The 70,935-nt window shown below is 47.7% G+C and overlaps 2 protein-coding genes and 1 long non-coding RNA gene across 4 annotated transcripts; 1 reads left to right on the top strand and 2 right to left on the bottom strand.

Moving 5' to 3' along the window:
• Nucleotides 1-518: 518 nt before the first annotated feature.
• Nucleotides 519-15,609, bottom strand: ZNF12 (zinc finger protein 12). 2 transcript variants are annotated; one of them, XM_025986189.2, is made up of 5 exons: nt 15,472-15,609; nt 14,570-14,634; nt 8,324-8,450; nt 7,978-8,073; nt 519-4,644 (listed from the first exon to the last, which is right to left on the bottom strand). In XM_025986189.2, the coding sequence occupies exons 2-5, from the start codon at nt 14,582-14,584 to the stop codon at nt 2,792-2,794; spliced, it is 2,091 nt and encodes a 696-aa protein (XP_025841974.2). In that variant the 5' UTR covers nt 14,585-14,634; nt 15,472-15,609; the 3' UTR covers nt 519-2,791. The 2 variants fall into 2 exon arrangements, with proteins under 2 accessions (XP_025841974.2, XP_072609289.1); XM_072753188.1 differs by lacking the exon at nt 7,978-8,073.
• Nucleotides 15,610-55,349: 39,740 nt separating this feature from the next.
• On the top strand, nt 55,350-60,902 carry LOC140598280 (uncharacterized). The gene is made up of 4 exons (XR_012000552.1): nt 55,350-55,538; nt 56,340-57,923; nt 58,939-59,065; nt 60,128-60,902. It is a non-coding gene; the product is annotated as an uncharacterized lncRNA (long non-coding RNA).
• Nucleotides 60,903-61,752: 850 nt separating this feature from the next.
• LOC140598062 (uncharacterized) lies at nt 61,753-64,316 on the bottom strand. Its single transcript, XM_072751284.1, has 4 exons — nt 63,699-64,316; nt 63,083-63,488; nt 62,395-62,453; nt 61,753-61,911 (listed from the first exon to the last, which is right to left on the bottom strand). The coding sequence occupies exons 1-4, from the start codon at nt 63,885-63,887 to the stop codon at nt 61,822-61,824; spliced, it is 744 nt and encodes a 247-aa protein (XP_072607385.1). The 5' UTR covers nt 63,888-64,316; the 3' UTR covers nt 61,753-61,821.
• Nucleotides 64,317-70,935: the final 6,619 nt, after the last annotated feature.

A 70,935-nucleotide genomic window follows, 5' to 3' on the forward strand; every position in this document is an offset into this window, starting at 1 on the left:
ATACAAAAAATTGGGGGAATCTCACATGGCCACTGCCAGAAGGGCTGTTCCTTCTGCTGAGCCCTTGAAAACCCCTTTCAGAGTTCATCATCCATTCACACTTCAAATTATAAGGTGACTATATATAATGCACAAAAGCTCCCGCTCTGCCCCAATTCCACATTCAGTCCTTGCGCAGGATAGGAGACCTGACATCCTGCTAGTGCTCTTTCATGAACTCAGGCCTGTGCATCTTACACTCTTGCTAGGAACAGTTAAAAACTTTTCAAAAACTACATTCCATCAAATTTAAGACAAACCATTATTTTAAGTGCCTCTAGGGAAGAAAAAAAAATATCACTATAGAAGAACATGCCACTGATTCCACTTTCAGAGATACAGAATGAAATTGCTGACATCTTTGAAACTACAAACTAATCACATGACTACATCATTAGATAGGCAGTTCAAGACCATTCTGTGCACCAGGCCCTTTCCTGTGCAGGCACTCCGTAAGAGAAAAAGAATGTGGTGAATCATTTAAACTTTTAAAATATTTTACTTAAAATGCATACTGTGTATTTAAGCTATAATGACAAACTACTGTGCGAACTCTTTATAGGTATCATTTCAACAAATACACTATGAGTATATTTTCCTACACAAATCTATACAATCTACCAGACTTTTCATTCCTATTATATAGCATACTCACAATCAGCTAGAAGAATATGGAGGGAAAGTGCTGAGCAACAAAAACTGGTGCCACAAATGATCAGAATACATGAAAAATACGGCATTTCATCTCAGTGGGCAGGTGTCAATTATTCAAATATAGGCTATGGGGCTAATCACTGGAAAGTAAACGTCCTTACCTCCACACCATATATTATGAATTAACAGTGGAAGAATGATCCATGAATAAAAGAAATTAAACTAAACAAAATTTATGTCATGCATTGTAAAAAGGAAGGTATATCTGACATTGTTATCAGGTTCTAAAGATTCTTAGGTCAATGATGTAACCATTCAAGGAAACATACACATTTAATCGTTTCAAGTTGATTGGTAGTGCCCTGACTATTTACATCAAAATTTACAGAAAATTAGATCGACCTCTCTATCAGAACTTCTAAATAAATGATTTACCTAAAGTCCACTTCGCAATTGCATAATTCCTACAAAGGTATAACTTTGTATCTTCAGCTATCTGTTAACAGAGCAACCTAAATCAACCTGCTCCAAGGTAAATTTCATCTCCTACAGAAGTGACAGTCCAGAAGCAGAGGAGCCACAGCTGGCTGGTTCAGCGGCTCAACATCATTCAGGTCCCAGTCCTCCCAGTCTTTCTGCTCTGCCATGTTTAAATTATAATTCATTGTTGAAAGACACAGCCAGGCATCACATGCAATGAAGGCAATGTTCAACAGAAGACTCTGCTTAACTCTGCAGGATTCATTATTTGAACCTTTTCAGAAATAACCTGTCAGCTATCTCCTTTATCTGCATAGAACTGGGTCCTGTGACCATTCTAAACCAATTGCTGGCAATGAGAAAAGGATTATCATTATTAACTGAAACTTGTCAGGATTTCCCCCCATTCCACGAGGAGAAATGGACACCCAAACTCCGCCAGCAAACAATAAAGAGTGAGTAACCAGGGTCACTCAACAGTGTCTGCCAAAAACCCATATGAAGAGTTCTTCATTCATTTACATAGGAATAGAGCACAATTTTTAAAAACACTATCGTTATAAAAAAAAATACAGATAATTCCTAAGTTACATAGTATGTGTGCTCTGTACACTTAGTGTAAGCATCCAAATAAAACAACAGATGGAGAAAAAAAAACTGATACAAATGGAAATATTTTAAGTACTTAAATATTTTAAGTAAATATAACTGATAGAGTACAGTAAATACTATAGGTGCTTCTTAGACTACTGGAAATGTCTGGCAGTAACATCTTAAAATTATCTATGCGCTTTTCTACCATATGCATAGATTTCTAACTCTTGCTGACTCAGATACAGTTGAACATGTTATAAAGACATTGGCTTCTTCACAGAAGACTTAGTTCATTAACAACAATCAAAGACATTTATGAACTCCAGGCAAGAGTACAAGAAGCAGCATACTTTATACTATCAGATGTTAGTTCAGGGGCAGTGAATATCAGGATCCTAACATGGTAGAGCTATTTAAAATGGGTTACCTTACCATGTATTACAAATTATTCTAATAAGGATACAATGACTTTTCAAACATGATTCAAACTGAACATACATTTCATGTAGCATAAAGCAAGCAAAGAAACTGAAAACTCCTCAAAAATGTTAAGTCCTACATTCCCAGGAAGCACTCCCATGTGAGTGTAAGGTTGCTATGCTGTGGTCTTGATTACTATCAGGTGGTTTTACAGCTTCTATTTACATAAGTATCTTTACCTTCTGTATTTTTGTTTTCAAGAAGCTTAATACTACATCAGAAGCATAACATTTTGTAATTTCCAAAGGAGTACATTTTCCACCTTCCTTAAAATGGAGAGATTTTTCCCTTGGCATGAATTCCCTGATATGTAAAACAGTTTGAGTCCACGGTGAAGTGCATACACATTCTAAATACATATAAATTTTTACTCCTGTATAGTTTGTTATCCAACAAGTCTTGTGGTCTTGGTACAGTTGGGGTTTCTACCCTGTGAACTTTCAGGCTTCAAGTCTAACACAAAGGCTTGTGCAGATCACCCGTGTAAGCTCTGATGTGGGTCAGCAGGAGTTGCCCACTCACCACATGGAAAGGTTCTCTGACTTCAGAGAAGCCTCCCCACATCCAGTACATTCACATTCCCTCTCCTGTGAATCCGCTGATGGCTATTGAAGGCTGACTTGTGATAGAATTTTTTCCCACACTCGTTACATTCGTAGGGCTTCTCTCCTGAATGAGTCCTATAGTGTACAGTGAGGTATGACATCCGAGAGAAGGCTTTTCCACATTCATTACATTCAAAGGGCTTCTCTCCCGAATGGATTCGATGGTGGATGGTGAGATAGGACATCTGAGAGAAGAACTTCCCACACTCGTAACACTCATAAGCTTTCTCTCCTGTGTGTGTCCTCTGATGTCTGTTAAGGGCTGAATTCTGGCAGAAGGTTTTCCCACACTCATTACATTCATAAGGTTTCTCTCCTGAATGAATTCGATGGTGTATGGTGAGGTATGACATCTGAGAGAAGAACTTCCCACATATATAACATTCGTAGGGCTTTTCTCCTTTATGTATTCTCCGATGTCTGCAAAGGGCTGAGTTCTGGTAAAAGGTCTTCCCACACTCGTTACATTCGTAGGGTTTCACTCCTGAATGAGTTCTGTGGTGTATAGTGAGGTACGACAGCTGAGAGAAGAGCTTTCCACACTCGGTACATTCGTATGGTTTCTCTCCGGTGTGCACTCGCTGATGTCTCATGAGAGCTGAATTCAGGTAGAAGGTTTTCCCACACTCATTACATTCGTAGGGCTTCTCTCCCGAATGAGTCCTGTAGTGTACAGTGAGATAGGATAACCGCGAGAAGAATTTCCCACACTCATTACATTCGTAGGGCTTCTCTCCGGTGTGTGTCCTCTGATGTGTGGTGAGAGTAGACTTGCGGCAGAAGCACTTCCCACATTCGTTACACTTGTAGAGCTTCACACCTGTGTGAATTTTCTGATGGTCATTAAGTGCGGACTTCTGGGAGAAGGTTTTTCCACAGTCATGACAAACATAGGGTCTCTCTCCTGAATGTGTTCTCTGGTGCTGTGTGAGGTGCGTCTTCTGACAAAAGGATTTTCCACAGTAACTACATTCATAGGGCTTCTCTCCTGAGTGAGTTCTCTGATGTTGAATGAGGTGTAACTTCTGGTAGAAGGTTTTCCCACATTCGTTACATTCATAGGGTTTCTCCCCTGTGTGTGTGCGCTGATGGACAGTGAGGGTCCCCTTCTGGCAGAAGGATTTCCCACACTGATTACATTCATAAGGTTTCTCTCCTGTGTGAGTCCTCTGATGTATGATAAACTTTGACTTTTTACAGAAGGATTTCCCACATGCACTGCATTCAAAGGGCTTCAATTCCATATGAGACCTCTGGTGTGCACTGAGGTTGGACATTTGCAGAAAGGCTATTTCAGATTCATTCCATTTATAGGGCTTCTCCTCCATGTGATTAACAAAAACTGTATCCTTTTGAAAGGCTTTCTGGCATTCAATATATTCAAAAGGTTTCTCCAAAATATGAATGTTCTGATAAATACTTTCTTCATTTAGACTATAAGCTTCCCCATTTTGATTAAATTCATAAGATTCATCTCCTGGATGAGTTTTCTCAAGTTTAACATGGGGAAGTGATTTCCCACATGCACTACATTCATCAGGCTTTATGCTTGCATAGCTGCCATCACTACTAATATATTCAGAAACAGATTTCAAACTCTTTTCACACGAGTCACATTTATAGCACATTTTTCTTGAAGGAATGGGGTTCGTTTCCACATTAAAAGTCTTACCAAGAACATTACCTCTCTCTTCAATCAGGGTTTTGCTGTTGAAGGATACAGCTTGCCTTGAATATTTCCCTTCATTTTCCTGGACTCTTTCTACCAGATCATCAGCTTTCCAGACTTCTTCTAAAAAGAGGCAAAATTAACATAATTTTATATATCTTCCTACATAAGATATGGAAGGTGACTTACAGGCAAGCATTTCATTTTGGTGTAAATGTGAGCTCCATGGACTCACGCCAAGTGTACCTCTTTCCCCTATTGTTATAGTTTATAATAAACACGCACGCATGTGCACATACACACATACTTCTGAGGTAAGGAAAAGGGAAAAACACAAGCACATTTGATCTTTGCTACTTTGTAAGATTTTGTTCAAAACTGGATACAAACAGTAAAATATAAACACAGCAGTTACAGGGAAAGGAAGGACAGTAGATGCATAGCTGACAGGCAGCAAACGGGGTGAATGAAGGGTGACGAGGAGCACTGCCAAGGAACAGTGGTGCACAGGCTCCTCAGAGGCATCAGGTGTGGAGGAGGGGACCAGCACTGGGCACCATACCGCTCTGCAGCAAGTTGGAAGAAACAACTATAGTCTCAGGCACCATCACCTTTTACTGAGATTTTGTGGCAACATTCTCACTGGCCTAGGTCATTCCAAACTATTTTGCCCAGATTCCACACAGTAGGGCCAAATCAGCTTCTACCCAAACCCATGTTTAGAGTAGCAGCCATGTGGCCAGGACTCTAGCTAATTGTGGTTCTATGTCACTTGGGAGGAGAGCCCTGGGAACTCTGTATCTCCAACGGGAAGAATAAAATAGACGAGAGCATAACAGCTCTTCAGAAGTTTAAGGTTTTGTAAATACTCTACTGATGTTATGATTTAAACTGAACTCATTCAGACTATGAACTTTACCTGTTTCTATCTGGACATGTATTCTGGCTGGGTGACCTGGGGAGAGTCCTTATGTCACCTGCGGCTCAGGATCACCCACAGGTGACATGGAGACAATGGTACCTAAGTTATATGGTTGCTGTTGGATTACGTCAATTCATAATGTGCTCAGATCAGCATGTGGCACAAAACACATGCTCAGTAATGCAGCAACTGTTTTTCCCATTTTCAATCTCCTGGCAATTTCCTTAAACTAGTCTTGCCTCTGACACACTGGTGTCACTTAATTCTGACTGTGAACAGACTTCACCACTCCTGATTTTCATTTAGTTTCATTTTCACTTACAAACCTTAAAAATCAGATTCCCCAAATTGCTATTTTTACTTATCTTACAAGATTTTAGACAAACTTGACTGTTATACTTGCTTTCATCCACATCAAATGAAACTGTACTGATTGTGTCCTCCCAAGGATAAATGGAAGGTAACATCTGACAAAGAATACTTTCCACCTAGATCTACAGTATGAATTCCAAACTGGGTTTATACTAGTCTACAAAGAATAACTTCTGCTCCAGAAAAACCAAGCTATTTGTTTGGCAAAGAGTGTCATCTGATATACCCAAGGGGGCTTGGGTGTGTGTGTGGAGGAGGGATCAACACTGGGCACCACACCACTTCATAATCACTTGGGAGAGATGGAGTACTATCTCAGGCACCATTAGCTTCTTCTGAGATTGCTGAGGTGCCAACAACGCCCAGCTCTGCTCTTATTGTTTTATTCAGTTCACTGGACCTCCACCCTGATATACTCAAAACCATTCAGGGAGTCTCCATATTAAAAACAAAAACAAAAACATAAATGTCTCAAATCCTTTCTCACCTCATTAGTGCCATCTCCCCTTAAAACTGAAAATAATTACTCTCCATGCAATGACTTTAACAGCGGTTCAGCTGTGCATCAGATCATCAACATTCCACATGAAATGCTGAGTTAAATTTTAAATTATACCATGCAATTCTCTTAAGCAAATCCGGTCTCTTAGAAAGTATGATCCTATTCCATATTTCCTTTAAACTCTTAAGTAGAAATCAGAGCAGTTGCTCTTAACCTGAATCCCATGCGTATCTTTCAGTCACCTGCAGAATAAATGGGGATGTGACTTAGGCATGCATATTTAGAATTGCTTATAATTATTTTCCAATAGATGGACTAGAAAGTTCTTTCACCTGCCTGGCTCCTGATACTCAAATGCAGACTACACATTACATACTAAGCGGCAAGGGGGAACATGCCCTTCTCTTTATGGGATTATAATCTAGGGAAGAAAGAAGCTCAAGCAAAAAATATGTACTACCAAATAACAGATTACTTGATCAGACTTAACTTTTTTCAAGGTCTGGCCATGAGGTGGTCACCTTAGGAGAAGGAGCAGACTGGAATAATGATAAGAGCTAGGAGGGAAAACATGGAGGACGGGGTGGAAATGCTGAGTTCCGTCTGGAAGGATGTGTTGTTATCTGCCAACAGAGCACACCCCTCTGAGGTAAAGCTCCAGGGACAATGAGCACATGAACAGAAGGCATTTAGGAGTGAGGGCCCCATGGAGTTTAGCAAGAGTTCTGTGAAAACACAGGCAGCACAGGGAAGAGGAGGAATCAACACTCCCTCTGGAAGTGGCAAGGAGTCACTGAGGGCTCCTCCTGGGCAGCCAGTGACAAGGTCCCCTGGAAACTCCAAAGAACACATCCTGCCAGCGCCCTGAGCAACTACCACAGGAGATATTGGACGGGGGACAGGGATGGTAAAGCATCAGACAGTCAAATGACAACCCTAAGGACAGAGGTAGGAGGAGCACTTCGAAGAACTCAGGAACCAGAACCCACTGAAGGGGGAAGTAGACCCTTCAGGAAAAGGAATCATAACTCCTATGTACCACACTGAGTGCCACAGAGGACAGGATGCTAGTTGAGCGCTGGGACAGAACAGTAAGAGACAGGAGGGGCAGGCAGGAGACCCAGACACTGCTGTCACCAAACTTAAGGCCTGGTTCTCAGGGAGGATGAGCAGCACCCAGGCATAGTGCCACACAACTTCCTGGCTCAGGCTCAGGATGGGGTTGAGAATTTGCCCTCGGAATAGTGAGCTGTGAAACCGGGGACAGAAACCAGTGTGAGGCATTTCACAGAAAAGAGGAAATAAAAAGGAAGGTGGCAAGAACCGAAGAGTCCCATTAGTTACTTTTCAATGACAGATATATGGACACCTGAAAACAAAGAACCCGCGACATCGGGTGGCTGAAAATGCTGTGAGAGCGAGTGAGACGTGAGGCATGGGGGAAGGGGGACGTGACTGGTGAGGGCTCTGGGAAGGGGCACACATGGCAGTGCTCTGCAAACCCAGATTCTCATAAGGAAGAAGGTGCTGGGAGCGGGACCCGGGCTGCCAGAGCACACAGATGACTGTGTGTAGTCACTTCTGCAGCTTTGGGGCCATGAAGAATCCCCGGGAAAACCCTTCCAAAGCACCAATCTCCGCACTGCCTGCACTAACACACCTGGGTAACTCTGTGGTAGGAATTCTCCTCCTACTATCCATGGCTCTTCTCCTTGCTCCAACTTGATGATAACTTCCGGTTTGATAATGTGACAGCCTGTTAACAGAAACGAAAGAGAACTTGAGCCTGACTGCAGGGCTGCTGGGTCTCTGTCATCTGAGGATGGTGCTGCCTCATGACCAGCACCACACTTAGAACCTTTCACTGAGGAGGTAGAGACCAAAATGCCCTGCCTGGTCCCCAGAACAGGCCACTCACATCAGTCCCATCAAATTCAAAGTGAAAGTCGGCACAATCGAGGGAAATCCTGTGTATCTTAGCAATAGAGAAAGCGGGCTCTCCTTACCCACAGAGACAAGGTGGTTGTAGTTCTCCAGCATCACATCCCGGTAGGTGGTTTTCTGCTCAGGGTCCAGCTGCTGCCACTCTTCCTGGGTGAAGTCCACAGCTATATCCTTGAATGACACTGGCCCCTGTAACAGTACCGTGATCAGAACTGGATAAGGTGAAGGCATATGAGGACGAGAGCTTTCCAAGCTCACTGGTGAAGTTAACTATAAACACTGTATACCTTCTTTATTGTGGAAAGAAAACAAAGATATCAGAAATATGCCAAGATAAGTTCATTCAGTATACACAAAAAAGAAAATACCATCTTGCACTATAAGCCCGGAACAATCCTGGCTGTTGGGGACCCAAAGGCCAACAGATACAGCTCCTGCCCCAAGAAGCACAGGTCTGACCGGCACTCATAGAAATGCAGGATGCACTTTGCTCCTTCTTTCTGCTCCCATAATATTATCAATGTTAGCTCCCCTCTGACCTCTCCTGCTGCTCCTTCTGTCTCCTTTACGAGCTTCTCTGTTCTCTATGTCATCCTGAAGTTAGAGGACCATGGCTGTTTTTGGTCCTTTACTCTTTCCTGTCTGCACCCTGCTGTGACCCTATAGGACCTCATGGCTTTAATTCCCATTTATATGTCAGCATGTCCCAAATGTATACCACCCACCCAGACTTCGCTCCTAAACTCCACACACATGTCCCAGATCCAAACTCAACAGCCCGAAATTCAACTGCTGGTTCTGCTCACACCTGTTCCTCCTACAGCTTACAGGAGCTGATCTGCTATACTGGCCACAACTAAGCAACGAGCAAGCTCGGCAAGGAACATTCCAGTTGTGTATTTTATTGCAAGGTAAGCATACACAGATCTGACCACGGCTGCCATATGAATTGTCAGCAATTGTTTGGTTCAGCTGTTCCTAATTCCCAGCCAGGGAATTCGGAATCCCCTTTCTTCCCATTTACACATTCCAGGGGGCCAGGAGCACAGTTCTGAAGAGGGCAAACAGCTCATAACAGACCCAGAGGCTTCCCAAACCAGACCTTTAAATGTGGGTCTTCTTCTTCTTTTTTTCTTGAAAATTTTATTTATTTATTCATGAGAGACACAGAGAGAAAGAGAGGCAGAGACACAGGCAGAGGGAGAAGCAGGCTCCATGCAGGGAGCCCGATGCGGGACTCAATCCCGGGACCCCAGGATCACGCCCTGGGCCGAAGGCAGTGCTAAACCGCTGAGCCACCCAGGGATCCCAAATGTGGGTCTTCTGAATACTGTTCCACTCAAATACACTGGCCATTATAACGTCCTGCAGTATCACTAACTCTAAGATAAAACTAATAATAAGGCCTTTCATATAACATAGTACCCGCATCAAATGGGCTAATCCATGGAAAGCCCTCAGCAAAGTTCTCTGGATATAATACATACTTCTCAATGACACCTATGTGTTACTGTTGACCATCTGTTATGCGTCTTATTGCTCTTTCCAAATAATGACAGAAACTAATCAGAAAACACAGAAGTTTAAGCAACTAAAGGCAATGCAGGTATCAAGCTTGTGCAGCCACCAAGGAAAAAATCATAAAGCAGCGTCAACGTGCTGTTAACAAAGAGGCTTCATGGATTCTGACAAAACATTGAGGAAGGAGTGGTGCAGAAGGCAGTGAAGGGAAAGGCGTGTCAAGGTCAGGGGCCATTGGAAAGGACCATATACTTTTGATGACAACTGGAAATCTAAGCTTCTTGATGTGGGACGATTGAAGAGTATAGAATGTGTCCTGTTGGCAAGATTCCCGAGATGCCTGGTCACTGGAACCTATTATTCTCCCAAGCTCCCTGGGATGAGAGGACATCCAGAGGCCACGTTCTGCTGGCCTGGGAAGGGTAAAGGTGCTGGGGTCAGAGCACCAGCTGCTGGTGGGGCACCGAGCACTTTATAAAGTGGTCCCTGCCCAATCCAAACCAATGTGTGTGCAGAACTGGCTGGTGTGTGACAGCCTGGCCTGTCAGAAGATGGTCTCGCAGAGCAACAGTGAGCAGGTCTTTGAGGAGCTCTGCCCACCCTTCATTCAGACATCTCCAGCTAAGCCTGTGGCCACCCTGATGAAGATCGGAGCCCAAAACTTCACAAAATGTACAATCTGCAAGGGTGTTTTTTAGTGCTTGCATTTCTGCCTCATTAGGAAAAAAATTTTTTAAATGATAGTTTTTGTTGTTTATGATGCACATAAAATACACACACTGTCGCTGCTTAAAAACAGCATTATTGTGAATGTTCCAATCTGAGTTTCTCTTTACTGATTGGTGTGAGTCACTTGGCAAGTTCACACTCACATGCAAAGGGAGGAGAAAACTGTATTGTTCTTTCTCCAGCTTCAAGCAAGCAGCTTTACAAATATTTGAAACTCAAAGAAAATGGGCTTCAGAAAACCTGATTAACGAATTAAGAAGCCAGCCAGAACTGCAGATATTTAGGGATTTAGGTGTGTTTCAAAAGGGAACAAACCTTAATGTCCTAAAAGAACACTGAGTATAATTAATATTCCAGAGATAGCTTCATAATCAAGAACTCAGAATGGGGGATCCCTGGGTGGCGCAGCAGTTTAGCGCCTGCCTTTGGCCCAGGGCGCGATCCTGGAGACCCGGGATCGAATCCCACCTCGGGCTCCCGGTGCATGGAGCCTGCTTCTCCCTCTGCCTGTGTCTCTGACTCTCTCTCTCTCTGTGTGACTATCATAAATAAATAAATAAATTTTAAAAAATAATTTAAAAAAAAAAGAACTCAGAGCTGGCTACGTATCTTCACAGAAGCTAGATCAGATGTGTTGAGTGAGGATACTCTGTGACTGTCTCAATTTGACAGTGCTGCTCCCTCCCCTGCAATGGGGTCAGGAGGAGGGGGTGGTGGTAGTTGTGATTGATGACAGGTTTTCTTTACCCTTCTGAGATTCCTTTCACAAGGAAAGGTAAAGCACTGGCACTGCACCAGTAAAAACTGAGAAAGAATAGACCTCAGAGGAGTCTAGACAAAAATCCAAGCACAAAGGGACTCTAAAAAAGAGCCTCTGTGTGCCACAGCCACCTGTGCGTGTCACAGACGTCACCTGCATTGCTGGGACCCAAACAACAGAGACAGCAAGAGCCTCCTGGGGCCAGAAGACCGTAGTCCACAGGGCCCCACCGAGCCAGACTCCTGAACATCCAGGAGAAAGGACATTCTCAGACACACGAGGCCTCCAGAGTTCGGAAGTCAGCACACCATGATGTGGCCTATCCAAGGAGAACAACTGCAGCCATCCTCCAGAGCCAGGAGAGGAAAACAAAATCTAGAGGGAAGCACGAGAGCATAAATTCCTCCCCACTTGCCACCATTGACTGTGAACAAAGCCATGGCACCAGTGCTGGCTGAGGAGGGTACTCTGAAACTAGGAATCCTATCCTCGCAAACATGCTCACCTTGAGAAATTTTAAAAATGTATAGTATGCAACTCATCAAAATGAAAACATTAAAAAGTTAAATGTTGGGATCCCTGGGTGGCGCAGCGGTTTGGCGCCTGCCTTTGGCCCAGGGCGCGATCCTGGAAACCCGGGATCGAATCCCACGTCGGGCTCCCGGTGCATGGAGCCTGCTTCTCCCTCTGCCTGTGTCTCTGCCTCTCTCTCTCTCTCTGTATGACTATCATAAATAAATAAATAAAAATTTAAAAAAAATAAATAAAAAGTTAAATGTTAATGCTGAAATGAAGTTTTCTACGTAATGAAGATACATAGCCAGCTCTGAGTTCTTTCAGTAATGCGAAAAACACTGAAGTTTGGAAGAAAATGTTGACTAATGTGATTCAAGCAGGAAAAACATACAAATGTTCAAGTCTACTGTGTAAATAAGAAAAACAAAGAACAGTATTGTGACAGAAAGCCTGGCAGTGGGCACAAGCAAGCACTTCACACAAAAATCGAAACGGGCCCGTCTAAAAAAGCCACAGGTTGTATGACTCCAACTGAACAACTGTATGAGTCCTTTGAACAACGCAGAGCTTAGGGACACTGACCCCACAGCTCAAAGTCCACATACAACTTTTGACACCCCCCCCCCCCCCAAAATTAACGACTAACAGTGTCCTGCTGACCAGAAGCCTTACTGGTAACATAAACTTGATTAACACGTGCTTTATATGTTATGTGTGTGATAAACTGTATTCTTATGATTCAGTAAGCAGAGAAAATAGTAGGAAAACATCTTTATTGGTACTATGCTGTATTTATTGAAATAAATACATGTATAAGTGAACCCGCACAGTTCAGGCCATTCTGGAAAGGGCAAAATTATACACACAGTGAAAAGATAGGTAAGGGGAGGGAGGAATGAATCCGTGGTACCCAAGGAAGGAGCTTTTAGGGCGGTAAACATATTCTGTAGGATACTGTCACGGTGGACACACGCAATTATACAGATGCAGGACCCAAACTGCACAACACAAGCCGTGACTTCTAACATTAATGACAGGCTTCAGATAATAACCCATCACCACTGACCCACCCAAGGAAACAATGTACCACACTAAGATGTTCACAACAGCGGGGAACTGAGACAGGGAGGGGTTGATGGTCTCCCTGTACCATCTGGCTAATTTTCCTACCAACCTAAACTGCTCTAAAAAATAAGCTTACTAATTGAAAAAAAAAAAAAAAAAAAGAAAAGAAAAGAAAAGAAACATCTTCCAAACATGTGAAAATATACTTAAGCTCACTGGTGATTAAGAACAAACCCAGGGCCACCCACGTAGTATCAGGGCCTACCCAGCTAGAACACCCAGGCCATACTCCCTCTCTGTGTCTCACCAACAAGCCAAGCCAGGTCCCCTTGCTTCCCCGCCCCCACTCCCCACTCCCACATTTCCTGCCACTCACTCACGGAGCCCCTGAGGTGCTTTCTGAACGGTGGCAAAGCGATGTGATTAACATTTTTGGAGAAATGCTCAATGTGGAAAAAATACTTGAGCCAGCAGAGGAAGGAAGTAGCATAGAACGGAAACTTCTTTAATGGTCCATGGATGAAAGAACAAGCAATTTTAATGCGGCAAGAAAAGGATGAAAGGGAAGGGAGAGAAGCCACTTACAGGTACCAGGTACCACAACAACAAGGATAACACAGGATGGAGAAAGAGCTCAGAATGAATCCCATTCTTCTGGACAGAGTGACAGGCGGGGTAATGGAACAAAGGGCAGCCGGGGACAAGAGCAGAAGGCAAGGGCAGGGGGCTGCAAATAATTACTTCTGGATCTACTGGATCTATTAACCTGAGGTGTCCTCTGGACAACCTCCATAGAAATGCTGGCAGGTGGCCACGCAGAGGCATCTGGTCCACATGGGAGAACTGACATAGTGGGCGGTTCAGAGCACTGGAGGGTGAGGTCCGACAGGTATAAAGCAAAAAGTCATGAGTGGGGGTGCAAGAAACGACACATGGAAAGGGCAGAAACAGCAGTCAGGAAGAGAGCAGGAGAGGCTCATCACTGAAACCAATAGGGCAGACTCTGCAGAGGGAAAAGGCGGCAGAGTGGGGAGGGGCTGGGCAGAACCGGGACTGTAGACTATGGGAAAAACATGAGTGGGAAATAAGCAATCCCTGCCAGAGGTGTCACTGCCCAGTCTGAGAGGCAAATCAGACGATCAGAGAGAAATATTTACTGAGACTTACTGGAGAGTGGGAAGTCCATTCCTCGAGATTCCTCATCCTACCCCTGGCTTGAGCAGTAAAACCAATACACTTATGGGATGCTCTTTTAGTTACCAGAGAAAGTACGCACTGGGAGCTCCATGGACAGTATGCCTCCTTTACATGAGGCAGAAGTAAGGCACCACTGGCCATGGTATAGGGACTGTCACTTAGGAAGCCTGTTCACAATTACAGCAACACAAAGAAATCGCAAAATACACAAGAAAACAAAACTGTTTCAGCAGGTACGGGTAAGTCAAGCAATGAATAGTATTTGTCATTTTTTTGCAACTAATCTCAAGCACAAGCAGCGATCGTACTTTAGCTTTAAGGGCTCTGAAGGATCATGCTATCCACACATATGAACATGACAGAGGTGCTTGCTGCAACTCTGGCACTCCACGTGCTGCCCAACCACACACCTCTCTTCCCCTTCTACCTTCGCATCCCCACCTTAAAATCTGAACTCCTCACCTTGTAGGGAATATTATATAAGCAAGTGTGGAATAAATTCATAAACAGAAACACTCACCACAGATTTATTCATTTTCTACTGCTCTTGGAAAAACACAGAGGATAGTGAAAGTAGAAGCACACCTGGAGAAAGAAAAAAGAAGTAATAAAGTTTTGTGAAATGGGGATTGCCAAGGAAAGTACTCTCAAGGAACATTCCTTAAAGGACACCTATGTGACACCATACCTTGAAACCTTCAGAAGTGACTAGAAGAATGAGGGGGCATCTACCACTCTGTAGCTCCCACCTGACCACGTGGCAAATGAGTGAATATGCATCTGTCTCACTAGTGAACAAACATTAAATCATACTGAAATGATCCTCCACCATTAAATACAAGATAAAACGAGATAGACTCTTACATTCACCTATCTTCTCACTACCTCCTTTAACTACTAAAGATCAGGACAGGATGCCCGGAGGAAAGAGATGGACTCAGACACGAAGTTTCAAAATTATTCATAAAAACTTAAGTGTGCTGCTGTAAGGATCTTTTAAGAAACCTATTCTGACTTAACAGCAACGGGGCGGCCAGCAGGCGCGCCCAGGAGCCCAGGCCCGAGAGCAAGCCCACCCACGGACCCCGTCGCCCTGGACAAGCCGCCTCCCTTCTCAGGCCCAGGCTCCTCCTCAGTCAACCAGGCAGCCGCAGCCCGGCCCTCCTCGCACACCGGCCCTGCGCTCCACCGGCAGATGCCCCAGGGCACAACGCAGCCGGCTCCGCACACACTCCTGGGCGCTTAGAGACCCGTCTGGAGGCTGGACAGGGCGACGGCGCAGCAAGGGGGGGACGGGGCCAGGGGAGCCGGGACCCCACGAGTCCCGCGTCCCGGGGGAGCGCCCATCCCTCCCCGCCCGCGCGCACTCTGGCCGCCCGGAAGATCCACAACCGCCAGGAGGCCCGCAAGCGCACGACCTACCCCGTCGGGACCCGCCGAGCTGCCCCAAGGCTCGCGAGGGATCCGGGGCGGGGGCTGCTCCTCCTGCGCCCCCCGGGGCCGCCGTTCCCGGGGCGCCGGCTCTGGAACTAGCGCGCAAACTCACTTCGGGCCGACCACCCTCCGGGGCCCCAAACGGCCGCCTGACGCCTCGCCGTCCTGCGGCCGCAAACCGGCCGGACCCGGGCCCGCCGCCGCCGCCGCCGCCGCCGCCGCCGCCGCCGCCGCCGCCGCCGCCGCCGCCGCCACTCGACCGCCCGGCTCCTCCGGCCCAGGCCCGCGGGCTCCGGGGCTCGCGCTGGGGGGATCCCGCTCGCGCCTCCGCCCGGCCCGCGCGGACCCGCGCCCGCTGGGTGCCGGCCCGGCCGGACGGCGGACAGCCCCGCAGGTCCCGGGGAATCCTCGGCCGCCGGAGGCCGAAGCCTGGGAACCGCGGCGAGCGGTGACCTGCGCACGCACAGGAAGCGAGAGCAGCGCGGCCGCACTGCGCCTGCGCCAACACGCACACAGGCCGAGCTGCACATGCGCACCACGGCCCCGGCGTGCGGCCCGGGTCCTGCGGGAGCCCCCTGGGGGGAGCGGCACAAATACCCGGACTCTGTTTCCCGGGAGTCCAAGCGCCCACACGCTAGGGGACGTCTCGAAAGTCTCCACCTCCTCGGGTGGGTAGGAGGCACCGTGCTCAGAGGATTGACCATCCGGACCGACTGCCCAATGTCCCCGTTGTCTTCGCTCCCGTGAGGAATCGAGGAGACGTGTCGCTTCTAGTAGCGGCTGTGTCTGCGTCCTGGATCCCTGGTCCTTTCCTTCCCTGAGGTCTGTCGGCTTGGCACTGAGACTTCCACAAGCAGGAGAGGACGCGGAAGGGTGCACGTGTGCACGTCACTGAACTATGACAAGTTTCCCTAAAACACTGGGATACGATTACTACTCAGCAATGACATAAGAGAGGCGCATGGTTTCTCCAAGAAAGGAGAAGGAAATAGAAAAGGTAGCAGCTTGTCCAAGTTGCACAACGAATGCAAAGTACAGACTGCGGAACAACCGGATTTCACACACACACAAACCCGAACCCGGATACCTGGGAATTTGCCCGTCCGACGAATTAAATGTATGTTAGGTTAAAATGCCATGTTTTGACGAGGAGGTCCTAAGGACAAGGACTTAGCAGTATTTTGGGGGAGAGATTATATGACGGTGTTCCTGGCCAATTGCTTCTTCAACGCCGCGGGGTGGTGGGGATTAAAAGTAGAATCTCCCGGTCGCCTGGGTCCTGGGTGCCTCAGAGTTGAGCATCTGCCTTGGGCTCAGGCGGTGATGCCCAGGTCCGGGATGGAGTCCCGCATCGGGCTCCCTGCAGGGGGCCTGCTTCTCCCTCTGCCTGCCTCTCTGCCTCTCTCTGTGTCTCTCATGAGTAAATAAATCGTAAACAAAACAAAACAAAAAACAAAACCCTTCTCCTGCCATCCAGGAATCCTCTCCACAAATATAGAAAGAAGAGAAACTGTTCTGTTGGTTTAAACGATTTATTTGAGACAGAGAGAGAGAGAGAGAGAGAGAGCACGACAGCGCAAGAGAGCAGGGGGAGGGGCAGAGGGAGAAGAAGAGAGAATTCCCAGCTGACTCCAGGCTCAGCCTGCAGCCCCACGGAGGGCTTCATTCCACAACCCTGACATCCGGACCTGAGCCCAAACCAAGAGGCAGCTGCTTAACTGGCTAAGCCACCCAGGCCCCCCATCCTACTGTTAAATAACCTTTAAACCAGACTGTGTCGCACATCACAGGCAAACCACTAACAAGTTTGCAAGGAGAAACCCGAGACTTGTCTTTCATTGTAGCTCAGCCGATAGTTCTCATCCTAAGTGGTAAACCTGTTTCACACCTACAGGACTTGCCAGCACCATTTGCTATGCATTTTTCCATAGTTCATCCTAAATTCACCTGGTAATCGCGGTGCTGGTCCATCCTAGTTGTCTCTGTGTGAAGGAGAAAAAAAAGTTCTTACCTTTCTCTGTCAAGCAGGTAGTTTACAGCTCATAGCAAGATGCCTAGAGACCATGCTTACCCCCTCCCGGAGACACAGAGGGACATTATCTTCCTTGAGGTTTACAGGTCAAAGACATGGCTCCCAGGCCCTTAAGAACAACCTTCCTGGGTTGTAATGTGGGCAATACAATTGTTTAGCTTCAAAAGATATTTAGGTACGTATGAGATCAACAGAGGAAGTATGTATATTACAAGTTGACTCGGGTAATGCTTTTCTTTTTCTTTTTTTTTTTTTTTTAAAGATTTGATATTCATGAGACACACACACAGAGAGAGGGGAAGAGACGTAGGCAACTGGAGAAGCAGGCTTCCTGTAGGGGACCTGTTGTGGGACTCCATCCCAAGACCCCAAGATCACACCTGAGCCAAAGACAGACGCTCAACCACTGAGCCACCCAGGTGCCCCAGTAAAACTCTTATGTTTTTTCGTTGTTTTTCTTTTTGAAGATTTTATTCATTTGTTCATGAGAGACACACACAGAGAGAGGCACAGACACAGGCAGAGGAAGAAGCAAGCCCCTGGCAGAGAGCCTGATGCAGGACTTGATTCCAGGAGCCCGGGATCACGACCTGAGCCTAAGGCAGATGCTCAACGACCGAACCACCCACGGCCCCCTTCCCGCCGCCCCCCGCCCCCCCGTAAATCTCTTCGAAAAAGTAACAGTAAGTACTCTTTTATACCAATGAACGGGCACATAACCCATTCCCGATTTCCCTTAGCCGAGCTGCTGCATCAAACTAATCCCGCACAAAGGGTGTGCTTCTCCCGAAGCTGCCGATGGCAGTGGCAGTGTAGCCAGGAGCAGTCTTGCCCAGCTCTTGCTGTAAGGAAGTGTGGCTGGTGCCGTAATGCTCACCGAAGGAATGCTGCAATTGGAGCCAGGCGATCACACCTCCCCTGGGCCTGAGCCTAGAAGATCTCCAGGCACATCCCTTCCATATTCTTTTCCGTATTCAGCAGGGAAAGGAGAGAAGCTGCGCTGAGCACGTTGGTGTAGACAGGCAGATCCCCAGTCCCCTGGGTCCTGGCCTTCAGCCCGGCTCACCCCACCACCACCCCAGTGCAATGCCTGGCTCAGCTGAAGACCGGGACGCCCTCCCACCTCTCCACTCTGGCTCTCTGCCTGTGAACTCTGGCTGTCGTGCCCCTCCCGCCGAACATCCCACTGCGTTCCTGCAACTCACACACGCTGGGCTGCCCCACAACCTCAGCCCCCGACCTCGGCCTGAATACTCTCTGGGCACTGAACTGGACGCTCTAAAGGCTCACCCTTCACTCCAGATAGCTAAAATCTGTCATTTCATATTTTCATCTATCTCCTCCTTCTAGAAACTTATTTAACCCGGGAGGGCAAATCTTCACCTCGTGTGTCCGTCTGGGCCAGAAGCAGCAGACCTGCAGACCTGCATCTTTTCATAATGTTTAAGATCTCTTCATTCATTAGTGTTTAAAATAAAAAGTTTTCTCTTTTTGTATCTGGAAAAAACACAAATATTTCTCCCAATTTATCATCGAGCTTCATTCATTCATTCATTCATTCATGAGACAAGCACACAGAGAGGCAGAGACACAGGGGGAGGGAGAAGCTGGCTCCCCAAGGGGAGCCCGACGGGGGCCAATCTAGATCTCGGGACCCCAGGACCATGCCCTGGCCAGAAGGCAGCGACCCAACTGCAAAGCCACCCAGACGACCCAAGTCAGTGATCTTTTTAACCTAATGTTTTACTTTATTTTCTGTCATATGGATATTGTTTCTGCGTTCAAATCGTTCAGTTCCTCTTCATACCTTTCATCTGTTTAGACACTGTCTTTGAAGAAGCCTTTCCCACCCTTAATTTCCTAAGTAGTTGCCTCGGTTTGCTCCCGTTTATTTTTCTCTCTTTAATGCATCAGTTTTATTAAGCTAACTGGCACCCATCTTCAAGATTTGTAAATCATTCTTCTCTTGAAGTCTTTCCACCATGTTTTCCAAAATGAACACAGTCACCTTGACCAGGAAATGCCAGGGGCTAAGAAAGCTCAAGGTTCTAATCTGTGTGAAAGAACCGGTTCTTCTTTGAAGCCTCCGGACATGGACGCCTCTTGCTTTAGGGAAAGGGGCAGCAGAAGTATCAGGAAAGTGACTGTCAAATCTGAATTCCCTCTTCTTCACAAATACTGGTTGGATCTGCCCACAGGGAAGCTGTAACAAAGTAAGACAGACCAGGCAGCTTTCAGGCGTTCACGACAAAAATGCATTGTCTCACTGTTCTGGAGGCTGGGAGTCTGAGATTCAGGTGTGGGCACGACAAAAATACATTCTCTCACTGTTCTGGAGGCTGGGAGTCTGAGATTCAGGTGTGGGCAGGGCTGGTTCCTTCTGAGTGCTGTGGGGGAGGGGCTGTTGCATCCTCCCTCCCTGGCTGGTAGATGTCAGTCTTCTCTCCCTGTGTCATCACACACTCTTCTCTCTACTTGGATGTTTGTGTCCGAATTTTCCCTTTAAAAAAAAAAAAAAAGTTATGCATTCATTTCATGGAGAGAGCACCAGCAGGCCAGGGGAGGGGCAAAGGGGGGAGGGACAGAGAGAGAGAGAGAGAGAGAGAGAGAGAGAGAGAGAGAAACAGACTCCTCTCTCTGGTGTGGAACAGACACCTCTCTTGCGCTTGATGTGGGGCCAATCTAACAACCCTGAGAGCAGGGCCTGGACCAAAATCGAGTTGGATGCTCAACCAACTGCGCCCCCCAGGCGCCACCCCCCCTATTTTCCCGTCATAAAGGACAGCATGCTACAGACCCCACTTTACCTTGATTTCTTCCATAAGGACCCCACCACTAAATACAATCTCATTCTGAGGTACCAGGGGATGGTACACATGAATGGGGTGGTGGGGGTGCGAGGGGGCACACAATTCAACCCTAGCATTTGTATACCTGGTCATGTCAAATTGGCTTTCTCACTGCCTTGGTTATGCTGTAAGGGAAGAACCCTTACAGATTATCTTATCTAAGTGTTTTAGTTTATAGGTGAAGAAATGGGGACCTGGAAGAAGGAAGGATTTGCCTAGGGGCACAGGCTGCTTTGTAACAAAACCATTTCGTTCCCACCTCCCCACCACCCCCATCCTTTAGACAGGTATTCTATCTCCTGCTTTATGTCCTCCAGATTGTCTATCCTCAGGAGTCTGGGCACACAGAGAAGGGGACACAGTGAATAGGTTACAGGATTTGAATCAAAACAGCTGAAGTGAATCCTGGGGTCCGCTTCGGTCTTTTGGGCTTCACAATCCTTGTTTCTAAAAAACAAATCCTAGGACCCTGCTCTCTCAATGCAGCAAAGAAAAGGAGGAGACATTCCTCCTGCAAATGTCTTATGAAGGATAGATCTTTGATTCAAAAGAAGATTTGCAAACAAACATGGGCAAATTGGTATGTAGACACCATTTCAGAACATTTCAAAGAGGCGATAATAACAGACGATACAGCTTAACCTGACGTTGGGACCCACCAAGTATATGTCAGCCAGGGTGCAGGGGAGTATAAAAGTCAAAGACTAAGATTTACCTTTAATACTGAGCTTCACACACCAGATCTCCGAAGTCGGTATCCAGAACCTCTTCCCGTCTCCCCATCCCAGAATTCTGTTCTGTGAGTTAGCACTGCAAGCCGTCTTCCTAGGGTGTCTCTAGGTCTGAAGGGTCACAGAAGGGAAACACAGAAACCATTACTCACTAGAGAATGACAGGCCAGGGTGAGCAGCCCCTGGCTAGCTGTGACTTAGTGGAGAGGGCAGGTGTTGTTGTTGTGTGATTTTTTTTTTTTTTTTTTTTTTGAGATTTCATTCGTTTATTTGAATGAGAGAGAGAGTGACAGAGAGAACACAAGCAGCGGGGAGAGAGGAAAGCAGGCGCCCCATGAGCAGGGAGCCTGATATGGGGCTTCAATGGGTGCAGACTTCCAGTTTGAGGGAAGATGACAAAGTTCTAGAGACGGAAGTCGCTGATGGCAGCACAGCAGCGCAAACGTGCTTAAGGCCACTTAATTATACGCTCACCAATGATTAAAATGCTGTATTTTATGGTGTGTTTTTTTATCACCAAAAGAAGGAAAGAGCAAGCAAGACTCAGATGCCCAGGTGAAAAGCAGAGGAAGGAGGTACGAGGTGTGGAAGAAGCTTCCCCTGATACTACAGGACAGCCAGTCAGTTATTTTGTGACTGCATCTGTGCTCCTGGGGGCTTCCCACCTTCTCAATAAAACAGATTCTGCCTCCAATTGGAGGTTTTTCCACTCAGCCTTTGTGGGCACGTCACATTTTATCCATAGGATACACAAGGAGTAGTGAAATTCCTAGGCCAAGGGTAATACACGTGCTCAAAATTTTACATGCAAGCTAGAGCTGATTAAGTGCAATCAAGGGGCAGGTTTTGGGTGATCCATGGACTTCTGAAATCGGAGACAGCATCTGATGTGTGTGGGAGCACACGTACAATTTTCTAGGAGAAGGCTCCCAAAATACCTCTCGGGCTCAGGGACACCGGAGAGTAGAGCATGAATGCTCCCCCAGCACAGAATCCCCAACACAGCATCAGTAAAACAAGTGAGAGAGCTCTGCCAAATTAAGCGACGTAAACTAGCTTTTCAATCCAACAAGTCCATGTGCCTGGACCTTCCCTACATACTTATTTCACTCTTGTAAGATCTTACCTTCCCTCGTCTGTTTCCTCCCTCTCCTGCCAGACTGCACCCTGAAACAGGAATAGAAGGATGCAGAGAGCCCCGCATGTGCTGGAGAGGAGTAGAGTGATCCAGACACCCCGAGGACAGTTTTGGAGGATGGTTGCAGGCTGGATCGGCGACATGAGATAGCCTTGATCCTGAACTCCAGAAGTGGACCGCGGTCTCGCAGTTGCACGTGTCTTCCTTCAAAATGGCTGCCAGGCTGGAATGGTGCATGACATCAGAGGCTTCTGACCTTCCTGATTGGAAAGACTGGACTCCGTGCTTCTTGGCAACGGAGGTGGACAAGAGCATCTTCGCAGAGCATGTCCATACTCCTAGCTTGGCCCCAGCTTAGAGAAGGGATAACAGGGCTTGGGTTCACCCAGAAGCCAGAAGGGGAGTTTGAGAAGAGGAGGGTCTGAGTCTCCTGGGAGGGCACAAAGAGCTTGGGAGAAATCATGGCCAGTTGTCAACCGTCCGCCCAGTCTGAGGGCCAGAGCCCCCAGCCTAGCACATCAGGGTACGCCCCGGAGGCCGTGGTAGATGAAGAAAGCCCAGGACCATCAGGTGAGGAAGCAGGAGGGAGAAGGGACTTGACAGGCTTGACTAGTGAGTACAAATGGGTACAGAAGCCAGGAAGGTGTGTCTGACTAGACTGCACGTGACAGGAGAGATTCAGATAGCCAGGGATTGGAGAAGAGAGCACGGTAGCCGGGGACAAGGGTATCCCACTGGCAGGAAAACCCAGGAAGCAAGGAAGGAGGGTTAGGAGATGAGATCCAAAGAGGAGATAAAGGAAGAGAGGAAATTATCCCATTATCCTCATGGGAGAAATGATCTATGAGGAAGAGTTTTGAGGGCGTGGTGGGAGGTATGAAACAGTGGCAAAGATGAATGGGGGCAAATGCATACGAACGAAGGACAAAGATGAAAGGTGGTTTTGGAGAGGCCAATCGCCTATGAGGCTACAGAGAATGAAGAGGGAGTTTGGGTTTGGGGGTGTGGAAAGCGTGGCTGAATTCCAAAGACAGAAGAAGCTTTGTACTGTAGCCTGGTTTCTTCACTCAGCCCCCTCTGTAGCCCCCTGCCCCTTGCCTCAGTCCCGCGGAAGGAAGAGAGACATCGAATCCGATGAGGAGACAGCCCCTGAGGCCAACGACATCTGGGTGGTGGAGACACTGAGGGGACTCAAGATGAAGCTGAAGAGACAGCGGGTATCTTCAGTGCTCCCTGAGCACCACGAGGCGTTCAGCAGGCTGCTCGGTAGGAACAGCACCCTCCAACCTTATTCTTTTTTCCTGAAAACACAAGAAACTTCCAATGGCTACGCTTTTCCAGTGGAAAATAATTCTTTGCAGGTCGCTGAGCTCTCTCTCTCCATCCTTGGAGGACTCCATACTGACCCCTCATCGGGGACACTTAAAAATGACAGAGGGATGAGAAAGCTTAGCTGCAGTTGCACTCCTGAGACATCTTAGCGCTTACTGGCCTTTTGAGTCTAAGTGCCTTCGGCTGTGTCGGGGCAGGGGCGGGGAGGGGAGGACAGGCCATCTTTGTACCCCGATGCCACTGTGGAATGAGAAAATGACAGCGGATGATGTTATGGTCTCTGCAGTGGCACATCCATGCATGATGAGACAGCATCACTATTTACTTCAGATCCCATCCTGCAGATGCACTGCTGACACCTGCCTGCCTCTGAGTCACCCGACAAGGGGGAGCCGCCAACTTCTCTTGGCCAGTCCATGGTCTTTTCTCCCCTCTGCCCATCAGCCTCACCCTTGGCTACATCCTGAAACTTCCCCAGGGGAGGTACTGTTCTCTTTGCTCTGGAACGTTCCCACAGTAACCCCATTCCAGTGGCCAACAGGACATCTGCCCTCTTTTCACAGAGGATCCGGTCATTAAAAGATTTCTGGCCTGGGACAAAGATCTGAGAGTATCCGACAAGGTATTGTTGTTCTCCACTAAGATAGACTCTTGCTCCAACACCTGTCCTGGGGCAGGGGAATGCCTCCTCAACCCTCTCTCCAACCTCATGCCTACCAAGACTTCTGGTCGGGGACCTCGTGGCTTTTGCAGATCCCCTGGGACCTGAGCACCAGGTGTGCCCCTCTGGCTGCTGCTACCTTAAGTCCCTCTGCCTCTCTGCTCTTGGGGGGCTTCCTTTGGCTCCAGCTTATCAAAGACCCTCCTGAAGCTGGCTGTCCTAAACACAAGCCCTCAAACCAGCACAACTAGCCATCCTGGGAGCACCAGAAACTCCTCCCTTGCCTTCCCCAGTTTGTAACCAACTGTCTGACACCAAAGAAGCAGGTTCACCCAACATGTCAAAGAGGCACCACCTGCTCCAGCCTCCTGTCCCCTCACCTCACTGGTCTTCCTCTCCCAGGATGGGACCCTTCTATGACGGCTTCTCTCCTCTTTCCGCCAGTATCTCTTGTCCATGGTCATCGCCTATTTTAGCCGCGCTGGTCTCTTCTCCTGGCAGTACCAGCGAATTCATTTCTTCCTGGCACTGTGAGTATTTTGCCTCATCCATCAGCAGTAGTCAATAACCTGGGAGGAAGGAAGGTAGAAGTGGGACTCTGATCTATCAGCTCTTTTTTTCAACCTGTTTGTAACTCTTGAAATCTTGCCGTTTTTTTTATTATTTATTTATTTATTTATTTATTTATTTATTTATTTATTTATTTATTTATTTATTTATTTAAGCTGTTTAGTCTGTGTATAAAATCAGTAGGATTAGAGTATAGTGGTTTTTTTTAAATAAACTATTCTTTGTAAACACAAATGCCCCTAACATCAGCTAAGAGACCCCCTGAAGAGAAGGAAACAAAAAGTCTCCAAAGAGGAGTGAAGGAAAGAACAGATGCTGCCTTGCCCCAAGCAACTAGGCTCAAGCAGCAGCCAGTTCTGATCCTTGAGATCTGTCTTCTTCCCATGGCAATACCAAGCATAACTGTCTTCCTCCTCTGCATTCCCAGCACAAATGCCTCAATTCAGCCTCAAGGCATAGCACAGATCTGTCGTAAAGGCTCCCACTGGTGTTTCTTACAAATCCGTCCCTAGCCAGTGGGTGCTATATGCCTGAAGTCTTTCCAAAGCATCGTCTCCTGCTCTACGCTCCATAACAATCTCATTGGCCAGGGGTGCTAGTGGTCAAGGTCAGAGTTTCCAGCTTAGCTCCAACCCCCTCGTCTCCATCCAACTTGTTCGCCCTCTCCGTGTTTCATCCTTCCAAGTACCCTTCCCTCCGTTTCTATACTGTGTTTCCTGTCTAGGTGATTTTGCACGTCTCCCTGAAGAAAACGACCTTTCCACAAGATTGATTCCAACCCCACAATCTTCAGATGCCCCCCCTAACCTCCCTGACGTCTGCACCCTAGTAGCACTTCTGTTAAAATTCTAGTCTCATGGGTATTTTGGACTACCGTTATTTCTCATTCACTACCCCCTTCTGCCCCTTTCCCCCCTTCCCCAATCCCATTACACTAGACGCCTGTTGAGGCAGGTCTTGTCAAAATATTACCATGCTCTCAAAAACACTCAGCACAATTCCTTACTTTTTGCAAATGTTTAAGTTAGGTCAGGTCTACGAGGTAATCAGTATTGCCCCTGACCGTGAGAGAAAGCATTCATTTATTCATTCAACAAAAACGTATAAAGTACATCTGATGTGCCAGGGACCATGAGGCGATGGGAAGAGAGAAACAAGAAGTGCATGTTGAATTACTGCACCTACATGAACCCAGTCCTATATTAGTCATTTGGGAGGAAAGCCAGGACTACAGAAATAGAGCAGGAGCTGTATACATGCCCCTGCTCCACAGGGCGACAGGTGTGTGCACAGACAGGCTGAAGGGAAGGGGGTGGGCTCAGGGATGGGAAAACAGAGCAGCATATGCCCTCAAGCTTCTGGGTGAGTTGTCTTTCTCCTCAAAGCGGGAGAAGTCTCTGCCCAGCCATGCCTTCTTGATCGGGCGGGGGGGGGGGGGGGGGAGGGGGTGGGGGGGCGCTCTAGGACGCTGGGTAGGAAGCCGACTGCATCTTTTCTGGGAAGCTGAGCTCAGGTGGGGGGTCCTTCCTGTCCTGCTCCTGACCAGCAACCTCATGTCTTTCTCCAGCTACCTGGCCAATGATATGGAAGAGGACAACCAGGCCCCCAAACAAGCCATCTTTTCATTCCTTTATGGGAAGAACCGTTCCCAGCGTCCCTTGTTCCACAAACTGCGATTGCAATTCATCCGATCCATGGGCTGGAAGACCAGGGTGTCCAGGGAAGAGTGCGAGGAGGTGGGTGGGCTGTGGGGATTTGGGGTGGGACAATGGGAGGGGGGGGGGGGACATGGAGGGACACGGGATTCAGGACGAGAAAGAATTAGAGCCTGGAGAGTGGGAGGGAGGGGGAGTCCACCTGGAGGTTGTCTTCTCAGGGATCTGTTTGTCTTCCAGATCCAGGCTTTCGATCCAGATCTGTGGGTGTGGGGGCGAGATCGCACCCTCATACCCTAGAGGGACCATGGAGGCCCGAGGTCATCGGCCTGAGGGGAGGTATGTCTGTGTCCTCACGGGTCCAGGCACCATGACTTACTGTGTATTGAGGAAATCTGAGGAATCCAATTGCTAGACCACGCTCCTCTCCCCTGCCCCACACATGAGCCTTCCCACACACTGTAAAGTCGAGCAGCCACGCAGCCAGACGCTGACTCAGGTCCCAGCCACATGCTCACAACCACACATAGGCATGACCTCAGGGAGATGTGTGGGGGCCAGACTAGGGAAAACCAGTTTGTCACAGAGGCATGGCTGAAATAATTCCATTCACGGCAATGGGGCCCAAATGATAGCTTTCATGAAATGTTGATTTTCTGTGGAAAGTGAGTAAGTTTTCAGTTGATTCCATAAATTGTGTATTCACTTTCTTTCTTTCTTTTTTAAGATTTTATTATCCAGGGCAGCCGCGGTGGCACAGCGGGCCAGCCACGGTGGCGCAGCGGTTTAGTGTCGCCTGCTCCTGAAGACCCGGGATCGAGTCCCGCGTCGGGCTCCCTGCGTGGAGCCTGCTTCTCCCTCTGCCTGGGTCTCTGCCTCTCTCTCTCCGTGCCTCTCATGAATAAATAAGGAAAAATCTTAGAAAAAAAATTTACTTATCTATTCATGAGAGACACAGACACAGAGAGAGAGAGAGAGAGAGAGAGAGAGAGGCAGAGACATATGCAGAGGGAGAAGCAGGCTCCACTCAGGGAGCCTGATGTGGGACTCGACCCCGGGACTCCAGGATCATGCCCTGGGCCGAAGGCAGGCGCCAAGCCGCTGAGCCACCCGGGGATCCCCAGACTTTCTAATTCATTTTTGGCCTTTCATCCCTCACAGGTATCAACCACAGGGACTTATTTACAACAAAGTATATGTCTGTCTAACAGTAGGATATTTGATGGAAGAGTCTACCTATCTAGTAATACAAGAGAAATTATGTCTAGTTATGCTTTCATCCAAATTTCCTTTCAAGCACATTGCTTATGGCCAGATTGCCTGTGCATTTTCCACGTCCCCTGCCTGCTTCCGGACCAGTGTCCCATTTTGTTCAATTATACCTTTCCCCTCAGGTTTTCGGTGAAGGAAGTTTGTCAGAACAAGTGAAGCTTAAGAAATAATAGTTTCAGCATGGCTTATTGTGATCGACACACAAACTTATTGATTTGGGTAGAGGATTAAGTAAAGATTGGGTTTAACTCATGTGAACTATAGCTCTGTTAGTCCATTTAGGCTCCTACATCAGAGGACTACAGAGTGGATGGATGGCTTAAGAACAACAGACATTTACTTCTCACAATTTGGAGGGGACAAGTCTGCGATCAGAGTGTCAGAACCTTTACTGGGTTGGTCAGAACCTTTACTGGGTTGCAGATTGCCACCTTCTGGCTGTGTCCTCGCATGGTGGAAGGGGAGAGCTAGGTCACTGGGGTCTCTTTTATCAGAGCACTAATCCCATTCAAGAGGGCCCCACCCATGCCCTAATCATCCCAGTGGCCCCATCTAGCACCATCACCTTGTGGGTTACGATCTCAATGTATGAATTTGGGGTGTGCGTGTGGGATACAAACATTCAGACCGCATAGCACTGACCAACTTTAGGACTAGGTGTTATGGTTAAACATGGGGATCTAGGGTTAGAATGGGGGATTAGGCATGAGTCCAGACTCATGGTTCATGATGTTGATGTGTGAGTGATGTTTGCGGTATGGTGATTAGTTCAGACTCTAAGTAGCACAAAAGGACCAAGGTGAGTGTCCAGTCTAAAGCAACATTCTCTCAAGGTTGTTTGTTTTGGTCCCTGAACAGAATCACCTAGAGCCCTGGCTATAAAGTAGATGACTGGGCCTGTTCTTAGGTACATGAAGAAGTTTTTGGAGCCAGGATCACCAAAGTCCAGAAGTCATACTTGAAAATGAACTGGGGTTTAGGACGAATGATTAGGGATAAAGTGGATTTATACATTCGTCTCAACTCTGATTACAATGGACTGAGAAGGTGAATAATCTCTGTATCTGGAGAGTTGCCTCCTTGCAATCTGATGTCCTTCCTCTCTTTCTCAATTGCAGATCCCTGAGCCCCGGGGAGACGCATCTTTTCAGTAGGAAGTCAGGAACACAGGAGTCTCTTTCACAGATAATCTAGAAGAACCCAGGACCTTCCAGAACGAGCTCAATGGAGTTATCATGTTGCACTCCTAGGAGCTGGGAGTCCATGGAGGAGTCCACGGAGAGACCATAAGAAACCAGGGTTTTTTCACGTCCATCCCCTCCTGGGCCACCATCAAATATTTCACATTACTTAATTTGAATCTCTGCTGAGGTAGAGGTTGGAGGTCCCATTTTTCATGCACTGGGACACAGGTGAGGAGGAAATTACCTCAAAAATATAAAATTAGAACCCGAAGGATTGTGACAGCCAAACATATGTCATGAATTTCATTTGTTCATTTTGAAAATGTTGACCTCAGACTATATTTGTTTCTCTAGTTTTAATTTATGTATTTATTTTAAATAGTTCTGAAATAGTCATAGTTTCCGAGACATGCTATTCCAACGTAGTTTTGTGATGAGATTTCAGCTGCTGCATAACTATAACTTTGTTTACGTATTCAGGATAGGTTTTGTTTTTATTATACTTATATAATACATCAGTTATACTTATAACTAACCCGGGTTAGTTAGTTCCCTCATGTTCTTGTAACTGTAAATGTTTATTTGATAGTCTTCGTTATTAAACTGTGAGAACCAGGTGTCAGTTTTTAACTGGCCTTGATGACATGTTTGTATGTTATTTTAGGTTATTAAAGAGGACACTGCCAGGTGTCTCTTGGGGAAACATAATAAAGAGATGTCTTCTTACCTTCATGATGTTTGTGGTCATCACAATCAGTCTCATCTGTTCACTGTTCAATGATACTGTCGCTTAGTGGGGATGTGATTATTTAGCCACGTTTTCTTTTTCTTTTCTTTCTTTATTTAATATTTACAACTGTGTGCCAAGAATTTATTTTAGATTGAGGTGGATACTGCTGATTTCTCTTCAAGAGGACATGGCCTCCATATTCTTCTTCTTTTATTTTTTATTTTTTTTTAATATTTTTTTAAATTTTTATTTATTTATGATAGTCACACACAGAGAGAGAGAGAGAGAGAGAGGCAGAGACACAGGCAGAGGGAGAAGCAGGCTCCATGCACTGGGAGCCTGACGTGGGACTCGATCCCGGGTCTCCAGGATGGCGCCCTGGGCCAAAGGCAGGCGCCAAACCGCTGCGCCACCCAGGGTTCCCTATTCTTCTTCTTTTAAAAAACAAACACTTCAATATAGTAACATATGATGGATTATCGGTCACAAAGGTAGAGGTCAGTGATTGATCAGCCTCATGTAACACCCAGTCCCTCCTTAATGTCCCTCCTGAATGTCCGTCACACAGTCATCCTATTCCCCCACTCCCCTCTCCTCCAGCGACCCTCCATTTGTTGCCTATGATTAAGAGTCACTTATGGTATGTGTCTCTCTCTGATATCGTCTTGTTGTATTTTTTCCTCTCTTCCCCTATGCTCCTCTTCTTTGTTTCTTAAATTCCATGTATAAGTGAAATCATATGATAATTGTCTTTCGATGACTTATTTCGCTTAGTGGAATAGCCTCTAGTTCCATCCATGTTGCTGTAAATGGCAAGACTTCACGTTCTGATGGATGAGTAATATTCCATTATACACACACACACACACACACACACACACACAGGACGTCCTCTTTATCCATTCATCTGTTGATAGACATCTCGGCTCTTTCCATAGTTTGGCTCCTGTGGACATTGCTGCTATGAACATTGGGGTGCAGATGCCCCTCTGGATCACTACACTTGTGTCTTTGGAGTAAATACCCAGTAGTGCAAATGCCGGGTCGTACGGTAGGGCTCTTTGGAACTTTTTGAGGAACCTCCAGAGTAGCTACACTAGCTTACATTACCACCAACAGTGTACAAGGGTCCCCCTTTCTCCACATCCTTGCCAACGTCTATCATTTCCTGACTTGTCAATTTTAGCCACTCTGACTTGTGTGAGGTGGTATCTCATTGTAGTTTTGCTTTCTATTTCCCTGATGCCATAGCATGTGGAGCGTAGTCTCATGTGTCTGTCGGCCATTTGTATGTCCTCTTTGGAGGAATGTCTGTTCATGTCTTCTGCCCATTTGAGTTTTAAAAATATTTTGTTTATTTATTCATGAGGGACACACGGAGAGAGGGAGAGACATAGGCAGAGGGAGAAGTAGGCTCCTCGCAGGGAGCCTGATGTGGGACTCAATCCCAGGACTCTGGAATCATGACCTGAACCAAAGGCAGGTGCTCAATTGCTGAGCACCTTTTTTTTTCTTCTCCCCGTTTCTTGTTGGATTATTTGTTCTTTGGGTATTGAGTTTGATGAGTTCTTTATAGATCTTGGATACTGGCCCTTTATCTCATAAGTCATTTGCAAATATCTTCTCCCATTGTGTTGGGTATCTTTTGGTTTCCTTGACTGTTTCCTTTGCTGGGAAAAAGCTTTCAATATTCATGGAGTCCCAATAGTTCATTTTTGCCGTTGTTTCCCTTGCCTTTGGAGACATGTGTCGTAAGACGTTGCTGCAGCAGACGTCATAGAGTTTGCTGCCTGTGTTCTCCTCTAGCATTTTGATCGACACCTGTCTCATAGTTAGGTCTTTCATCCATTTTGAGTCTATTTTTGTGTATGGTGTGAGGAAATGGTCCACTTTCATTCTTCTGCATGTGGCTGTCCCATTTTCACAACACCGTTTGCTAAAGAGACTGTCTTTTTTCCACAGGATATTTTTCCTGCTTTGTCGAAGATTAGTTGAAGGCCCATTTCTACATTCTCTATTCTGTTCCATTGATCTATGTGTCTGTTTTTGTGCCAGTACTATGCTGTCATTTGAATATTGCTTTGTAATAGAGCTTGAAGTCTGAAATCGTGATGCTGCCAGTTTTTCGTTTTGTTTGTTTGTTTGTTTGTTTGTTTGCTTGCTTGCTTGTTTTTTGACAATCCTTTGGCGGCTACTCAGGGTCTTTTCTGGTTCCATACAAATTTTAGGATTATGTGTTCCAACTCTGTGAAATAAGTTGATGATATTTTGACAGGGATTGCACCGAATGTATAGACTGCCCTAGGTAGCACAGATGTCTTAACAACATATGTTCTTACAATCCATGAGCATAGAACGTTTTTCCATTTCTTTGTACCTTCCTCAATTTCTCTCATGTGTGTTCTACAGTTTTCTGAGTACAGATCCTTTGCCTCTTTGGTTAGGTTTATTCCTAGGTATCTAATGGTTTGGGGTGCAATTGGAAACGGGAGAGACTCCTTAATTTCTCTTTCTTCTGTCTCATTGCCAGTGTATAGAAATGCAGCTGGTTTTTGTGCGTGGGTTTTTATTTCCTGCCACTTTGCTGAATTCCTATACAAGTTCTAGCAATTTTGGGGTAGAATCTTTGGGGCTTTCCATGTAGAGTATCATGGCATGTGCAAAAAGTGCGTTTGACTTCTTCCTCGCGGATTCTGATGCTTTTTATTGCTTTTTCTTGTCTGTGGAGGCCCAGACCTCTCGTACTGTGTTGAACAGCAGTGATGAGGGTGGACATACCTTCTGTGTTCCTGACCTTAGGGGAAAAGCTCTCAGGTTTTCCCCATTGAGATGATATTTGCTGTGGGTCTTCCGTAGATGTCAGCCACATTCCTTAACTTCCAAAACTAACTCTCAGTTATTTTTCATGTAGAAAAAAACTGAAGACAAGGAGGATCTTCAGCTGGTGTCTTCTTTTGTTTAAAGATTTATTTATTTCGGTGAGAGAGAGGGCAAACACAAGCAGGGGGAGGAGCGGAGGGAGAAGGAAAACCAGACTCCCCGCTGAGCTGGGAGCCTGACCTGGGGCTCCATCTCAGGGCCCCAGGATCATGACCTCCGCTGAAGGCAGGTGCTTAGCCAACTGAGCCACCCAGGCACCCCCTGAGCTAATGTCTTTAAGTAGGAAACGAGAAGATATTGAGGGAGAAAATGGGGGAGAAAAGGAAGATAGCGCTATGGGGGACCTAGACAGTAATCTGAAATTTACAATGAAGGCAAGGTGGCTCAGCAAGATTACGCATTCCAGGAGATGGTCCAAGGCAAGCAGATCCAGGAGTGCAGGGAACACAAGCATTGTGTGTTCAATATTCAATCACAGTAGGCGTCCCTTTCACAACCCCCAATTCCAGTTTTTTTGTGGTAGAAGAAAAATAAGAGTGTGTGATGAAATGGTAACAGCTGCATAGAAATGACGGTTTTGGAGAACTTTCTGAGAAGCACAATAAGATAAGAGGAGCTAAAGCTGTCAAATAAGATAAGCGCGGAGAAGAAAGACCTAATGACATGAATCCCGAATTTTGGAGAAAACCATCTTGGGCAACGGTAGCAGCAGAGAACACTTCAGTGTCCTCAGGATGCATCATGCTCCTGGCACATACATGTGTATCACCAGTCAGGAAGCTCACCCAAGTGTGGTGACCAGGATTTTTACTGAAGTTTCATTAAGGGAGTGTGATTAATTCAATCACTGGCCATACACTGAACTCAATCTCAGGCTCCCTTCCTTCCGCTAGAGATTGGGCTGATATCAAGTGGTTCAAAAGCCCCAACCCTGTTGGTGTTCCTGATATAGCTGGCCCCTATCCTTAGCATCAACTCAGCAGTTTGGTCCAAGAGGCCTACCAGGATAACAAACACTCCCATCACTTAGGCAATTCCAAAGATTTAGAAACTCTCTTCCAGGATCCAGGCAGAAGACCCAGACAAATTCTTTCCACAACACATTGGCTATGGTCAGGAGTCTGTCAGAACTCAGGTGGTCAGGGAAGATACAGATTTGAGGACAGATCAATCACAGGAGATACCGGAGAAGTTAAACAGATAAGGATTGAAGTAATGGGGCGCTCACAGGGATTTGGAATAGCCCAGGTGATGCGAGAAATTTAGGATATGAACATAGCTCTCTATATAGGAGCAACTGAGGAAAGAGAAGCCAAAGGAAAAACTGTGTTTGTGTGTGCGTGTGCGCGCGCACGTGCGCGCGTGTGCTGCGGCGGGGGGCGGGGGGGTGGTTGCAACTCTAGTAAATGACATGAGCTGATAAGCATGGAGCGATTTCAGAAAGTGAAACCACCAAGGTCAAAAGGGCAAGGGACATTAAAATCTAATTAGAGCAGCTCTGGAAGAGGGACAACATTAAGAAGTGGGACACACAGTTGATGGACTCAGGGTAGCAGAGAGACTAGATTGTGCAGACATGGAAACAAAGAGGAAAAACAGTCTGACAGCTTGGAAACAGACATAACTTATGAGACATCTGGGATTTAAAATGTATATTTAGGAAGCTCTAGGCCTCTGTAGGATGGCAGGTGAAGGCAGGTTAGGAAACAGCTCAAATGACCTCAACGAAATGATGCAAGAAACAAGATGATGGTTCCAAACAATAAAGAAATAGCAAACAGGCAAGAAAACAGATGCGAGAAGACAGTAGAGGAACATGTCTGAAGTATAGGAGAAACACCAGCAAAGCTGCCTTGAAACAAAACCAAGGCACAAACACACACACACACACACACACACACACACACACACACAAAAGCATTTTTGGACATGAGAGCTGAAAGAATTCATTAGCAACTACAAGAAATGTTCCAGGGCCCCTGGGTGGCTGGCTCATTTGTTGATTTCAGCTCAGGTCATGATCTCAGAGGCCTGGGATCAAGCCCCAAGTCCAGCTCTGTACTCAGAGCTCAGTCACCTTGGGAATTCTCTCTCTCCCTCTGCCCCTTCCCTCCACTTGTGCTCTTTCTCTCAGATAAATAAATAATCCTAACAACAACAACAAAAAGGGTTCCAAAATCTATAAAGAACTTATCAAACTCAACATCCAAAAAGCAAATAGTCCACTTAAGAAATGGGCAGAAGACACGAAGAGACAGTTTTCCAAAGAAGACATCCAAAGCAGACAGACACATGAAAAGATGCTCAACATCACCCATCACCGGAGAAAGATATCAAAACCACGATGAGATATCACCTAACACCTGTCAGAAACCCCAAAATGAAATTAAACATACAAGAAACAACATCCCTCTTGTACTGTTGCTGGCAATGCAAACTGGTGCAGCCACGCTGGAAAACAGTATGGAGGTTCCTCAAAAAGTTAAAAATAGAGCTACCCTAGGATCCACCAACTGCACTACTGGCTAACTATTTACCCAAAGGAAACAAAAATACAGATTCAAACATTCTGATGTTCATAGTGTTGGGCTGGCGAGACCGGGGACGTCAAAACAGCCCACCCGAGGCCAGCAACCTCCCAACCTCCCAATAAAGGCACCTTGCCGCCCCGCCCCCATCTTCCTGCCAAAGCTGCCTTGCTGCCCTACACTATCTTAGCTTACAAAACACAGATCAGCCCCCCCACCCCACCCCCCGCCGCCCACCACCCTCTAACCCTTGCCCCAACCCGAATGCCGCCCTGGCCCCATCTTCCCGCCAAAAACTCTTTATAAACACCCCTGCAGTTTGCCTGGGCACGGCTTCAGGGAACCACACCAGGGAGCGCTCCCCATTAAAGCACTCTCAAACCTACCACCTGGTTCTGCTCTCTTTAATTGTATCCCCCGATCATTAAAAGAAAACCTGACATATATCAGCATTATCAACAACAGCCAAACTATGAAGAGAGTCCAAATGTCCACTGAGTAGTGAATGGATAAAGAAGATGCGGCGTATATACACAACGGAATGCTACTTAGCCATCAAAATGAATGGACTCTTGCCATTTGCAATGACATGGATAGGGGTACACTATACTAACCTAAGCAAAGTAAGAGAAAAACAAATACCGTATGATCTCATTCATATTAGGAATTGAAGAAAGCAGATGAACATACGGGAAGAGGGAAAAAGGGAGACAGGGAAACAAACCATAAGACTCTTAAGGATAGAGAATACACTGAGGGTTGATGGAGGCAGCTGATTGCAGGAGGGCCTAGATAGGGGATGAGTATCAAGGAGGGCACTTGTTGTGATGAGCACCGGGTGTCTTATATATGTGATGAATCACTGAATTCTACTCCTGAAACCGATACTGCACTGCATGTTCACTACCTAGAATTTAAATAAAATATTGGAAAAGAAAAAAAAAAAAGCCTTAGAGTGTTCAAGGATGTCCTTCAGGCACAAGGAAAATGACAGGAGATCTACATCTGGAAAGACATAAAACATAAAGAAACCAAGTGCACCAGAAATGGCAACGATGTTATTTTAGTATTCCTTAAAAAATAACACTTTACCCAAAAATCACAATGTCTTGGGGGATTGATTCTACCTGTGAAAGTAATATCCGGGCAGTCTGGGTGGCTCAGCAGTTTAGCCCCGCTGTCAGTCCAGGGCCTTATCCTGGAGACGCAGCATCCACTCCCGCGTCGGGCTCCCTGCATGGGGCCTGCTTCACCCTCTGCCTGTGTCTCTGCCTTTCTACCTCTCTCTCTCTCTCTCTCTCTCTCTCTCTCTGTGTGTGTGTGTGTGTGTGTGTGTGTGTCTTTCATGAAGAAATCAATAATAAGTCTTAAAAAAAAGAAAAAAAAGAGTAATATCCAACAACAGCATAAGGACCAAGAGGGGAGAAATGGAAATAACCACAGGCTCCCTATAGTTGAAGTGAAACAGTACATTACCTGAAGATGAACTGTAAAATATTAAAGCAGCATAACAGAAACCCCAAAACAATAAAAACATAACAGTGTTAGAGCCAAAGACCCCGCAAAAGATGTAAAACAGAATCACAAAAAATACACAATCCATTGAAAGGAAAGAAGTTCACAAAAGAAGAAAAAAGAAACAAAGCCAATGGTACAAAGAGAAAACAAAACCAGACTACAACCCTTACTGGTTATATCAATAGTCAGATTACATGTAACGTGGTCTAAGCAAACCAATTAACAAGCAGAGACTGTCAGACTGGATTTAAAAACAGCAAGATCCAACTATCTGCACTTGAAGTATGAAGATGGAAACAGGTTGAAAGTAAAAGGGTGACATCAGATGCCAACACGTCTCAAAAGAAAGCCAGACTGGCCACATGAGACTGTTATAATAAACTTCCACTTCCGGAATTCAATCCATCCATCAATATCCTTGATCTTAGCAGGTACAATCTGAAAACGGACATGACAGATGACATCCACTCTCAAATGATTCAGGTAAGAAATACACACACACACACACACACACACACACAGAGAGAGAGCTAATAAAGCAAATGTGGGGAGAGGTACAAAACTGGAGTATCCAGGCAAAGGGAACATGGGAGTTCTCTAAGATCCTTGCGACTGTTGTGTAAGATTGAAGTTTTTTCAAAATAAAATGTTGAATAAAAATGAATGCTATCAAATACATAGAGGATGTTGCAAAAGGACTCAGAAACCCATCTGAAGGGATTCCTCTGGTCAAACACAGAACCACTTAGACATCAAAGAGAGAAACGACTTCAATGTACTGAAATACTTAAAATTTGTGTAAACCCATGAGCTCATAATGGTAACAAAATGAATCAAAAAAAAAAAAAAATCCCAGTTGCTTAGGAGCCTACTGGATATTGTGAAAATAATCTTGTCTGTAAGAAACACAGAACTATTTAAAGAGATGTTGTTCTTTAGGAAAGTATTCTAGCTGGGAAACAAAGAAATGGTAAAGTAACATAGCACCATCTTGTCTCCCCTAAAGAACTGGGGGATCTTGGCAATGAACATCAACCAATGGATGCTAACGTCACAAAAACAAAGGAAGATGATACGGGCCTCCGGGGGAAAGCGGACAAGAGTCATGGGCAGCAAAGTCTTGCAAAAGAACTGAACAGAACTGGGTCAACGTCCGGAGCTACCTACCAATTATATAAGGCATATGGGTAATGATAAAAGTCTTCAAGTTAGAATGACAGCAATGTGGTCCACACAATCCAGACTACGGGAAACACAGGATAAGCCCAACTTCTTCAAAACATAGATTACAAAGCAGTAACATAAGAGACATACAAGGAAACCATCAGCAAATGATTTAAAAGACTTAGCCACCTGGAGAGAGTGGTCTCTGTGTATCCTGACTGAAAAGAACCACCTCAAACACATCCAGAAGATGGCAAAACTTTGAACACCAGATATTACATACTGAGAAAAAAAGGTATTGCAGGTTACCCTCACCTACTTTTTCAAACACCCCTGGTCAGTTAAAGAGCAAAAATATCTGCAGGTGAACTTTTTTAAAAGCCAAGCAAAGGGAGACTCCACGAAGAAAAGACACGTGGAAGTAATACGTCAGACGAATGATCACGGGAGGTAAGAGGTGGATGATGTCTGATGCATCTGACTGTACTGAGATCACCGCTAATCTTTTTTTTAAAGGATTTTACTTATTATTTGATAGTGAGCAACACAGTCAGAGAGAGAGCAAGAGAGCGAGAGCACACACAAGCGGGGGGAGGGACAGAGGGAGAAGCAGACCCACAAGAGCAGGGAGCCCAACTCGGTGTTCGATCCCAGGACCCCAGCATCATGACCTGAGCCGAAGGCAGACACTTAGCTGCCTGAGTCGCCCAGGGGCCCACGTCACTGCTAATCTTTAGCAACACGTTCCAGAGAGGGGTGAGGACAAAATCAAGATGCTAAGATTTGAAATGGGAACGGCAGTGAATGCATATTTACTAGGGAATACCTCCCTGTATTATGTACTGCACAACCCAAACAAGTAGTAATAACAGAAGCCACCTGAAGGATGCACAGGCCATTACACTCACGACTCAGCTTTTACCCCTGGACAAAACAGTAACAATGAAAATATGTCTCCTTGGATCACGGTATTTTGGTGCCTGGAAAAATTATACATACCAGGTCCTCGGTTTAGATAAGCAACAAACATGTCATAGGTTGCAATGATTCAATGATCATCATTAGGAAAGCTACCCACAACTACATCAATTTCACAAAGACAGTTAGTTTCTCAAGTCCTAAGAAATCTTTAAAACCCACGAGTTACAAAAATGGTTTCCTCTTACGCTCAATTCAAATCATGTAACGCACGGTACGCTCCTTTTCTGGGACTATCACGCACCTGAGTCACGTATGTAGCCCCACCCCATAGGGGTAGCTCCACACACATGAACTCGACAAAAGACTCTGGGTGTGTGGAGGCTGAGAATATTAGGGCCATTCAAGCTTAACACTGGCACAAGTACAGTCATTGTAGCTTCGGTAGCCGTCTCACGCCACTGTGACCAGGCCACTGTGACCAGGTACGGAACTCTACCTTCCCCCGGCTACACAAAAAACCCACAGAGCACGCCCTGATCAGAATAAGGAAGCAAGAGCTTGTGAGACCTCTTTACTGGAGATTCTCACACCCCCATGCTTTACTGAAAAACCCCACCTTACCCCTAGACCAGCCCATAAACACCCAGCTGTAACCCACCTCAGGTTCCAAGTCCCTGTTCCGCTGTGTCGGGTGTACTTGGACCCAAGCTCGAGCTTGCTAATAAACCCTCATGTACTTGCATCGGCATCGGCTCCTTGGCGGTTTTCTCGCATTCGCAATCTGGGGCACAACAGGTGCTGATCTGACAGGGTGAGAAGTGCATTTTACATGGTAACGTCTTTTCTTTCCATACTCCCATTTTAAAATCTGGACCCATATAAATCTCCTGAAACGCATTACAAAACCAAGCACGGAGACAGGAAAACTCACCTGGGATTCATTCATTTTCTGCTGCTCTTGGAAAACCGTAGACTCTTAACGGTGGACCTGGGGAAGAAGAAGAAATGATAGAAGTCACTGGTCATCCTGCATAATACCACCAAAGAAATCTCATTCCCTGTGAACACTCAGAAGAGGCTAAAAATGTGAGAAGAGAGAAAGGTACAACAGAATTGGGGTCCCTCCCACGTATCACGAGGTGATCAGATGGGTTACTCTTTCTCTTTCTTTCTCAGATTTTATTTATTTGTTTATTCACAAGAGACCCAGAGAGACAGAGAGAGAGAGAGGCAGAGACACAGGCAGAGGGGGAAGCAGGCTCCATGCAGGGAGCCCACGTGGGACTCCATCCTGGATCTCCAGGATCACACCCTCGGCCGAAGGACCCGTGAAACCACTGAGCCACCCGGCTGCCCTAGATGGGCTACTCTTCAATGGTTTATATAAACATCGGCTCATTTTTCTCAAACCGTTTGCCTTCATTAAACTCACGTTGAAAAAAACCCTCCTCCTCACGCTGCTCTCTACGTATTTCCTTATCTCTTCAAACTACTTAAAATCATGTATGCACAGGAACAGAAAACACCAGGTCTCTAAAATAGGGTAAATGTGCATCAAGGCACACTTGTTTTCAAATGCTCTCCCTTCGCTGGCTTGTCCGCTAGCTACACCGAAGAACCTTTTGATCACGAAAACTAACAGGGCGGCCAGCACGCGCGCCCAGGAGCCCAGGCCCGAGAGCAAGCCCACCCACGGACCCCGTCGCCCTGGACAAGCCGCCTCCCTTCTCAGGCCCAGGCTCCTCCTCAGTCAACCAGGCAGCCGCAGCCCGGCCCTCCTCGCACACCGGCCCTGCGCTCCACCGGCAGATGCCCCAGGGCACAACGCAGCCGGCTCCGCACACACTCCTGGGCGCTTAGAGACCCGTCTGGAGGCTGGACAGGGCGACGGCGCAGCAAGGGGGGGACGGGGCCAGGGGAGCCGGGACCCCACGAGTCCCGCGTCCCGGGGGAGCGCCCATCCCTCCCCGCCCGCGCGCACTCTGGCCGCCCGGAAGATCCACAACCGCCAGGAGGCCCGCAAGCGCACGACCTACCCCGTCGGGACCCGCCGAGCTGCCCCAAGGCTCGCGAGGGATCCGGGGCGGGGGCTGCTCCTCCTGCGCCCCCCGGGGCCGCCGTTCCCGGGGCGCCGGCTCTGGAACTAGCGCGCAAACTCACTTCGGGCCGACCACCCTCCGGGGCCCCAAACGGCCGCCTGACGCCTCGCCGTCCTGCGGCCGCAAACCGGCCGGACCCGGGCCCCGCCGCCGCCGCCGCCGCCGCCGCCGCCGCCGCCGCCGCCGCCGCCACTCGACCGCCCGGCTCCTCCGGCCCAGGCCCGCGGGCTCCGGGGCTCGCGCTGGGGGGATCCCGCTCGCGCCTCCGCCCGGCCCGCGCGGACCCGCGCCCGCTGGGTGCCGGCCCGGCCGGACGGCGGACAGCCCCGCAGGTCCCGGGGAATCCTCGGCCGCCGGAGGCCGAAGCCTGGGAACCGCGGCGAGCGGTGACCTGCGCACGCACAGGAAGCGAGAGCAGCGCGGCCGCACTGCGCCTGCGCCAACACGCACACAGGCCGAGCTGCACATGCGCACCACGGCCCCGGCGTGCGGCCCGGGTCCTGCGGGAGCCCCCTGGGGGGAGCGGCACAAATACCCGGACTCTGTTTCCCGGGAGTCCAAGCGCCCACACGCTAGGGGACGTCTCGAAAGTCTCCACCTCCTCGGGTGGGTAGGAGGCACCGTGCTCAGAGGATTGACCATCCGGACCGACTGCCCAATGTCCCCGTTGTCTTCGCTCCCGTGAGGAATCGAGGAGACGTGTCGCTTCTAGTAGCGGCTGTGTCTGCGTCCTGGATCCCTGGTCCTTTCCTTCCCTGAGGTCTGTCGGCTTGGCACTGAGACTTCCACAAGCAGGAGAGGACGCGGAAGGGTGCACGTGTGCACGTCACTGAACTATGACAAGTTTCCCTAAAACACTGGGATACGATTACTACTCAGCAATGACATAAGAGAGGCGCATGGTTTCTCCAAGAAAGGAGAAGGAAATAGAAAAGGTAGCAGCTTGTCCAAGTTGCACAACGAATGCAAAGTACAGACTGCGGAACAACCGGATTTCACACACACACAAACCCGAACCCGGATACCTGGGAATTTGCCCGTCCGACGAATTAAATGTATGTTAGGTTAAAATGCCATGTTTTGACGAGGAGGTCCTAAGGACAAGGACTTAGCAGTATTTTGGGGGAGAGATTATATGACGGTGTTCCTGGCCAATTGCTTCTTCAACGCCGCGGGGTGGTGGGGATTAAAAGTAGAATCTCCCGGTCGCCTGGGTCCTGGGTGCCTCAGAGTTGAGCATCTGCCTTGGGCTCAGGCGGTGATGCCCAGGTCCGGGATGGAGTCCCGCATCGGGCTCCCTGCAGGGGGCCTGCTTCTCCCTCTGCCTGCCTCTCTGCCTCTCTCTGTGTCTCTCATGAGTAAATAAATCGTAAACAAAACAAAACAAAAAACAAAACCCTTCTCCTGCCATCCAGGAATCCTCTCCACAAATATAGAAAGAAGAGAAACTGTTCTGTTGGTTTAAACGATTTATTTGAGACAGAGAGAGAGAGAGAGAGAGAGAGCACGACAGCGCAAGAGAGCAGGGGGAGGGGCAGAGGGAGAAGAAGAGAGAATTCCCAGCTGACTCCAGGCTCAGCCTGCAGCCCCACGGAGGGCTTCATTCCACAACCCTGACATCCGGACCTGAGCCCAAACCAAGAGGCAGCTGCTTAACTGGCTAAGCCACCCAGGCCCCCCATCCTACTGTTAAATAACCTTTAAACCAGACTGTGTCGCACATCACAGGCAAACCACTAACAAGTTTGCAAGGAGAAACCCGAGACTTGTCTTTCATTGTAGCTCAGCCGATAGTTCTCATCCTAAGTGGTAAACCTGTTTCACACCTACAGGACTTGCCAGCACCATTTGCTATGCATTTTTCCATAGTTCATCCTAAATTCACCTGGTAATCGCGGTGCTGGTCCATCCTAGTTGTCTCTGTGTGAAGGAGAAAAAAAAGTTCTTACCTTTCTCTGTCAAGCAGGTAGTTTACAGCTCATAGCAAGATGCCTAGAGACCATGCTTACCCCCTCCCGGAGACACAGAGGGACATTATCTTCCTTGAGGTTTACAGGTCAAAGACATGGCTCCCAGGCCCTTAAGAACAACCTTCCTGGGTTGTAATGTGGGCAATAAAATTGTTTAGCTTCAAAAGATATTTAGGTACGTATGAGATCAACAGAGGAAGTATGTATATTACAAGTTGACTCGGGTAATGCTTTTCTTTTTTTTTTTTTTTTTTTTAAAGATTTGATATTCATGAGACACACACACAGAGAGAGGGGAAGAGACGTAGGCAACTGGAGAAGCAGGCTTCCTGTAGGGGACCTGTTGTGGGACTCCATCCCAAGACCCCAAGATCACACCTGAGCCAAAGACAGACGCTCAACCACTGAGCCACCCAGGTGCCCCAGTAAAACTCTTATGTTTTTTCGTTGTTTTTCTTTTTGAAGATTTTATTCATTTGTTCATGAGAGACACACACAGAGAGAGGCACAGACACAGGCAGAGGAAGAAGCAAGCCCCTGGCAGAGAGCCTGATGCAGGACTTGATTCCAGGAGCCCGGGATCACGACCTGAGCCTAAGGCAGATGCTCAACGACCGAACCACCCACGGCCCCCTTCCCGCCGCCCCCCGCCCCCCCGTAAATCTCTTCGAAAAAGTAACAGTAAGTACTCTTTTATACCAATGAACGGGCACATAACCCATTCCCGATTTCCCTTAGCCGAGCTGCTGCATCAAACTAATCCCGCACAAAGGGTGTGCTTCTCCCGAAGCTGCCGATGGCAGTGGCAGTGTAGCCAGGAGCAGTCTTGCCCAGCTCTTGCTGTAAGGAAGTGTGGCTGGTGCCGTAATGCTCACCGAAGGAATGCTGCAATTGGAGCCAGGCGATCACACCTCCCCTGGGCCTGAGCCTAGAAGATCTCCAGGCACATCCCTTCCATATTCTTTTCCGTATTCAGCAGGGAAAGGAGAGAAGCTGCGCTGAGCACGTTGGTGTAGACAGGCAGATCCCCAGTCCCCTGGGTCCTGGCCTTCAGCCCGGCTCACCCCACCACCACCCCAGTGCAATGCCTGGCTCAGCTGAAGACCGGGACGCCCTCCCACCTCTCCACTCTGGCTCTCTGCCTGTGAACTCTGGCTGTCGTGCCCCTCCCCCTGAACATCTCACTGCATTCCTGGACTGACTGGGGCCCTAAACTGCTGAGCCACCCAGACTGCCCGGATATTACTTTCACAGGTAGAATCAATCCCCCAAGACATTGTGATTTTTGGGTAAAGTGTTATTTTTTAAGGAATACTAAAATAACATCGTTGCCATTTCTGGTGCACTTGGTTTCTTTATGTTTTATGTCTTTCCAGATGTAGATCTCCTGTCATTTTCCTTGTGCCTGAAGGACATCCTTGAACACTCTAAGGCTTTTTTTTTTTTCTTTTCCAATATTTTATTTAAATTCTAGGTAGTGAACATGCAGTGCAGTATCGGTTTCAGGAGTAGAATTCAGTGATTCATCACATATATAAGACACCCGGTGCTCATCACAACAAGTGCCCTCCTTGATACTCATCCCCTATCTAGGCCCTCCTGCAATCAGCTGCCTCCATCAACCCTCAGTGTATTCTCTATCCTTAAGAGTCTTATGGTTTGTTTCCCTGTCTCCCTTTTTCCCTCTTCCCGTATGTTCATCTGCTTTCTTCAATTCCTAATATGAATGAGATCATACGGTATTTGTTTTTCTCTTACTTTGCTTAGGTTAGTATAGTGTACCCCTATCCATGTCATTGCAAATGGCAAGAGTCCATTCATTTTGATGGCTAAGTAGCATTCCGTTGTGTATATACGCCGCATCTTCTTTATCCATTCACTACTCAGTGGACATTTGGACTCTCTTCATAGTTTGGCTGTTGTTGATAATGCTGATATATGTCAGGTTTTCTTTTAATGATCGGGGGATACAATTAAAGAGAGCAGAACCAGGTGGTAGGTTTGAGAGTGCTTTAATGGGGAGCGCTCCCTGGTGTGGTTCCCTGAAGCCGTGCCCAGGCAAACTGCAGGGGTGTTTATAAAGAGTTTTTGGCGGGAAGATGGGGCCAGGGCGGCATTCGGGTTGGGGCAAGGGTTAGAGGGTGGTGGGCGGCGGGGGGTGGGGTGGGGGGGCTGATCTGTGTTTTGTAAGCTAAGATAGTGTAGGGCAGCAAGGCAGCTTTGGCAGGAAGATGGGGGCGGGGCGGCAAGGTGCCTTTATTGGGAGGTTGGGAGGTTGCTGGCCTCGGGTGGGCTGTTTTGACGTCCCCGGTCTCGCCAGCCCAACACTATGAACATCAGAATGTTTGAATCTGTATTTTTGTTTCCTTTGGGTAAATAGTTAGCCAGTAGTGCAGTTGGTGGATCCTAGGGTAGCTCTATTTTTAACTTTTTGAGGAACCTCCATACTGTTTTCCAGCGTGGCTGCACCAGTTTGCATTGCCAGCAACAGTACAAGAGGGATGTTGTTTCTTGTATGTTTAATTTCATTTTGGGGTTTCTGACAGGTGTTAGGTGATATCTCATCGTGGTTTTGATATCTTTCTCCGGTGATGGGTGATGTTGAGCATCTTTTCATGTGTCTGTCTGCTTTGGATGTCTTCTTTGGAAAACTGTCTCTTCGTGTCTTCTGCCCATTTCTTAAGTGGACTATTTGCTTTTTGGATGTTGAGTTTGATAAGTTCTTTATAGATTTTGGAACCCTTTTTGTTGTTGTTGTTAGGATTATTTATTTATCTGAGAGAAAGAGCACAAGTGGAGGGAAGGGGCAGAGGGAGAGAGAGAATTCCCAAGGTGACTGAGCTCTGAGTACAGAGCTGGACTTGGGGCTTGATCCCAGGCCTCTGAGATCATGACCTGAGCTGAAATCAACAAATGAGCCAGCCACCCAGGGGCCCTGGAACATTTCTTGTAGTTGCTAATGAATTCTTTCAGCTCTCATGTCCAAAAATGCTTTTGTGTGTGTGTGTGTGTGTGTGTGTGTGTGTGTGTGTGTGTTTGTGCCTTGGTTTTGTTTCAAGGCAGCTTTGCTGGTGTTTCTCCTATACTTCAGACATGTTCCTCTACTGTCTTCTCGCATCTGTTTTCTTGCCTGTTTGCTATTTCTTTATTGTTTGGAACCATCATCTTGTTTCTTGCATCATTTCGTTGAGGTCATTTGAGCTGTTTCCTAACCTGCCTTCACCTGCCATCCTACAGAGGCCTAGAGCTTCCTAAATATACATTTTAAATCCCAGATGTCTCATAAGTTATGTCTGTTTCCAAGCTGTCAGACTGTTTTTCCTCTTTGTTTCCATGTCTGCACAATCTAGTCTCTCTGCTACCCTGAGTCCATCAACTGTGTGTCCCACTTCTTAATGTTGTCCCTCTTCCAGAGCTGCTCTAATTAGATTTTAATGTCCCTTGCCCTTTTGACCTTGGTGGTTTCACTTTCTGAAATCGCTCCATGCTTATCAGCTCATGTCATTTACTAGAGTTGCAACCACCCCCCCGCCCCCCGCCGCAGCACACGCGCGCACGTGCGCGCGCACACGCACACACAAACACAGTTTTTCCTTTGGCTTCTCTTTCCTCAGTTGCTCCTATATAGAGAGCTATGTTCATATCCTAAATTTCTCGCATCACCTGGGCTATTCCAAATCCCTGTGAGCGCCCCATTACTTCAATCCTTATCTGTTTAACTTCTCCGGTATCTCCTGTGATTGATCTGTCCTCAAATCTGTATCTTCCCTGACCACCTGAGTTCTGACAGACTCCTGACCATAGCCAATGTGTTGTGGAAAGAATTTGTCTGGGTCTTCTGCCTGGATCCTGGAAGAGAGTTTCTAAATCTTTGGAATTGCCTAAGTGATGGGAGTGTTTGTTATCCTGGTAGGCCTCTTGGACCAAACTGCTGAGTTGATGCTAAGGATAGGGGCCAGCTATATCAGGAACACCAACAGGGTTGGGGCTTTTGAACCACTTGATATCAGCCCAATCTCTAGCGGAAGGAAGGGAGCCTGAGATTGAGTTCAGTGTATGGCCAGTGATTGAATTAATCACACTCCCTTAATGAAACTTCAGTAAAAATCCTGGTCACCACACTTGGGTGAGCTTCCTGACTGGTGATACACATGTATGTGCCAGGAGCATGATGCATCCTGAGGACACTGAAGTGTTCTCTGCTGCTACCGTTGCCCAAGATGGTTTTCTCCAAAATTCGGGATTCATGTCATTAGGTCTTTCTTCTCCGCGCTTATCTTATTTGACAGCTTTAGCTCCTCTTATCTTATTGTGCTTCTCAGAAAGTTCTCCAAAACCGTCATTTCTATGCAGCTGTTACCATTTCATCACACACTCTTATTTTTCTTCTACCACAAAAAAACTGGAATTGGGGGTTGTGAAAGGGACGCCTACTGTGATTGAATATTGAACACACAATGCTTGTGTTCCCTGCACTCCTGGATCTGCTTGCCTTGGACCATCTCCTGGAATGCGTAATCTTGCTGAGCCACCTTGCCTTCATTGTAAATTTCAGATTACTGTCTAGGTCCCCCATAGCGCTATCTTCCTTTTCTCCCCCATTTTCTCCCTCAATATCTTCTCGTTTCCTACTTAAAGACATTAGCTCAGGGGGTGCCTGGGTGGCTCAGTTGGCTAAGCACCTGCCTTCAGCGGAGGTCATGATCCTGGGGCCCTGAGATGGAGCCCCAGGTCAGGCTCCCAGCTCAGCGGGGAGTCTGGTTTTCCTTCTCCCTCCGCTCCTCCCCCTGCTTGTGTTTGCCCTCTCTCTCACCGAAATAAATAAATCTTTAAACAAAAGAAGACACCAGCTGAAGATCCTCCTTGTCTTCAGTTTTTTTCTACATGAAAAATAACTGAGAGTTAGTTTTGGAAGTTAAGGAATGTGGCTGACATCTACGGAAGACCCACAGCAAATATCATCTCAATGGGGAAAACCTGAGAGCTTTTCCCCTAAGGTCAGGAACACAGAAGGTATGTCCACCCTCATCACTGCTGTTCAACACAGTACGAGAGGTCTGGGCCTCCACAGACAAGAAAAAGCAATAAAAAGCATCAGAATCCGCGAGGAAGAAGTCAAACGCACTTTTTGCACATGCCATGATACTCTACATGGAAAGCCCCAAAGATTCTACCCCAAAATTGCTAGAACTTGTATAGGAATTCAGCAAAGTGGCAGGAAATAAAAACCCACGCACAAAAACCAGCTGCATTTCTATACACTGGCAATGAGACAGAAGAAAGAGAAATTAAGGAGTCTCTCCCGTTTCCAATTGCACCCCAAACCATTAGATACCTAGGAATAAACCTAACCAAAGAGGCAAAGGATCTGTACTCAGAAAACTGTAGAACACACATGAGAGAAATTGAGGAAGGTACAAAGAAATGGAAAAACGTTCTATGCTCATGGATTGTAAGAACATATGTTGTTAAGACATCTGTGCTACCTAGGGCAGTCTATACATTCGGTGCAATCCCTGTCAAAATATCATCAACTTATTTCACAGAGTTGGAACACATAATCCTAAAATTTGTATGGAACCAGAAAAGACCCTGAGTAGCCGCCAAAGGATTGTCAAAAAACAAGCAAGCAAGCAAACAAACAAACAAACAAACAAACAAAACGAAAAACTGGCAGCATCACGATTTCAGACTTCAAGCTCTATTACAAAGCAATATTCAAATGACAGCATAGTACTGGCACAAAAACAGACACATAGATCAATGGAACAGAATAGAGAATGTAGAAATGGGCCTTCAACTAATCTTCGACAAAGCAGGAAAAATATCCTGTGGAAAAAAGACAGTCTCTTTAGCAAACGGTGTTGTGAAAATGGGACAGCCACATGCAGAAGAATGAAAGTGGACCATTTCCTCACACCATACACAAAAATAGACTCAAAATGGATGAAAGACCTAACTATGAGACAGGTGTCGATCAAAATGCTAGAGGAGAACACAGGCAGCAAACTCTATGACGTCTGCTGCAGCAACGTCTTACGACACATGTCTCCAAAGGCAAGGGAAACAACGGCAAAAATGAACTATTGGGACTCCATGAATATTGAAAGCTTTTTCCCAGCAAAGGAAACAGTCAAGGAAACCAAAAGATACCCAACACAATGGGAGAAGATATTTGCAAATGACTTATGAGATAAAGGGCCAGTATCCAAGATCTATAAAGAACTCATCAAACTCAATACCCAAAGAACAAATAATCCAACAAGAAACGGGGAGAAGAAAAAAAAAGGTGCTCAGCAATTGAGCACCTGCCTTTGGTTCAGGTCATGATTCCAGAGTCCTGGGATTGAGTCCCACATCAGGCTCCCTGCGAGGAGCCTACTTCTCCCTCTGCCTATGTCTCTCCCTCTCTCCGTGTGTCCCTCATGAATAAATAAACAAAATATTTTTAAAACTCAAATGGGCAGAAGACATGAACAGACATTCCTCCAAAGAGGACATACAAATGGCCGACAGACACATGAGACTACGCTCCACATGCTATGGCATCAGGGAAATAGAAAGCAAAACTACAATGAGATACCACCTCACACAAGTCAGAGTGGCTAAAATTGACAAGTCAGGAAATGATAGACGTTGGCAAGGATGTGGAGAAAGGGGGACCCTTGTACACTGTTGGTGGTAATGTAAGCTAGTGTAGCTACTCTGGAGGTTCCTCAAAAAGTTCCAAAGAGCCCTACCGTACGACCCGGCATTTGCACTACTGGGTATTTACTCCAAAGACACAAGTGTAGTGATCCAGAGGGGCATCTGCACCCCAATGTTCATAGCAGCAATGTCCACAGGAGCCAAACTATGGAAAGAGCCGAGATGTCTATCAACAGATGAATGGATAAAGAGGACGTCCTGTGTGTGTGTGTGTGTGTGTGTGTGTGTGTATAATGGAATATTACTCATCCATCAGAACGTGAAGTCTTGCCATTTACAGCAACATGGATGGAACTAGAGGCTATTCCACTAAGCGAAATAAGTCATCGAAAGACAATTATCATATGATTTCACTTATACATGGAATTTAAGAAACAAAGAAGAGGAGCATAGGGGAAGAGAGGAAAAAATACAACAAGACGATATCAGAGAGAGACACATACCATAAGTGACTCTTAATCATAGGCAACAAATGGAGGGTCGCTGGAGGAGAGGGGAGTGGGGGAATAGGATGACTGTGTGACGGACATTCAGGAGGGACATTAAGGAGGGACTGGGTGTTACATGAGGCTGATCAATCACTGACCTCTACCTTTGTGACCGATAATCCATCATATGTTACTATATTGAAGTGTTTGTTTTTTAAAAGAAGAAGAATAGGGAACCCTGGGTGGCGCAGCGGTTTGGCGCCTGCCTTTGGCCCAGGGCGCCATCCTGGAGACCCGGGATCGAGTCCCACGTCAGGCTCCCAGTGCATGGAGCCTGCTTCTCCCTCTGCCTGTGTCTCTGCCTCTCTCTCTCTCTCTCTCTCTCTCTGTGTGTGACTATCATAAATAAATAAAAATTTAAAAAAATATTAAAAAAAATAAAAAATAAAAGAAGAAGAATATGGAGGCCATGTCCTCTTGAAGAGAAATCAGCAGTATCCACCTCAATCTAAAATAAATTCTTGGCACACAGTTGTAAATATTAAATAAAGAAAGAAAAGAAAAAGAAAACGTGGCTAAATAATCACATCCCCACTAAGCGACAGTATCATTGAACAGTGAACAGATGAGACTGATTGTGATGACCACAAACATCATGAAGGTAAGAAGACATCTCTTTATTATGTTTCCCCAAGAGACACCTGGCAGTGTCCTCTTTAATAACCTAAAATAACATACAAACATGTCATCAAGGCCAGTTAAAAACTGACACCTGGTTCTCACAGTTTAATAACGAAGACTATCAAATAAACATTTACAGTTACAAGAACATGAGGGAACTAACTAACCCGGGTTAGTTATAAGTATAACTGATGTATTATATAAGTATAATAAAAACAAAACCTATCCTGAATACGTAAACAAAGTTATAGTTATGCAGCAGCTGAAATCTCATCACAAAACTACGTTGGAATAGCATGTCTCGGAAACTATGACTATTTCAGAACTATTTAAAATAAATACATAAATTAAAACTAGAGAAACAAATATAGTCTGAGGTCAACATTTTCAAAATGAACAAATGAAATTCATGACATATGTTTGGCTGTCACAATCCTTCGGGTTCTAATTTTATATTTTTGAGGTAATTTCCTCCTCACCTGTGTCCCAGTGCATGAAAAATGGGACCTCCAACCTCTACCTCAGCAGAGATTCAAATTAAGTAATGTGAAATATTTGATGGTGGCCCAGGAGGGGATGGACGTGAAAAAACCCTGGTTTCTTATGGTCTCTCCGTGGACTCCTCCATGGACTCCCAGCTCCTAGGAGTGCAACATGATAACTCCATTGAGCTCGTTCTGGAAGGTCCTGGGTTCTTCTAGATTATCTGTGAAAGAGACTCCTGTGTTCCTGACTTCCTACTGAAAAGATGCGTCTCCCCGGGGCTCAGGGATCTGCAATTGAGAAAGAGAGGAAGGACATCAGATTGCAAGGAGGCAACTCTCCAGATACAGAGATTATTCACCTTCTCAGTCCATTGTAATCAGAGTTGAGACGAATGTATAAATCCACTTTATCCCTAATCATTCGTCCTAAACCCCAGTTCATTTTCAAGTATGACTTCTGGACTTTGGTGATCCTGGCTCCAAAAACTTCTTCATGTACCTAAGAACAGGCCCAGTCATCTACTTTATAGCCAGGGCTCTAGGTGATTCTGTTCAGGGACCAAAACAAACAACCTTGAGAGAATGTTGCTTTAGACTGGACACTCACCTTGGTCCTTTTGTGCTACTTAGAGTCTGAACTAATCACCATACCGCAAACATCACTCACACATCAACATCATGAACCATGAGTCTGGACTCATGCCTAATCCCCCATTCTAACCCTAGATCCCCATGTTTAACCATAACACCTAGTCCTAAAGTTGGTCAGTGCTATGCGGTCTGAATGTTTGTATCCCACACGCACACCCCAAATTCATACATTGAGATCGTAACCCACAAGGTGATGGTGCTAGATGGGGCCACTGGGATGATTAGGGCATGGGTGGGGCCCTCTTGAATGGGATTAGTGCTCTGATAAAAGAGACCCCAGTGACCTAGCTCTCCCCTTCCACCATGCGAGGACACAGCCAGAAGGTGGCAATCTGCAACCCAGTAAAGGTTCTGACCAACCCAGTAAAGGTTCTGACACTCTGATCGCAGACTTGTCCCCTCCAAATTGTGAGAAGTAAATGTCTGTTGTTCATAAGCCATCCATCCACTCTGTAGTCCTCTGATGTAGGAGCCTAAATGGACTAACAGAGCTATAGTTCACATGAGTTAAACCCAATCTTTACTTAATCCTCTACCCAAATCAATAAGTTTGTGTGTCGATCACAATAAGCCATGCTGAAACTATTATTTCTTAAGCTTCACTTGTTCTGACAAACTTCCTTCACCGAAAACCTGAGGGGAAAGGTATAATTGAACAAAATGGGACACTGGTCCGGAAGCAGGCAGGGGACGTGGAAAATGCACAGGCAATCTGGCCATAAGCAATGTGCTTGAAAGGAAATTTGGATGAAAGCATAACTAGACATAATTTCTCTTGTATTACTAGATAGGTAGACTCTTCCATCAAATATCCTACTGTTAGACAGACATATACTTTGTTGTAAATAAGTCCCTGTGGTTGATACCTGTGAGGGATGAAAGGCCAAAAATGAATTAGAAAGTCTGGGGATCCCCGGGTGGCTCAGCGGCTTGGCGCCTGCCTTCGGCCCAGGGCATGATCCTGGAGTCCCGGGGTCGAGTCCCACATCAGGCTCCCTGAGTGGAGCCTGCTTCTCCCTCTGCATATGTCTCTGCCTCTCTCTCTCTCTCTCTCTCTCTCTCTCTCTCTCTCTGTGTGTGTCTGTGTCTCTCATGAATAGATAAGTAAATTTTTTTTCTAAGATTTTTCCTTATTTATTCATGAGAGGCACGGAGAGAGAGAGGCAGAGACCCAGGCAGAGGGAGAAGCAGGCTCCACGCAGGGAGCCCGACGCGGGACTCGATCCCGGGTCTTCAGGAGCAGGCGACACTAAACCGCTGCGCCACCGTGGCTGGCCCGCTGTGCCACCGCGGCTGCCCTGGATAATAAAATCTTAAAAAAGAAAGAAAGAAAGTGAATACACAATTTATGGAATCAACTGAAAACTTACTCACTTTCCACAGAAAATCAACATTTCATGAAAGCTATCATTTGGGCCCCATTGCCGTGAATGGAATTATTTCAGCCATGCCTCTGTGACAAACTGGTTTTCCCTAGTCTGGCCCCCACACATCTCCCTGAGGTCATGCCTATGTGTGGTTGTGAGCATGTGGCTGGGACCTGAGTCAGCGTCTGGCTGCGTGGCTGCTCGACTTTACAGTGTGTGGGAAGGCTCATGTGTGGGGCAGGGGAGAGGAGCGTGGTCTAGCAATTGGATTCCTCAGATTTCCTCAATACACAGTAAGTCATGGTGCCTGGACCCGTGAGGACACAGACATACCTCCCCTCAGGCCGATGACCTCGGGCCTCCATGGTCCCTCTAGGGTATGAGGGTGCGATCTCGCCCCCACACCCACAGATCTGGATCGAAAGCCTGGATCTGGAAGACAAACAGATCCCTGAGAAGACAACCTCCAGGTGGACTCCCCCTCCCTCCCACTCTCCAGGCTCTAATTCTTTCTCGTCCTGAATCCCGTGTCCCTCCATGTCCCCCCCCCCCCTCCCATTGTCCCACCCCAAATCCCCACAGCCCACCCACCTCCTCGCACTCTTCCCTGGACACCCTGGTCTTCCAGCCCATGGATCGGATGAATTGCAATCGCAGTTTGTGGAACAAGGGACGCTGGGAACGGTTCTTCCCATAAAGGAATGAAAAGATGGCTTGTTTGGGGGCCTGGTTGTCCTCTTCCATATCATTGGCCAGGTAGCTGGAGAAAGACATGAGGTTGCTGGTCAGGAGCAGGACAGGAAGGACCCCCCACCTGAGCTCAGCTTCCCAGAAAAGATGCAGTCGGCTTCCTACCCAGCGTCCTAGAGCGCCCCCCCCCCACCCCCCCCCCCCCACCCCCCCCCCCCCCGCCCGATCAAGAAGGCATGGCTGGGCAGAGACTTCTCCCGCTTTGAGGAGAAAGACAACTCACCCAGAAGCTTGAGGGCATATGCTGCTCTGTTTTCCCATCCCTGAGCCCACCCCCTTCCCTTCAGCCTGTCTGTGCACACACCTGTCGCCCTGTGGAGCAGGGGCATGTATACAGCTCCTGCTCTATTTCTGTAGTCCTGGCTTTCCTCCCAAATGACTAATATAGGACTGGGTTCATGTAGGTGCAGTAATTCAACATGCACTTCTTGTTTCTCTCTTCCCATCGCCTCATGGTCCCTGGCACATCAGATGTACTTTATACGTTTTTGTTGAATGAATAAATGAATGCTTTCTCTCACGGTCAGGGGCAATACTGATTACCTCGAGGACCTGACCTAACTTAAACATTTGCAAAAAGTAAGGAATTGTGCTGAGTGTTTTTGAGAGCATGGTAATATTTTGACAAGACCTGCCTCAACAGGCGTCTAGTGTAATGGGATTGGGGAAGGGGGGAAAGGGGCAGAAGGGGGTAGTGAATGAGAAATAACGGTAGTCCAAAATACCCATGAGACTAGAATTTTAACAGAAGTGCTACTAGGGTGCAGACGTCAGGGAGGTTAGGGGGGGCATCTGAAGATTGTGGGGTTGGAATCAATCTTGTGGAAAGGTCGTTTTCTTCAGGGAGACGTGCAAAATCACCTAGACAGGAAACACAGTATAGAAACGGAGGGAAGGGTACTTGGAAGGATGAAACACGGAGAGGGCGAACAAGTTGGATGGAGACGAGGGGGTTGGAGCTAAGCTGGAAACTCTGACCTTGACCACTAGCACCCCTGGCCCATGAGATTGTTATGGAGCGTAGAGCAGGAGACGATGCTTTGGAAAGACTTCAGGCATATAGCACCCACTGGCTAGGGACGGATTTGTAAGAAACACCAGTGGGAGCCTTTACGACAGATCTGTGCTATGCCTTGAGGCTGAATTGAGGCATTTGTGCTGGGAATGCAGAGGAGGAAGACAGTTATGCTTGGTATTGCCATGGGAAGAAGACAGATCTCAAGGATCAGAACTGGCTGCTGCTTGAGCCTAGTTGCTTGGGGCAAGGCAGCATCTGTTCTTTCCTTCACTCCTCTTTGGAGACTTTTTGTTTCCTTCTCTTCAGGGGGTCTCTTAGCTGATGTTAGGGGCATTTGTGTTTACAAAGAATAGTTTATTAAAAAAAAAAAACCACTATACTCTAATCCTACTGTTTTTATACACAGACTAAACAGCTCAAATAAATAAATAAATAAATAAATAAATAAATAATAAAAAAAAACGGCAAGATTTCAAGAGTTACAAACAGGTTGAAAAAAAGAGCCGATAGATCAGAGTCCCACTTCTACCTTCCTTCCTCCCAGGTTATTGACTACTGCTGATGGATGAGGCAAAATACTCACAGTGCCAGGAAGAAATGAATTCGCTGGTACTGCCAGGAGAAGAGACCAGCGCGGCTAAAATAGGCGATGACCATGGACAAGAGATACTGGCGGAAAGAGGAGAGAAGCCGTCATAGAAGGGTCCCATCCTGGGAGAGGAAGACCAGTGAGGTGAGGGGACAGGAGGCTGGAGCAGGTGGTGCCTCTTTGACATGTTGGGTGAACCTGCTTCTTTGGTGTCAGACAGTTGGTTACAAACTGGGGAAGGCAAGGGAGGAGTTTCTGGTGCTCCCAGGATGGCTAGTTGTGCTGGTTTGAGGGCTTGTGTTTAGGACAGCCAGCTTCAGGAGGGTCTTTGATAAGCTGGAGCCAAAGGAAGCCCCCCAAGAGCAGAGAGGCAGAGGGACTTAAGGTAGCAGCAGCCAGAGGGGCACACCTGGTGCTCAGGTCCCAGGGGATCTGCAAAAGCCACGAGGTCCCCGACCAGAAGTCTTGGTAGGCATGAGGTTGGAGAGAGGGTTGAGGAGGCATTCCCCTGCCCCAGGACAGGTGTTGGAGCAAGAGTCTATCTTAGTGGAGAACAACAATACCTTGTCGGATACTCTCAGATCTTTGTCCCAGGCCAGAAATCTTTTAATGACCGGATCCTCTGTGAAAAGAGGGCAGATGTCCTGTTGGCCACTGGAATGGGGTTACTGTGGGAACGTTCCAGAGCAAAGAGAACAGTACCTCCCCTGGGGAAGTTTCAGGATGTAGCCAAGGGTGAGGCTGATGGGCAGAGGGGAGAAAAGACCATGGACTGGCCAAGAGAAGTTGGCGGCTCCCCCTTGTCGGGTGACTCAGAGGCAGGCAGGTGTCAGCAGTGCATCTGCAGGATGGGATCTGAAGTAAATAGTGATGCTGTCTCATCATGCATGGATGTGCCACTGCAGAGACCATAACATCATCCGCTGTCATTTTCTCATTCCACAGTGGCATCGGGGTACAAAGATGGCCTGTCCTCCCCTCCCCGCCCCTGCCCCGACACAGCCGAAGGCACTTAGACTCAAAAGGCCAGTAAGCGCTAAGATGTCTCAGGAGTGCAACTGCAGCTAAGCTTTCTCATCCCTCTGTCATTTTTAAGTGTCCCCGATGAGGGGTCAGTATGGAGTCCTCCAAGGATGGAGAGAGAGAGCTCAGCGACCTGCAAAGAATTATTTTCCACTGGAAAAGCGTAGCCATTGGAAGTTTCTTGTGTTTTCAGGAAAAAAGAATAAGGTTGGAGGGTGCTGTTCCTACCGAGCAGCCTGCTGAACGCCTCGTGGTGCTCAGGGAGCACTGAAGATACCCGCTGTCTCTTCAGCTTCATCTTGAGTCCCCTCAGTGTCTCCACCACCCAGATGTCGTTGGCCTCAGGGGCTGTCTCCTCATCGGATTCGATGTCTCTCTTCCTTCCGCGGGACTGAGGCAAGGGGCAGGGGGCTACAGAGGGGGCTGAGTGAAGAAACCAGGCTACAGTACAAAGCTTCTTCTGTCTTTGGAATTCAGCCACGCTTTCCACACCCCCAAACCCAAACTCCCTCTTCATTCTCTGTAGCCTCATAGGCGATTGGCCTCTCCAAAACCACCTTTCATCTTTGTCCTTCGTTCGTATGCATTTGCCCCCATTCATCTTTGCCACTGTTTCATACCTCCCACCACGCCCTCAAAACTCTTCCTCATAGATCATTTCTCCCATGAGGATAATGGGATAATTTCCTCTCTTCCTTTATCTCCTCTTTGGATCTCATCTCCTAACCCTCCTTCCTTGCTTCCTGGGTTTTCCTGCCAGTGGGATACCCTTGTCCCCGGCTACCGTGCTCTCTTCTCCAATCCCTGGCTATCTGAATCTCTCCTGTCACGTGCAGTCTAGTCAGACACACCTTCCTGGCTTCTGTACCCATTTGTACTCACTAGTCAAGCCTGTCAAGTCCCTTCTCCCTCCTGCTTCCTCACCTGATGGTCCTGGGCTTTCTTCATCTACCACGGCCTCCGGGGCGTACCCTGATGTGCTAGGCTGGGGGCTCTGGCCCTCAGACTGGGCGGACGGTTGACAACTGGCCATGATTTCTCCCAAGCTCTTTGTGCCCTCCCAGGAGACTCAGACCCTCCTCTTCTCAAACTCCCCTTCTGGCTTCTGGGTGAACCCAAGCCCTGTTATCCCTTCTCTAAGCTGGGGCCAAGCTAGGAGTATGGACATGCTCTGCGAAGATGCTCTTGTCCACCTCCGTTGCCAAGAAGCACGGAGTCCAGTCTTTCCAATCAGGAAGGTCAGAAGCCTCTGATGTCATGCACCATTCCAGCCTGGCAGCCATTTTGAAGGAAGACACGTGCAACTGCGAGACCGCGGTCCACTTCTGGAGTTCAGGATCAAGGCTATCTCATGTCGCCGATCCAGCCTGCAACCATCCTCCAAAACTGTCCTCGGGGTGTCTGGATCACTCTACTCCTCTCCAGCACATGCGGGGCTCTCTGCATCCTTCTATTCCTGTTTCAGGGTGCAGTCTGGCAGGAGAGGGAGGAAACAGACGAGGGAAGGTAAGATCTTACAAGAGTGAAATAAGTATGTAGGGAAGGTCCAGGCACATGGACTTGTTGGATTGAAAAGCTAGTTTACGTCGCTTAATTTGGCAGAGCTCTCTCACTTGTTTTACTGATGCTGTGTTGGGGATTCTGTGCTGGGGGAGCATTCATGCTCTACTCTCCGGTGTCCCTGAGCCCGAGAGGTATTTTGGGAGCCTTCTCCTAGAAAATTGTACGTGTGCTCCCACACACATCAGATGCTGTCTCCGATTTCAGAAGTCCATGGATCACCCAAAACCTGCCCCTTGATTGCACTTAATCAGCTCTAGCTTGCATGTAAAATTTTGAGCACGTGTATTACCCTTGGCCTAGGAATTTCACTACTCCTTGTGTATCCTATGGATAAAATGTGACGTGCCCACAAAGGCTGAGTGGAAAAACCTCCAATTGGAGGCAGAATCTGTTTTATTGAGAAGGTGGGAAGCCCCCAGGAGCACAGATGCAGTCACAAAATAACTGACTGGCTGTCCTGTAGTATCAGGGGAAGCTTCTTCCACACCTCGTACCTCCTTCCTCTGCTTTTCACCTGGGCATCTGAGTCTTGCTTGCTCTTTCCTTCTTTTGGTGATAAAAAAACACACCATAAAATACAGCATTTTAATCATTGGTGAGCGTATAATTAAGTGGCCTTAAGCACGTTTGCGCTGCTGTGCTGCCATCAGCGACTTCCGTCTCTAGAACTTTGTCATCTTCCCTCAAACTGGAAGTCTGCACCCATTGAAGCCCCATATCAGGCTCCCTGCTCATGGGGCGCCTGCTTTCCTCTCTCCCCGCTGCTTGTGTTCTCTCTGTCACTCTCTCTCTCATTCAAATAAACGAATGAAATCTCAAAAAAAAAAAAAAAAAAAAAATCACACAACAACAACACCTGCCCTCTCCACTAAGTCACAGCTAGCCAGGGGCTGCTCACCCTGGCCTGTCATTCTCTAGTGAGTAATGGTTTCTGTGTTTCCCTTCTGTGACCCTTCAGACCTAGAGACACCCTAGGAAGACGGCTTGCAGTGCTAACTCACAGAACAGAATTCTGGGATGGGGAGACGGGAAGAGGTTCTGGATACCGACTTCGGAGATCTGGTGTGTGAAGCTCAGTATTAAAGGTAAATCTTAGTCTTTGACTTTTATACTCCCCTGCACCCTGGCTGACATATACTTGGTGGGTCCCAACGTCAGGTTAAGCTGTATCGTCTGTTATTATCGCCTCTTTGAAATGTTCTGAAATGGTGTCTACATACCAATTTGCCCATGTTTGTTTGCAAATCTTCTTTTGAATCAAAGATCTATCCTTCATAAGACATTTGCAGGAGGAATGTCTCCTCCTTTTCTTTGCTGCATTGAGAGAGCAGGGTCCTAGGATTTGTTTTTTAGAAACAAGGATTGTGAAGCCCAAAAGACCGAAGCGGACCCCAGGATTCACTTCAGCTGTTTTGATTCAAATCCTGTAACCTATTCACTGTGTCCCCTTCTCTGTGTGCCCAGACTCCTGAGGATAGACAATCTGGAGGACATAAAGCAGGAGATAGAATACCTGTCTAAAGGATGGGGGTGGTGGGGAGGTGGGAACGAAATGGTTTTGTTACAAAGCAGCCTGTGCCCCTAGGCAAATCCTTCCTTCTTCCAGGTCCCCATTTCTTCACCTATAAACTAAAACACTTAGATAAGATAATCTGTAAGGGTTCTTCCCTTACAGCATAACCAAGGCAGTGAGAAAGCCAATTTGACATGACCAGGTATACAAATGCTAGGGTTGAATTGTGTGCCCCCTCGCACCCCCACCACCCCATTCATGTGTACCATCCCCTGGTACCTCAGAATGAGATTGTATTTAGTGGTGGGGTCCTTATGGAAGAAATCAAGGTAAAGTGGGGTCTGTAGCATGCTGTCCTTTATGACGGGAAAATAGGGGGGGTGGCGCCTGGGGGGCGCAGTTGGTTGAGCATCCAACTCGATTTTGGTCCAGGCCCTGCTCTCAGGGTTGTTAGATTGGCCCCACATCAAGCGCAAGAGAGGTGTCTGTTCCACACCAGAGAGAGGAGTCTGTTTCTCTCTCTCTCTCTCTCTCTCTCTCTCTCTCTCTCTGTCCCTCCCCCCTTTGCCCCTCCCCTGGCCTGCTGGTGCTCTCTCCATGAAATGAATGCATAACTTTTTTTTTTTTTTTAAAGGGAAAATTCGGACACAAACATCCAAGTAGAGAGAAGAGTGTGTGATGACACAGGGAGAGAAGACTGACATCTACCAGCCAGGGAGGGAGGATGCAACAGCCCCTCCCCCACAGCACTCAGAAGGAACCAGCCCTGCCCACACCTGAATCTCAGACTCCCAGCCTCCAGAACAGTGAGAGAATGTATTTTTGTCGTGCCCACACCTGAATCTCAGACTCCCAGCCTCCAGAACAGTGAGACAATGCATTTTTGTCGTGAACGCCTGAAAGCTGCCTGGTCTGTCTTACTTTGTTACAGCTTCCCTGTGGGCAGATCCAACCAGTATTTGTGAAGAAGAGGGAATTCAGATTTGACAGTCACTTTCCTGATACTTCTGCTGCCCCTTTCCCTAAAGCAAGAGGCGTCCATGTCCGGAGGCTTCAAAGAAGAACCGGTTCTTTCACACAGATTAGAACCTTGAGCTTTCTTAGCCCCTGGCATTTCCTGGTCAAGGTGACTGTGTTCATTTTGGAAAACATGGTGGAAAGACTTCAAGAGAAGAATGATTTACAAATCTTGAAGATGGGTGCCAGTTAGCTTAATAAAACTGATGCATTAAAGAGAGAAAAATAAACGGGAGCAAACCGAGGCAACTACTTAGGAAATTAAGGGTGGGAAAGGCTTCTTCAAAGACAGTGTCTAAACAGATGAAAGGTATGAAGAGGAACTGAACGATTTGAACGCAGAAACAATATCCATATGACAGAAAATAAAGTAAAACATTAGGTTAAAAAGATCACTGACTTGGGTCGTCTGGGTGGCTTTGCAGTTGGGTCGCTGCCTTCTGGCCAGGGCATGGTCCTGGGGTCCCGAGATCTAGATTGGCCCCCGTCGGGCTCCCCTTGGGGAGCCAGCTTCTCCCTCCCCCTGTGTCTCTGCCTCTCTGTGTGCTTGTCTCATGAATGAATGAATGAATGAATGAAGCTCGATGATAAATTGGGAGAAATATTTGTGTTTTTTCCAGATACAAAAAGAGAAAACTTTTTATTTTAAACACTAATGAATGAAGAGATCTTAAACATTATGAAAAGATGCAGGTCACCACTAGCACCCCTGGCCCATGAGATTGTTATGGAGCGTAGAGCAGGAGACGATGCTTTGGAAAGACTTCAGGCATATAGCACCCACTGGCTAGGGACGGATTTGTAAGAAACACCAGTGGGAGCCTTTACGACAGATCTGTGCTATGCCTTGAGGCTGAATTGAGGCATTTGTGCTGGGAATGCAGAGGAGGAAGACAGTTATGCTTGGTATTGCCATGGGAAGAAGACAGATCTCAAGGATCAGAACTGGCTGCTGCTTGAGCCTAGTTGCTTGGGGCAAGGCAGCATCTGTTCTTTCCTTCACTCCTCTTTGGAGACTTTTTGTTTCCTTCTCTTCAGGGGGTCTCTTAGCTGATGTTAGGGGCATTTGTGTTTACAAAGAATAGTTTATTAAAAAAAAAAAACCACTATACTCTAATCCTACTGTTTTTATACACAGACTAAACAGCTCAAATAAATAAATAAATAAATAAATAAATAAATAATAAAAAAAAACGGCAAGATTTCAAGAGTTACAAACAGGTTGAAAAAAAGAGCCGATAGATCAGAGTCCCACTTCTACCTTCCTTCCTCCCAGGTTATTGACTACTGCTGATGGATGAGGCAAAATACTCACAGTGCCAGGAAGAAATGAATTCGCTGGTACTGCCAGGAGAAGAGACCAGCGCGGCTAAAATAGGCGATGACCATGGACAAGAGATACTGGCGGAAAGAGGAGAGAAGCCGTCATAGAAGGGTCCCATCCTGGGAGAGGAAGACCAGTGAGGTGAGGGGACAGGAGGCTGGAGCAGGTGGTGCCTCTTTGACATGTTGGGTGAACCTGCTTCTTTGGTGTCAGACAGTTGGTTACAAACTGGGGAAGGCAAGGGAGGAGTTTCTGGTGCTCCCAGGATGGCTAGTTGTGCTGGTTTGAGGGCTTGTGTTTAGGACAGCCAGCTTCAGGAGGGTCTTTGATAAGCTGGAGCCAAAGGAAGCCCCCCAAGAGCAGAGAGGCAGAGGGACTTAAGGTAGCAGCAGCCAGAGGGGCACACCTGGTGCTCAGGTCCCAGGGGATCTGCAAAAGCCACGAGGTCCCCGACCAGAAGTCTTGGTAGGCATGAGGTTGGAGAGAGGGTTGAGGAGGCATTCCCCTGCCCCAGGACAGGTGTTGGAGCAAGAGTCTATCTTAGTGGAGAACAACAATACCTTGTCGGATACTCTCAGATCTTTGTCCCAGGCCAGAAATCTTTTAATGACCGGATCCTCTGTGAAAAGAGGGCAGATGTCCTGTTGGCCACTGGAATGGGGTTACTGTGGGAACGTTCCAGAGCAAAGAGAACAGTACCTCCCCTGGGGAAGTTTCAGGATGTAGCCAAGGGTGAGGCTGATGGGCAGAGGGGAGAAAAGACCATGGACTGGCCAAGAGAAGTTGGCGGCTCCCCCTTGTCGGGTGACTCAGAGGCAGGCAGGTGTCAGCAGTGCATCTGCAGGATGGGATCTGAAGTAAATAGTGATGCTGTCTCATCATGCATGGATGTGCCACTGCAGAGACCATAACATCATCCGCTGTCATTTTCTCATTCCACAGTGGCATCGGGGTACAAAGATGGCCTGTCCTCCCCTCCCCGCCCCTGCCCCGACACAGCCGAAGGCACTTAGACTCAAAAGGCCAGTAAGCGCTAAGATGTCTCAGGAGTGCAACTGCAGCTAAGCTTTCTCATCCCTCTGTCATTTTTAAGTGTCCCCGATGAGGGGTCAGTATGGAGTCCTCCAAGGATGGAGAGAGAGAGCTCAGCGACCTGCAAAGAATTATTTTCCACTGGAAAAGCGTAGCCATTGGAAGTTTCTTGTGTTTTCAGGAAAAAAGAATAAGGTTGGAGGGTGCTGTTCCTACCGAGCAGCCTGCTGAACGCCTCGTGGTGCTCAGGGAGCACTGAAGATACCCGCTGTCTCTTCAGCTTCATCTTGAGTCCCCTCAGTGTCTCCACCACCCAGATGTCGTTGGCCTCAGGGGCTGTCTCCTCATCGGATTCGATGTCTCTCTTCCTTCCGCGGGACTGAGGCAAGGGGCAGGGGGCTACAGAGGGGGCTGAGTGAAGAAACCAGGCTACAGTACAAAGCTTCTTCTGTCTTTGGAATTCAGCCACGCTTTCCACACCCCCAAACCCAAACTCCCTCTTCATTCTCTGTAGCCTCATAGGCGATTGGCCTCTCCAAAACCACCTTTCATCTTTGTCCTTCGTTCGTATGCATTTGCCCCCATTCATCTTTGCCACTGTTTCATACCTCCCACCACGCCCTCAAAACTCTTCCTCATAGATCATTTCTCCCATGAGGATAATGGGATAATTTCCTCTCTTCCTTTATCTCCTCTTTGGATCTCATCTCCTAACCCTCCTTCCTTGCTTCCTGGGTTTTCCTGCCAGTGGGATACCCTTGTCCCCGGCTACCGTGCTCTCTTCTCCAATCCCTGGCTATCTGAATCTCTCCTGTCACGTGCAGTCTAGTCAGACACACCTTCCTGGCTTCTGTACCCATTTGTACTCACTAGTCAAGCCTGTCAAGTCCCTTCTCCCTCCTGCTTCCTCACCTGATGGTCCTGGGCTTTCTTCATCTACCACGGCCTCCGGGGCGTACCCTGATGTGCTAGGCTGGGGGCTCTGGCCCTCAGACTGGGCGGACGGTTGACAACTGGCCATGATTTCTCCCAAGCTCTTTGTGCCCTCCCAGGAGACTCAGACCCTCCTCTTCTCAAACTCCCCTTCTGGCTTCTGGGTGAACCCAAGCCCTGTTATCCCTTCTCTAAGCTGGGGCCAAGCTAGGAGTATGGACATGCTCTGCGAAGATGCTCTTGTCCACCTCCGTTGCCAAGAAGCACGGAGTCCAGTCTTTCCAATCAGGAAGGTCAGAAGCCTCTGATGTCATGCACCATTCCAGCCTGGCAGCCATTTTGAAGGAAGACACGTGCAACTGCGAGACCGCGGTCCACTTCTGGAGTTCAGGATCAAGGCTATCTCATGTCGCCGATCCAGCCTGCAACCATCCTCCAAAACTGTCCTCGGGGTGTCTGGATCACTCTACTCCTCTCCAGCACATGCGGGGCTCTCTGCATCCTTCTATTCCTGTTTCAGGGTGCAGTCTGGCAGGAGAGGGAGGAAACAGACGAGGGAAGGTAAGATCTTACAAGAGTGAAATAAGTATGTAGGGAAGGTCCAGGCACATGGACTTGTTGGATTGAAAAGCTAGTTTACGTCGCTTAATTTGGCAGAGCTCTCTCACTTGTTTTACTGATGCTGTGTTGGGGATTCTGTGCTGGGGGAGCATTCATGCTCTACTCTCCGGTGTCCCTGAGCCCGAGAGGTATTTTGGGAGCCTTCTCCTAGAAAATTGTACGTGTGCTCCCACACACATCAGATGCTGTCTCCGATTTCAGAAGTCCATGGATCACCCAAAACCTGCCCCTTGATTGCACTTAATCAGCTCTAGCTTGCATGTAAAATTTTGAGCACGTGTATTACCCTTGGCCTAGGAATTTCACTACTCCTTGTGTATCCTATGGATAAAATGTGACGTGCCCACAAAGGCTGAGTGGAAAAACCTCCAATTGGAGGCAGAATCTGTTTTATTGAGAAGGTGGGAAGCCCCCAGGAGCACAGATGCAGTCACAAAATAACTGACTGGCTGTCCTGTAGTATCAGGGGAAGCTTCTTCCACACCTCGTACCTCCTTCCTCTGCTTTTCACCTGGGCATCTGAGTCTTGCTTGCTCTTTCCTTCTTTTGGTGATAAAAAAACACACCATAAAATACAGCATTTTAATCATTGGTGAGCGTATAATTAAGTGGCCTTAAGCACGTTTGCGCTGCTGTGCTGCCATCAGCGACTTCCGTCTCTAGAACTTTGTCATCTTCCCTCAAACTGGAAGTCTGCACCCATTGAAGCCCCATATCAGGCTCCCTGCTCATGGGGCGCCTGCTTTCCTCTCTCCCCGCTGCTTGTGTTCTCTCTGTCACTCTCTCTCTCATTCAAATAAACGAATGAAATCTCAAAAAAAAAAAAAAAAAAAAAATCACACAACAACAACACCTGCCCTCTCCACTAAGTCACAGCTAGCCAGGGGCTGCTCACCCTGGCCTGTCATTCTCTAGTGAGTAATGGTTTCTGTGTTTCCCTTCTGTGACCCTTCAGACCTAGAGACACCCTAGGAAGACGGCTTGCAGTGCTAACTCACAGAACAGAATTCTGGGATGGGGAGACGGGAAGAGGTTCTGGATACCGACTTCGGAGATCTGGTGTGTGAAGCTCAGTATTAAAGGTAAATCTTAGTCTTTGACTTTTATACTCCCCTGCACCCTGGCTGACATATACTTGGTGGGTCCCAACGTCAGGTTAAGCTGTATCGTCTGTTATTATCGCCTCTTTGAAATGTTCTGAAATGGTGTCTACATACCAATTTGCCCATGTTTGTTTGCAAATCTTCTTTTGAATCAAAGATCTATCCTTCATAAGACATTTGCAGGAGGAATGTCTCCTCCTTTTCTTTGCTGCATTGAGAGAGCAGGGTCCTAGGATTTGTTTTTTAGAAACAAGGATTGTGAAGCCCAAAAGACCGAAGCGGACCCCAGGATTCACTTCAGCTGTTTTGATTCAAATCCTGTAACCTATTCACTGTGTCCCCTTCTCTGTGTGCCCAGACTCCTGAGGATAGACAATCTGGAGGACATAAAGCAGGAGATAGAATACCTGTCTAAAGGATGGGGGTGGTGGGGAGGTGGGAACGAAATGGTTTTGTTACAAAGCAGCCTGTGCCCCTAGGCAAATCCTTCCTTCTTCCAGGTCCCCATTTCTTCACCTATAAACTAAAACACTTAGATAAGATAATCTGTAAGGGTTCTTCCCTTACAGCATAACCAAGGCAGTGAGAAAGCCAATTTGACATGACCAGGTATACAAATGCTAGGGTTGAATTGTGTGCCCCCTCGCACCCCCACCACCCCATTCATGTGTACCATCCCCTGGTACCTCAGAATGAGATTGTATTTAGTGGTGGGGTCCTTATGGAAGAAATCAAGGTAAAGTGGGGTCTGTAGCATGCTGTCCTTTATGACGGGAAAATAGGGGGGGTGGCGCCTGGGGGGCGCAGTTGGTTGAGCATCCAACTCGATTTTGGTCCAGGCCCTGCTCTCAGGGTTGTTAGATTGGCCCCACATCAAGCGCAAGAGAGGTGTCTGTTCCACACCAGAGAGAGGAGTCTGTTTCTCTCTCTCTCTCTCTCTCTCTCTCTCTCTCTCTCTGTCCCTCCCCCCTTTGCCCCTCCCCTGGCCTGCTGGTGCTCTCTCCATGAAATGAATGCATAACTTTTTTTTTTTTTTTAAAGGGAAAATTCGGACACAAACATCCAAGTAGAGAGAAGAGTGTGTGATGACACAGGGAGAGAAGACTGACATCTACCAGCCAGGGAGGGAGGATGCAACAGCCCCTCCCCCACAGCACTCAGAAGGAACCAGCCCTGCCCACACCTGAATCTCAGACTCCCAGCCTCCAGAACAGTGAGAGAATGTATTTTTGTCGTGCCCACACCTGAATCTCAGACTCCCAGCCTCCAGAACAGTGAGACAATGCATTTTTGTCGTGAACGCCTGAAAGCTGCCTGGTCTGTCTTACTTTGTTACAGCTTCCCTGTGGGCAGATCCAACCAGTATTTGTGAAGAAGAGGGAATTCAGATTTGACAGTCACTTTCCTGATACTTCTGCTGCCCCTTTCCCTAAAGCAAGAGGCGTCCATGTCCGGAGGCTTCAAAGAAGAACCGGTTCTTTCACACAGATTAGAACCTTGAGCTTTCTTAGCCCCTGGCATTTCCTGGTCAAGGTGACTGTGTTCATTTTGGAAAACATGGTGGAAAGACTTCAAGAGAAGAATGATTTACAAATCTTGAAGATGGGTGCCAGTTAGCTTAATAAAACTGATGCATTAAAGAGAGAAAAATAAACGGGAGCAAACCGAGGCAACTACTTAGGAAATTAAGGGTGGGAAAGGCTTCTTCAAAGACAGTGTCTAAACAGATGAAAGGTATGAAGAGGAACTGAACGATTTGAACGCAGAAACAATATCCATATGACAGAAAATAAAGTAAAACATTAGGTTAAAAAGATCACTGACTTGGGTCGTCTGGGTGGCTTTGCAGTTGGGTCGCTGCCTTCTGGCCAGGGCATGGTCCTGGGGTCCCGAGATCTAGATTGGCCCCCGTCGGGCTCCCCTTGGGGAGCCAGCTTCTCCCTCCCCCTGTGTCTCTGCCTCTCTGTGTGCTTGTCTCATGAATGAATGAATGAATGAATGAAGCTCGATGATAAATTGGGAGAAATATTTGTGTTTTTTCCAGATACAAAAAGAGAAAACTTTTTATTTTAAACACTAATGAATGAAGAGATCTTAAACATTATGAAAAGATGCAGGTCTGCAGGTCTGCTGCTTCTGGCCCAGACGGACACACGAGGTGAAGATTTGCCCTCCCGGGTTAAATAAGTTTCTAGAAGGAGGAGATAGATGAAAATATGAAATGACAGATTTTAGCTATCTGGAGTGAAGGGTGAGCCTTTAGAGCGTCCAGTTCAGTGCCCAGAGAGTATTCAGGCCGAGGTCGGGGGCTGAGGTTGTGGGGCAGCCCAGCGTGTGTGAGTTGCAGGAACGCAGTGGGATGTTCGGCGGGAGGGGCACGACAGCCAGAGTTCACAGGCAGAGAGCCAGAGTGGAGAGGTGGGAGGGCGTCCCGGTCTTCAGCTGAGCCAGGCATTGCACTGGGGTGGTGGTGGGGTGAGCCGGGCTGAAGGCCAGGACCCAGGGGACTGGGGATCTGCCTGTCTACACCAACGTGCTCAGCGCAGCTTCTCTCCTTTCCCTGCTGAATACGGAAAAGAATATGGAAGGGATGTGCCTGGAGATCTTCTAGGCTCAGGCCCAGGGGAGGTGTGATCGCCTGGCTCCAATTGCAGCATTCCTTCGGTGAGCATTACGGCACCAGCCACACTTCCTTACAGCAAGAGCTGGGCAAGACTGCTCCTGGCTACACTGCCACTGCCATCGGCAGCTTCGGGAGAAGCACACCCTTTGTGCGGGATTAGTTTGATGCAGCAGCTCGGCTAAGGGAAATCGGGAATGGGTTATGTGCCCGTTCATTGGTATAAAAGAGTACTTACTGTTACTTTTTCGAAGAGATTTACGGGGGGGCGGGGGGCGGCGGGAAGGGGGCCGTGGGTGGTTCGGTCGTTGAGCATCTGCCTTAGGCTCAGGTCGTGATCCCGGGCTCCTGGAATCAAGTCCTGCATCAGGCTCTCTGCCAGGGGCTTGCTTCTTCCTCTGCCTGTGTCTGTGCCTCTCTCTGTGTGTGTCTCTCATGAACAAATGAATAAAATCTTCAAAAAGAAAAACAACGAAAAAACATAAGAGTTTTACTGGGGCACCTGGGTGGCTCAGTGGTTGAGCGTCTGTCTTTGGCTCAGGTGTGATCTTGGGGTCTTGGGATGGAGTCCCACAACAGGTCCCCTACAGGAAGCCTGCTTCTCCAGTTGCCTACGTCTCTTCCCCTCTCTCTGTGTGTGTGTCTCATGAATATCAAATCTTTAAAAAAAAAAAAAAAAAAAAGAAAAGCATTACCCGAGTCAACTTGTAATATACATACTTCCTCTGTTGATCTCATACGTACCTAAATATCTTTTGAAGCTAAACAATTTTATTGCCCACATTACAACCCAGGAAGGTTGTTCTTAAGGGCCTGGGAGCCATGTCTTTGACCTGTAAACCTCAAGGAAGATAATGTCCCTCTGTGTCTCCGGGAGGGGGTAAGCATGGTCTCTAGGCATCTTGCTATGAGCTGTAAACTACCTGCTTGACAGAGAAAGGTAAGAACTTTTTTTTCTCCTTCACACAGAGACAACTAGGATGGACCAGCACCGCGATTACCAGGTGAATTTAGGATGAACTATGGAAAAATGCATAGCAAATGGTGCTGGCAAGTCCTGTAGGTGTGAAACAGGTTTACCACTTAGGATGAGAACTATCGGCTGAGCTACAATGAAAGACAAGTCTCGGGTTTCTCCTTGCAAACTTGTTAGTGGTTTGCCTGTGATGTGCGACACAGTCTGGTTTAAAGGTTATTTAACAGTAGGATGGGGGGCCTGGGTGGCTTAGCCAGTTAAGCAGCTGCCTCTTGGTTTGGGCTCAGGTCCGGATGTCAGGGTTGTGGAATGAAGCCCTCCGTGGGGCTGCAGGCTGAGCCTGGAGTCAGCTGGGAATTCTCTCTTCTTCTCCCTCTGCCCCTCCCCCTGCTCTCTTGCGCTGTCGTGCTCTCTCTCTCTCTCTCTCTCTCTGTCTCAAATAAATCGTTTAAACCAACAGAACAGTTTCTCTTCTTTCTATATTTGTGGAGAGGATTCCTGGATGGCAGGAGAAGGGTTTTGTTTTTTGTTTTGTTTTGTTTACGATTTATTTACTCATGAGAGACACAGAGAGAGGCAGAGAGGCAGGCAGAGGGAGAAGCAGGCCCCCTGCAGGGAGCCCGATGCGGGACTCCATCCCGGACCTGGGCATCACCGCCTGAGCCCAAGGCAGATGCTCAACTCTGAGGCACCCAGGACCCAGGCGACCGGGAGATTCTACTTTTAATCCCCACCACCCCGCGGCGTTGAAGAAGCAATTGGCCAGGAACACCGTCATATAATCTCTCCCCCAAAATACTGCTAAGTCCTTGTCCTTAGGACCTCCTCGTCAAAACATGGCATTTTAACCTAACATACATTTAATTCGTCGGACGGGCAAATTCCCAGGTATCCGGGTTCGGGTTTGTGTGTGTGTGAAATCCGGTTGTTCCGCAGTCTGTACTTTGCATTCGTTGTGCAACTTGGACAAGCTGCTACCTTTTCTATTTCCTTCTCCTTTCTTGGAGAAACCATGCGCCTCTCTTATGTCATTGCTGAGTAGTAATCGTATCCCAGTGTTTTAGGGAAACTTGTCATAGTTCAGTGACGTGCACACGTGCACCCTTCCGCGTCCTCTCCTGCTTGTGGAAGTCTCAGTGCCAAGCCGACAGACCTCAGGGAAGGAAAGGACCAGGGATCCAGGACGCAGACACAGCCGCTACTAGAAGCGACACGTCTCCTCGATTCCTCACGGGAGCGAAGACAACGGGGACATTGGGCAGTCGGTCCGGATGGTCAATCCTCTGAGCACGGTGCCTCCTACCCACCCGAGGAGGTGGAGACTTTCGAGACGTCCCCTAGCGTGTGGGCGCTTGGACTCCCGGGAAACAGAGTCCGGGTATTTGTGCCGCTCCCCCCAGGGGGCTCCCGCAGGACCCGGGCCGCACGCCGGGGCCGTGGTGCGCATGTGCAGCTCGGCCTGTGTGCGTGTTGGCGCAGGCGCAGTGCGGCCGCGCTGCTCTCGCTTCCTGTGCGTGCGCAGGTCACCGCTCGCCGCGGTTCCCAGGCTTCGGCCTCCGGCGGCCGAGGATTCCCCGGGACCTGCGGGGCTGTCCGCCGTCCGGCCGGGCCGGCACCCAGCGGGCGCGGGTCCGCGCGGGCCGGGCGGAGGCGCGAGCGGGATCCCCCCAGCGCGAGCCCCGGAGCCCGCGGGCCTGGGCCGGAGGAGCCGGGCGGTCGAGTGGCGGCGGCGGCGGCGGCGGCGGCGGCGGCGGCGGCGGCGGCGGCGGCGGGGCCCGGGTCCGGCCGGTTTGCGGCCGCAGGACGGCGAGGCGTC

The sequence above is a fragment of the Vulpes vulpes genome, chromosome 3, assembly GCF_048418805.1.
Source record: "Vulpes vulpes isolate BD-2025 chromosome 3, VulVul3, whole genome shotgun sequence".
NCBI lineage: Eukaryota > Metazoa > Chordata > Mammalia > Carnivora > Canidae > Vulpes > Vulpes vulpes.

What these genes read in the sequence shown, in the direction of transcription:
- ZNF12 (XM_025986189.2), bottom strand. An exon ending in CAACCACCTTGTCTCTGTGG is followed by an intron (nt 8,074 to 8,323) that starts GTAAGGAGAGCC and finishes TTCTGTTAACAG; the next exon opens with GCTGTCACATTATCAAACCG. An exon ending in CCTACCACAGAGTTACCCAG is followed by an intron (nt 4,645 to 7,977) that starts GTGTGTTAGTGC and finishes GCCTCTTTTTAG; the next exon opens with AAGAAGTCTGGAAAGCTGAT.
- LOC140598062 (XM_072751284.1), bottom strand. Translation starts at nt 63,887, where the DNA reads ATGGCCAGTTGTCAACCGTCCGCCCAGTCTGAGGGCCAGAGCCCCCAG. An exon ending in GGCGTTCAGCAGGCTGCTCG is followed by an intron (nt 62,454 to 63,082) that starts GTAGGAACAGCA and finishes CTCTTTTCACAG; the next exon opens with AGGATCCGGTCATTAAAAGA. An exon ending in ATCTGAGAGTATCCGACAAG is followed by an intron (nt 61,912 to 62,394) that starts GTATTGTTGTTC and finishes TCTTTCCGCCAG; the next exon opens with TATCTCTTGTCCATGGTCAT.